Source organism: Triturus cristatus, chromosome 12 (assembly GCF_964204655.1).
Source record: "Triturus cristatus chromosome 12, aTriCri1.1, whole genome shotgun sequence".
Lineage (NCBI taxonomy): Eukaryota > Metazoa > Chordata > Amphibia > Caudata > Salamandridae > Triturus > Triturus cristatus.
The window spans coordinates 682,002,891-682,074,979 of NC_140595.1; the positions used below are offsets into that span (position 1 = coordinate 682,002,891).

The 72,089-nt window shown below is 45.3% G+C and overlaps 1 long non-coding RNA gene across 2 annotated transcripts; it reads left to right on the plus strand.

The window, feature by feature from the left end:
- Positions 1–568: 568 nt before the first annotated feature.
- On the plus strand, positions 569–58,826 carry LOC146780083 (uncharacterized). 2 transcript variants are annotated; one of them, XR_014972007.1, is made up of 3 exons: positions 569–703; positions 57,460–57,578; positions 58,526–58,826. It is a non-coding gene; the product is annotated as an uncharacterized LOC146780083 (long non-coding RNA). The 2 variants fall into 2 exon arrangements; XR_014972006.1 differs by lacking the exon at positions 569–703 and adding an exon at positions 896–979.
- The last annotated feature ends 13,263 nt before the right edge of the window (positions 58,827–72,089 follow it).

Below are 72,089 nucleotides of genomic sequence, written 5' to 3' on the forward strand. Positions count from 1 at the left end.
TTATTCCATTAGAAAACAGGACTACAAACCCCAGAATTCAAAGGGAAAAAGCTGGCACATTACGCATGGAGTTATGAAACTTGGCAGTTATGCAAGCTTCCCGACGAGCACTGTCCAGTATTAATATTTTAATCCAGCATCATATCCTGGCACTGTTCAAGCTTCATTTTCTGGCATGCTTAACGCGACCTGTCTAAACTTTATTTTCTAGAACTCTCAAAGTTTCACGTTCCTGTCTTGTCCATGCTTCATCATGTGAAGCTCTCCTACTGTGTGTTTTTGAACTTTCCAGGTTTCCTTTCAAATGTCACGCTACTATATTTCGATATATCACTTTACTTCACATTGCCTGTAAAATCCACCACTTTTTTCACAATGATGTTTGCAAAATGCTGTAGTAAAATGAATGGCCTGATAACATTTTGGGGAAAAGAAACTGTCCGTAGAGAGAGCCCCTCTCACTCGCTCCTGCAGAGGGTCAGGCTCACTTTACTGGTGCATGATGGGATGACGAATACAACACTTCCAGCGTCGCATTTATTGTGCTATCTAGCCCGATTTCGGGGCTCGGATTCCAAGGGCAGTTTTATGAATGCATAAGCGCTGCCTGCTCCAGATTTTATGGAAAAGGAGCCATGCGGCCTGCACAAAAGGAAGTTTTGCCATCGTGACGCAGCAACGATGTCAGGTGTCTATTATCGAGGTACGGAATTGCAAAGCTCTCAAGTTTTAAATATTTTGAGGAATGAAAACTAATTAGCATATATGATGACGTCGCATGAAGTAATGTGCTGTTCCTGGTCGGGATTTTTTTTTCTTTTAATTCAGGGACTTCTAGTCTCGTTTATTGCAATATAAAACAGGACTAGAAGCCTCACATTTAAAAGGAAAAAACCTGGACTGGAACAACACTTCATGCATGGACCTGGGAGACGTAGCCGCTATGCTTCACCTGGCCTCGACAAGGACTAGCCCTGAGGTAAGATGGCGTCCTGTACAGTACATGTGGACGTCTCACCAGATGTGTTTGCTGTCAGTGAGGGCTCAACCGGCCCTTTAAAGGAGTATGTACAGAGGGCGCCTTGATATGGAGACACATTAATGCAGTATGTAAAGAATGAGGTATGACTGGAGACTCAGCAAGGCGCAATTATTTGAGGGACTCTTGCGAGGCAGATGCAGCAACGCATGCAGGCCGGGGTGCGACTTCCGGGTGCAGCGAGGAGGCCCGCGCAGTGCGAAGGAGAGCTGTGGGGGGGAAGTTTCATGTTTGCGCAGTCTGACCGCTTCCTCTTTCCCTGCCAGCAGCCCCAGACTTTGACCACGGGACAGCGCTCCAGCCAGATCACGGAGCCAGTCCCTGAAACTGAAAGTGGCAAAAAAAAGAGGAAGTTTGTGGCACACCTGTGTGCTCAGGAAAGGCCCGGGCGGATCGAGAGATAGGCGGTATCTTGACATGTGTAATACTTTCACAACAGTACAAAGAATGTTCTTTATCTCCCCCAGCACCCTAACACCTCCCGCGGCAGGGGGGCCACACAAGGGCACAGTTTAGCTGCTGCTCGTTGACAGTTCTGCGCAATTACCGACAGGCACCACCACGTAGAGTGATCAGAGGGAGGCACCGCAGCTAGGGAGGCACCGCAGCTAGGCGTGCGGGAGGTGGGGCAGCACCCCCATAAACCTTGACGTAGTTTAGCTGGAAAATGAACAACAAAGTGTCCCTTGAAAGGATGTTTCTTCGGGCAGGATTGTTGTGGTAAAAGCTTCACACTCTCAAATATCCCATTGGCTTTTATTGAGGTGACGTTATTACAGCCCACCAATCAAAAATTGACTGGGAACGCAGGTCTGCATGTATGAGCAAGCATTTGCAATGCAATTGGTTTCGCCTTTGGGACATTATAGGTATTTATCTATGCATCATTTTATACTGGCCTCTAAGAAACGTAAAAAAGACACATTTCTTTTTGAGCCCATGATGAAAGTGTTAAAAGGCCAGACTACAAGGCCCACAATGCAGTGAGCACATAGTTGAAAAAAGCTAAAATAGAAGATGGTTGTGAAATGCTAAATAAATGTTAGTTCCTAGCTCTCTTACTGTTTTTTTCTGATAGACCATGATGGGTTAAACAGCCCAATGGGGGAGATGCCTTCCAGATTTAGGCTATATTAACACTCCTTAGAAAACCTGCAGTGGGCGTTATTTCCAGAACAATGCGAGCAGCAATAGTTAAAAGTGCCCAAACTTGACACTCAGAAAGAAAGATTTTGTTTACTGCTTACACCACCACTGTGAAGTGCCCTGCATGAGCCCAGGCTGCACTGCTAACCAGCGACAGACATCAGGAAAGTCAGAAAGGGATTTATAAGTACGTAAACTCCTGTAGCACTCATCTGCTTATTGCTAAACCTTTTTGCACAACAGCAGTCCAGCCTCCTTAGTCTGAGTTTTTTTTAACTTGGCTTTTGAAGTCTGCACTGTTTAAAAAAAAAAAAAGTGTGATGCTGCAATGCCACTGCCACAAAACCTCAAGCGCTCTAAAATGTCTTATTTTTCTCTAAACAACCTCGTTCTCTTCTCTCCTGACTTCTAACCTCTTGCTCTACTTTCTCTGCTTATCTCTTGTTTACCAGACTTCGAAATGCATCCTACACGACGGTCACGCCTCACAGCATCCCAATGTGGAAGCTTCTCTTGTACGTTTCTCTAATTTCTACTCGTGCGTGGCAATGCTAAAGGCTTGCTTGCATTTAAATTATATGCCACAGTCTCATTCCTACATGTCAACTGTCTGCGGCCCCCGCATTTTAAAGATTCATGTTTTTACCTTCTATTGAGCATTTATCTGTGTAGACCATACTCTCCAGTCCTCCGTGGTGTTTCCATTTGTGCGGAGAGAGTATTTGCTGTAGGTGGTGGTGGACGGTCTAGCCTGATCCATGCTTCCGGGTGGTGGGAGCATAAAGGTCACATGGGCTATTGAGCACGCAGCGAACGCACGCAGCGGGCAAGCCCGTCTGCGCCTGTCCGTGCCAAGACTGCGCCAGGGATGCTGCCCAGCCCGCTGAAAACCGCAGTGTATATTGCCATTAAACCAGTGAGGAACTACACATGCTGAATAAAAAGCCAATAATCTGTACTGGCCTAGACCTTTGCAAGTTACCCGTAAAACACCTTGGTAATTGCTCTACTTGTGGCTTCGTATTCCAGCCTGACCTAGCATCGCAAGTCTCTTCTCTCTCAATCACTCCTTCTACATCAAAGGCCTTAGGCATTTGTAGGTTTGTAGGAGAGTAGGATCTGCTTCTTATAGTTACCCCCACTTTTTGCTGATGTTTCACTGTTTTTCGACTTTAGTCTGGCTGGGGCCCTGCTAACCAGGACCCCAGCCTAGCTGCTTCCTCTCTAAATTGATTGCCAGTACTTTAGGTACACTCCTGATTGGATTCTGGGGTACCCTTATAAGTCCCTAGTATATGGTATACTATGTACCCAGGGCATAGGTACCCCAGAGGCCTACCAGGAGCTGCAGCATGTATTGTGCCTCCCATGGGAAGCCTTGCAAAATGACACCACAGGTCTGCTTCTGCAGCCTGGGTAAGGTGGTGAATGCACCCCTTACTGAGATATAGGTTACCTATATCTCTCCATATCACTGCAGATGTAAACCTTGCAGTCACCCCTATGGCAGGCCTTAACAATCCTGAAGACAGGGTGCTGGGTTGCATGTGAGAGGGTGCCCATGCATGAGCAGAGCCCCTCTGCAGCTTTCGGAACCTTTATTCCGGGGTTGTTTGTGATGGCAGCCAAACCATATACTCTTAAGTGCATTATAACCGCGCGGTAAATGCTAACTTTGGAATGGCTGCATGGAAACATGTCGTGTTTGGTGTCAAACACCTTGGAACCATACCCCCACACCTGTAACTGGTATGGGAGCATGATCCCACCCTTCTAGATAGAGAAACATGACAGCACCGGTATACCCGGTACCAGCTTAACAGACCCTGGTATCACAAAATGGATGCTGCCAGCCACAGACACAAGTCTACCCTCCTGCTGCTGGATGAAACTTCGGCAGGGGAGGCCTGGACAATAGGTTTCCTGTCACAGGGAGGTGTGACCATCACCCAGACAGGCTTTTGTGTATTGTGGCTGGGTGGGGGCACTCCAAGAGTGCTTTGAAGTCTGCACTGTGGGCACATTTGGTGTCCCTGTGCATAGTCCAGCTCAAACCGGTTGCAGGGGCTACCAGCCCCTGCTCTGGCGCGAAACTGGACAAAGGAAATGGGTGTAGCAACCCATCTTTCCTGACCCTCCTATAAGTGGGTTCCTAGAGTTTGTCCCACCACTTCCTTGGGTATAAGATAGGAACCCCTGGCTACAGGACTTTAGATTTACCTGGATGAAACTCTGATACATAATCTTGGAACTTCAACGATCTACAAGGCGCTAGATGACTGAAGAATCTCCCTTGGAGTAAAGGAGTTACTCTCTGCAAGGCAGGCACCTAAGACGCATCTGACAGGTTTGCATCTCCGAAGCTCCTGCCTGACTCCGAAGAATTTGCAACACATGAAGTGGGTTCCCAGAGGCTAACCCGAGCTCCCAGCAAAGAGACCCGTAGCCCTCGTGGGGACCATGGAACCGGGTCCCCTGGACACCGTGCACATTTGCAAGTGCATATGCTTTTCGTTGATCCTTGAGGCTGTGCTTTGGCCAACTTGTAGTCCATAGCTCGAGCAGTGTTTCCACCGAAAATTACTGGCCTACACTCACAGAGTGTCCCGTGGGCTGGTATTGTGTGATTCCTCTCGAGGTCCCTTCGCAATCCCTGGTCCGTAGACTGGTGGGTCCCTGAGAAGGCAACTCTAACTTTAATTGGCTTCCCTGGCTGCTCCAGATGTGCCATGACTCTCCATCACTTGGGGAGTCCCCAGGACCTTGCTGGTTCACACTGAAGCATCTTTTCTCTTCCTGCGTGGGTTGCTGTTGCCAAGGCTTGTTGGGTTCAATCCAAGCACCGACAGCGCAGCACTCGACATCCTTCGTGGGACAGCTCGAATCCAGCTCCTGGTGGTCGTCAACGCCTCCTGGTGCTTGAGGTTGCAGAGTCAAGTTTCACCTCTTCGCAAATGAAACACCTGACATCGGTGGGCATTCGTCTATCGTGCCCCTGGTCACTGGCAAGTGACCCAGACTCTGTCCCCTCTGCTTTCAGGTTCTTCAGATCTTCGATTCAGGCTTGGATCTCACTGGACACTTTTTTCTTCTTCCCAGCAGCAGCACTTTGCAGCAGATCGCCATTGAAATCAACAACGATTCCCGACACCATTTGACACCTATGCACCCGGCTTCCCTGGGTGAGGTAACTCGAGTACTCTGGCGCTCCTGTGGGTGTTGGCCCTAGAACCCCCTAAGTCTAAAGGGGTTTGCTCAAAGTCCTCTCCTAAGTGTCCTTAACTTCTAAAATTCCAACCGCGACTTTCCCATAGAATAGTACGGGGCTCGCGCCTGTGTTCTCTCACTGCATGTGTCCTCCGTGGGTCTCCGGTGTCACAACTTTGGGTGGTCCCTTGGGGTCCCACCGATTCTACATGCGCTAGGCACTGTATCGAGTCAAGTCGTGGTTCTTGTACCACTTTCTTAATATATGGTTTGGTCCCCCCCTGGGGCCCATTGTATATTGTGTTATTTACTTTAGTTTTAGAACTGTATTATTGTGTATCTTGGACTCTAATCTCATAAAGAGATTAGAAGTGAGTGTTTAGAAATAAATACATATATTTTATATATGCCTTGTGTGGTTCTCCTTTCATTTAGTGATTCAAGAGGTTCTAATCTGGTAAACCAAGCTGCTTTACACTCCTTCAAGACTTAACCTGAAGGCTGCTCTCCATAGCTACCACTAGGATAGCTTTCAATAAAGGTTGTCTTTAAACCTATTCATCAATAAGGGTTGTTCGAATTGGTACAAGGTGCCCACTATAACTAGTGGACAGCATATACCAGGCCAACTTCTCACATTGGTGTGCAGCGGTTGGATTCGAGCTTGCTATTGCTTTACCAGATTATCTCTAGAGTGACTAACTGAAAACTTCTGTAGGTACATATAAATCCAGTCTAGAATAAATTAAGTTCTACTGAACTTGGAGTTGAGTTAGCAAAGGAACCAGCACACCCCTTTTCCCCAACTCAAGAGAGTCTAGTAGCTCCTACTAGGTTAGGTAGGTGCAACACCTCACTACAATAGTATGTCTTCAAGACCTGAAGCCAGTGGCTCTTTGTCATCCAAATATGACCATCTCACGTTCGTGTAATTGAGAAATATGTGTACAGCTAGGAAGGTGAAGACAGGGAGCAGTGCAAACACTGAACTCCTCATGGAGGCTCTGCTGTTAGATGATCTCAGAAAGACCCCAGGGTCTGATGAGGCAGGCAGGTTGGGTGGGGCAGCAGAAGAGGAGAGGCCAAGAGGTGACAACACCTATGACCTAGAATCTGAAGCTGACCAGGAGGATCAATATGATCCTAACCTGGAAAATCCAATCCATCCTGATGGCCCTCTCCATACCCCACCTGGAAGGATTGGTGGTATGCCAAGAAGATCAAGATCTCCTTCTCTGGAGTCTAATCATACTGGTACATCTGTAGGGACCTCTGTCTCTCATAAGACCTCCACTTCTCAGAGAAGGCAGTCCTCTTATGAGAGAAATGGCAGACTGCTTGAGTTTGAGAAAGCTAAGCTTAGGATCAAGAGAGAGCTGTTGGCATTAGATAAGGAATCCCTGGAGCTCCAGAGAGCTTTACAAAGATGGGGGCTAGAGCCCCATGGTGAAGAACCGGGATTTAAACCCAGCGGCGCAGGGGACATGCCCGAAGTCTTCGGGTTCACCTGTCTTAGAGTACAGAGACACGGGATTCTTCTGTTGACATCAAAGATCAATTTTATTAGCTGCAGCCAGTAACAGAGGTCCTAGAAGTACAACACGGTGTATGTTCTCAGGAGACTGCTCAACATAATAGAGCGGAGCATCGTCTTTTATGCCAAAAACCATGTTCCTGGCTAGCATCAATTACTCACAAATTTGACCAATCAGAGGATGATATTTACAGAGGCATCACATAACGACAAACCCACTTTCAGTTATCCCACCCATCGCCAATGACAAGGTAAAAATCCAGCATTCTTGTTCGAACAGGCCGGACGGGCCCACCATAAAAGACCTCAACCCAAATCAATAATTAGGCCATAAGGCCATAAAAGTAAGGAGCAGAAACAGTTGAGGAGAAAGATAGAGGGGTGTGTGCGTGTGCCATAGAAGCAATAATGTCCGGCTCTTTGATCTCTATCTGACCAGCTGCTTAACAAGGTACTGGCTCAACAAGTTTAGCCTCGGGCAACAGGGTCAGTTGACTCAGGTCAAACTGAAGTCAACACGAGCTCAAACTAAGGTGTATGCGTCCCTAGAGGCTCGCTTGGCCACAGTCATCCTGTAGTCATTAGCCTATGTGAGGGCAACCACAAAATGGCGGTTATGCACAAAATGATACCCACGGGTGCAGACTAGATCTTCAAATACACAGTGAATCCATCGGTGTAGCATGACGAAAACGCTTACGCATACCGCACTTGTCAGTCGCGGTTCGCTGATACCAAAATCATCACGATACGACAACCTTCATTGAATGGGTTCAGAATACACGGTACCACAATGGCTGCAGCAACAGTGTCCCTAGAGGTAGAGATCATATTCATGACCATAGGAACCTGAACAAGATTGTCCCTCCCTACCAGAATGGGGATGACATCCACAAATGGATAACTGCACTGGAAAGGGCCTGTAAAGTACAGAGGGTCCCTCGGGAGCAGGGGGCAGCAATCTTGTGGCTCTCCTTTGCAGACAAAGGTAGAGACCAGCTCCTGTTAGAGAAGAAGATGCAGACAATTAGAAAGTCTTGAAGAGTGCACTGATGGATGGGTTTGGCCTAACCACTGAACAGTACAGGTTGAAGTTCAGAGATACCCAAAAGCCACAGACACAAGACTGGGTTGACTTTGTAGATTGTGCTACTAAGGCTCTGGAGGGCTGGTTACTTGGCAGTAAAGTGTGTGATTTTAAAGGATTGTACAATTTGATTGAGGGAGCAGATCCTTAATAATTGTCAAAATCAGCTGTTGCACCAGTACCTAGTGGACTCTGATCTGACCTCCCCGAGAATTGGGTCAGAAGTCAGACAAATGGGTCAGAACCAGGGTGAGGCAGAATGTTCGGAACCAAGGTGGTGACTCCAAGAAGCAGGATTCAAAAAACTCTGATAAGGGTGGGGGCAAGGGTAAAGACCAGAAGTCTTCTCAAGGACCCCAAAAATCTGCATCTGGTGGGGAGTCCCAATCTAACAAAGGAAAAGGCCAAAAGAAACCATGGTGTAAAATCTGTAAACCGAAAACCCATTGGACAAGTGATTGTACCAAGTCCAAAGACTCAACTCCAGCCACCATTGCCCCTAAGGCAACTGTTCCCCCTAGTTCAGCTCCAAGTGGTGGTACTCAGAATAAGGGTGTAGTAGGGTTAACCCTGGGTTCTGAGGTGGAATCTGGCCTAGTCAGAGTTCCAACTCAGGCTGTACTGATCTGTGATGGAGGCATGGATATGTCCTCCTTTGTGAGTCCCAGTAATCTGGGCAAATATAGACAGCAGCCCTTGATTAATGGAAAAGAGGCTTTGGCATTCAGGGACACAGGAACAAGTGTCACAATGATGACAAAAGATCTTGAGGCTCCTGAGCAGGTAATACTTGGGGAAATGTACCAAGTGACCAATGTTAGGACAGACCATTCCTTGACAGTTGTTAATTTCTCCTGGGGAGGGGTAACTGGCCTTAAGAAAGTTGTGGTAAGTGCAGACCTCCCTGTTGAATGCTTGCTTGGCAATGCTTTGGAAAATTCAGCTTGGGCTGAAGTGGAGCTCAGGACTCATGCAGAAATGTTGGGAATTCCTGCACATGTTTGCTGTTACCAGGTCACAGTCAAAAATGTCAAAAACGGATCAGGCAATGGATCCTGGAAGAAAGGACCAGGTGCCTCCCAAGAAAAGGAGCAGCAGGGGTAAGACCGTGTCTTCCCCCTGACTCAGGAAGCAGATCAGTCTCTTGAGGGAGATGATCTCAGTCCTGAAGAAGGAACTGTCCCAGAGGAGCTTGAACCTGATCATGTTGAGTTCTTGGGGACAGGGGGCTCTTCCAGGGCAGATCTGAGCCAGGAGCAACTGAGCTGCCCTTCTCTTGAACCCCTCAGAAAGCAAGCTGCTGATGAGGTTGCTGGGAATGCTAGTGCAACCCATAAGATATATTGGCGACAATGGAGCTACCTCTATTAAACCTCTTCCACTTGCCTTCTTCTATCCCCCAACAAACATTTTTACCCAAACCGGGAATGCTGAAAATTGGGTGAGGGTTGGATCTAGTTCATTTAGAGGAAGGCCGAGGCACATTCGCTCTGATGTCCCGCTTAGAGGTGACTATTTGTGTAACAACAGGTATGCTTGCCTTGATGAGGTCGATTGACTGGGTCATGAGGTCGGTACTTCCAAACCCTGCACTGAGGTTGATCATTCTGCAAAGGATCAGCTTCCCCGTTTAGTTCCATCTGACATATCCCCAACTGACTTGATGAGTCCTAGCGAACCCCTTATGCATAAAAGAATTGACACCATGGCAAATCCTGCATCTATACAAAAAATTATTTCGTGGAATATAGCAGGACTTGCCAACAAGCTTGCGTGCCCTGTTTGGGGTTCTTTTATAGACCTCCACCATATATGTTGTTTCCAAGAAACATGGGCAAGGCAAGAATACCATCGCACGGGGTTTGCCTCTGTCTCTATCCCGGCCATGTGGGGCGGTAGAGGCCGTCCTTCGGGTGGGCTAACTATTTGGGTTGCTACCCATTTGGGTTGTACTGCCTCGATTATAGAAACTGGGTCTGAGGATGTACTCTGCTTGTTATTGGACTGGCGGACAGGTAGTAAGCTTGTGGTGATAAATGTGTATTCCAGACCGGTGAACTTATGTATGGAATCTGGGGTTGTAGATGCCTTATCAAATGTTTTAACTAAGATTCCCGTGGGCTCAATGTTTGTCATAGCTGGTGATTTTCATTCTCATTTTGAACCTCTTAGTGGTTTGTTCGACCAAATAAATCAGGATGAGGATGAAATATGGCATATCCCTCAGGTAGTTGGCCCAACGTTTAGGTCTTGGGCTCCTCTCGCAGTCCAAAGAACCTCACTAACGATGGCCCATTCGATTAGGGCCTGTAATGGCCGAACAATTTCTGATATCCCCTCAAGGCCCACCTACTATTTGTCGGGCAGGGAGGCCAGACTCGACTATATCTTTGTCCAGTGCAAGGAGTGGAATAGAGTATGTGACTTTGTGGTGCTTTCAAGGGGGGAAAGTGACCACAATCCCTCGATATTGGATGTTTCTTTATTGGGTGTGTGCCCTGGTGATTCTGTACCACCACCTAAATCCCTGGCACAAAATAGAGCGATTTTGCCCAATAATAGACGCAGGATTAAATGGGCCAAAATGTCTGGCAATCAAGGGGAGTTATCCAAAGTATATGCTAGGGTAGGTACAGCATTGGATGATGTCCATATTTTAATGGACCAATATCCCTCCCCTGTCTGCTATGGTAAATTGGCTGAAATTAATAAAGAGTTACTTACCAGCCTAGCTGATCTATTTAACCCTAACGTCCCTAGCAGGAATAGGACTGCTAGACAGTACCAATGGTACAACAGGGCATGCAGTGTGGCTAAGCGTGATTTGTTGGACGCATTAAAAATGAAAGCTAGTAGGGATGATATTCCAACATAGAAGACGAACTTATCGGAATATAGTACATCATGCAAAGCTCGAGTGGGCTACTGAAAATTGGCTCAGGTTAACATCTGCCCTTCAGGCTAGAGATTCCCGAAGATTTTGGTTGACTGGGTCTACTGGTAGAGCTGAACCAGAAGTAGCAGTGAAACCAAATATTGCCCCCGAAATCTGGGAAGAACACTTTAGTATCCTCTATCGGGAGGAACATCCCAGCTTGGACCCTTCTATGCCTAACTCTGTCATGGGTGATCCTGCTGGCTTAGAGCAGGATAATTTTGCTTCTAGCGAAGTCGATCGCGCAATATCTATGCTTCCCGCTGGTAAAGCACCTGGGTTGGATGGTATTCCTGGTGACTTGTATAAACATGAACCCAGAGTATGGGCACCCTATCTTACGATGATATTTAACGCAATTGCAGGGGGTATGCCAGTTCCCTACTCATGGCTTGGCGCAGAAGTTGTCCCTATTTTTAAAAAGGGGTCGCCTTTGCTCCCCGCCAACTATAGGCCAATCAGCCTGATAGATGTTGCTCAGAAACTCTTCTCTAGGCTAATCTTCGATCGTCTTTTGGACTGGATGGAGGAGTTTGAGATTCTGAGCCACTATCAGGCGAGCTTCAGAAAGAGCGTCTCAACCATTGATCAGATCTTTAGACTATGTATGCTCTTCTGGAAGACAGTAAAGGTTGAGGGGGGTTCCCTCTATACAGTTTTTGTCGACCTGCGCGCGGCCTTTGATTTGGTCCCCCGCACAAAACTTTGGTCTGTGTTGCGGGAATTAGGTATCCCAGAACCTCTCTTGCAGATTATAGTCCGCCTCCACACTAATAATTTTGCAAAGGGTAGATGCGTGAGTGATGGTGGTTTATCATCTAGTTTTTCCGTTGGCAGGGGGGTAAGGCAGGGGTGCGTTTTGGCACCGACCCTGTTTTGCCTCTACGTAAACGGACTAATCTCCCACCTGAACCAGGTCCCTAATAGGGACGTCCCAAGACTCGCAGGTACAGGAATCTCAGCAATTATGTTTGCAGATGATACCCTGTTACTCGCTAAGACACCTATGGGCGTCCAACGAGTCCTGGATGGCTTTGTCTCTTTTTGTGCCGACAGGGGGCTAGAGATCAACACAGCCAAAACAAAATTTATGATCTTTAACCCTCCCCGGATAACCCGCCCTAACCCTGTCATCCATGGTATTAGTCTGGAGAGAGTTCATACCTTTGAGTATCTGGGATTGACTCTGAACGAAAAGCTGACATGGTCTCATCATCAGATCAAATCAAACCTAAAATTAACACAAAAAGTGGGGGGTATTATAAGTCTGTGGAACAAATCTTTTTCACATCCGATTGGTCCGCCACTGGAAATTTACAAAACTCAGGCGCGTGGGGCAGTAATATATGGTGCCGAACTCTGGGGCAATAATTGTGCCCCTGAAATTATTACTACGGAAAACAAGTTCCTACGGAACTTGGCTGCTCTACCAGCGAGCTCACCTCTTCTCCCCCTTAGGCTCGATCTGGGTCTAAGATCAGTAAAGGAGGTATCAGGTGTGAAGCCCTTAACTTTCTGGAGGCGACTTTGGGTAACCCCCGAACTTTCGTGCTACCGGGCTGAATTTATGGAACTTTTTCAGCACCCAGTTTTGCGAAAAATTCCATGGTTAATTTACATAAAGAATGAGTTATCCCGCTTGGGTTTATCGGCCCTGTGGACAAATCCTCAAGAGGCCTGTAGTACGTTATCCCGTAAAGCTCTGGTCGCATTGTATTACGAACGTAATTTGGCTGCTTTTTTAGCAAATGATTCAACTGGGATGATGACTACTACTTTCTTAACCATGAAGGACTACTATAAGCTTGAGACAGTCCTGGATGACATTAACCCCATTGCCCTCAGGAAACTATTCCTCCAATGGAGACACAATGCATTGCCAATAAGAGCTCTTACCAGTAGCTGGCATCCAGCTTCTCCTAAAAATTGTCCTGCATGTAATGATGAGCTGGAAAATGAAACTCATGTATTGTTTTTCTGTCCATTCTACATGAAATCAAGAAAAAAGTGGATTATTCCCATCTGCAGAAACTGGGGTTTTAGGCACCACTTGGATGCCTTCCGACTGTTGAAAACGAACTTATCCCCTTCAACTGTATTTGCTGTCAGCAAGTATTTAGCTGCTGTATGGATTATTAGAAGAACTTTCTTGACAAAATGACATTTAACTGTATTCCATGATGCCCTGCTTTCTGGTCAACATTCTTGTAGATGTTGTAATTTCTCATCAACAATTTTCAATGATGTATATTACTTTGTGGTGTTTGGTTTTATTTGTAATGTTCTTCTTTTATGACTTTACGAAGTCGAAATAAAGATTAATAAATTGAATAGAATACTGGGATGATGGACTCCTGTACTCCGTGTGTAGAGACCCCAAGCCTGGTGCCACCAGGAGGTTGGTTATACCTCTGAAGTTCAGGGGCTTCCTATTAACATTAGCCCATGATATTCCCTTAGCAGGACACCTAGGCCCAAACAAGACGTGGGACAGAATTGTCACCCACTTTCATTGGCCACACATGTCTGAAGACACCAAGGAGGTTTGTCGCTCCTGTATCACCTGTCAAGCCAGTGGTAAGGCAGGTGGTACAACAAAGGCCCCTCTGATACCACTACCTGTGGTGGGGGTTCCCTTTGAGAGGGTTGCGATTGACATATTTGGTCCCATGGATCCTCAGACAGTATCTGGGCACAGGTGTATACTGGTGGTGGTGGACCATGCCACTAGGTACCCAGAAGCCATTCCCCTTAGGACAACTACAGCTCCTGTGGTGGCAAGGATCCTACTTGGAATCTTTTCCAGAGTGGGTTTCCCTAAGGAGGTAGTATCAGACAGAGATGCAAAATGTATGTCTAGTTACTTAACTGCTGTGTGGAGTAAATTACAAATTTACCACCCCTTATCATCCACCATGCAATGTGTTCGTTGAAAGGTTCAACAAAACCTTAAAGGGCATGATCAAAGGTCTCCCAGAAAAGCTTAGGCACATATGGGACATACTTTGCCCTGCATTCTTCTTTCCTACAGAGAGGTTCCACAGAAGGGGGTTGGTTACAGCCCATTTGAGCTTCTGTTTGGTCATCCAGTTAGGGGTCCATTGTGTCTAGTGAAGGAGGGATTGGAGTTACCTCTCAAACCCCCTAAACAGAATATTGTGGACTATGTACTTGGTCTCTGCTCCAGGATGGCTGAGTACATGAAGAAGGCAACTACAAACCTTGAAGCTTGCTAGGAATTACAAAAAACCTGGTATGACCAAAAGGCTGTGCTGACTGTTTACCAGCCAGGGCAGAAAGTATGGGTGTTGGAGCCTGTGGCCCCAGCAGCCCTCCAAGATAAGTGGAGTGGCCCCCATACAATAATTGAACAAAACGGAGAGGTTACCTAATTGGTAGACCTTGGAACTCCCAGGAGCCCTCACAGGGTGCTCCATGTCAAAAGACTAAAACCATATGTTGACAGGGCTGACATGGGCTTGCTCATGCATACTGATGAGGGACAGGAGGAAGAGAGTGATCCACTCCCTGACCTGCTCTCTCAGAACCCTGATGACGCATCAGTAGATGGTTTAGCCTTGGCAGGCAGCCTCACTGTCCAGCAACAAACTGACTGCAGAAAAGTTTTCAGCCAGTTTAGACATATGTTTTCTCTGACTCCAAGTCAGGCCACCTGGTGCACTCATGAAGTGGACACTGGGGACAGTCTGCCTGTTAAAAATAAGATTTATAGGCAACCTGACCATGTCAGGCACTGTAACAGGACTGAAGTCCAGAAGATTTTGGATTTGGGAGTCATTGAACCCTCAGATAACCCTTGGGCTAGTCCAGTAGCCTTAGTGCCCAAACCTCACACCAAAGATGGCAAGAGAGAGAATAAGTTGTGTGGAGACTACAGGGGTCTCAAGGCAGCCACTAGGACTGATGCCCATCCAATCTCTAGGGCAGATGAGCTTATAGACACTTTGGCCTCAGCCAAGTTTCTGAGCACATTGGACCCGACAGCTGGCTACTGGCAGATCAGACTAGCTGATGATGCAAAGACAGCATTTTCCACCCCTAGTGGGCACTATCAATTTGTGGTGATGCCCTTTGGTTTGAAAAATGCACCCGCCACTTTTCAAAGGTTGGTGAATAAAGTCCTTGCAGGTCTGGAAGCCTATAGTGCAGCATATCTAGATGATATTGCTGTCTTTAGCTCCACCTGGGAGGATCACCTGGTCCACCTGAGAAATGTTTTGGAGGCCCTGCAAAAAGCAGGCCTAACTATCAAGGCCACTAAGTGCAAGATAGGGCAGAGTCAGGTTGTGTACCTGGGCCACCTTGTGGGTGGAGGCCAGGTTCAACCATTGCAGAGCAAAATCCAGACCATAATGGACTGGGTTGCTCCAACCACTCAGACTCCGGTCAGAGCTTTGGCCTGACTGGGTACTATAGAAGATTTGTCAAAGGTTATGGATCCATAGTGACCCCTTTGAATGACTTAACTTCTAAGAAAATGCCCAAAAAAGTTCAGTGGACAGTCAGCTGTCAAAAGGCATTTGATGACCTAAAGCAGGCCATGTGCACTGCTCCCATTCTGCAAAGTCCTAACTACGCCAAATAATTCATTGTTCAAACACATGCATCTGAGTTGGGCCTGTGTTATCACAATTGAATGATGAAGGTTAGGGTCAGCCAATAGCTTTTATTAGCAGAAGGCTGATCCCCAGAGAGAAACATTGGTCAGCTATTGAGAGGGAGGCCTTTGCTGTGGTTTGGGCTCTGAAGAAGTTGAGTCCATACTTGTTTGGCACTCACTTCATTGTTCAGACAGACCATAAGCCCCTCTTATGGCTAAAACAGATGAAGGGTGAAAACCCCAAACTTTTGAGGTGGTCCATTTCCCTACAGGGGATGGACTATACAGTGGAACATAGACCTGGGAGTAACCATGCCAATGCAGATGGACGCTCCTGATATTTCCACTAAGAACATGAAGACTCAACTGGTCAAGTTTAGTTTAATGTCCTTACATTTGGGGGGGGTTTGTGTAGGAGAGTAGGATCTGCTTCTTATAGTTACCCCCACTTTTAGCTGACGTTTCACTGTTTTTTTTACTTTAGTCTGGCTGGGGCCCTGCTAACCAGGACCCCAGCCTAGCTGCTTCCTCTCTAAATTGATTACCAGTACTTTAGGTACACTCCAGATTGGATTCTCGAGTACCCTTATAAGTCCCTAATATATGGTATACTATGTACCCAGGGCATATGTACCCCAGAGGCCTACCAGGGGTTGAAGCATGTATTGTGCCACCCCTGGGAAGCCTTCCAAAATGACACCACAGGTCTGCTACTGCAGCCTGGGTAAGATGATGTATGCACCCCTTACTGAGATATAGGTTGCCTATATCTCACCATATCACTGCACATGTAAACCTATCAGTCACCCCTAAGGCAGGCCTTAACAATCCTGAAGGCAGGGTGCTGGGTTTCATGTGAGAGGGTGCCCATGCATGAGCAGAGCCCTTCTGCAGCTTTCGGAACCTTTATTCCGGAGTTGTTTGTGATGCAGCCAAAACATATACTCTTAAGTGCATTATAACCTCGCAGTAAATGCTGACTTTGGAATGGCTGCATGGAAACATGTCGTGTTTGGTGTCAAACACCTTGGAATACTACCCCCACACCAGTAACTAGTGTGGGAGTATGATCCCAACCTTCTAGAGGGAGAAACATGACAGCACTGGTATACCCAGTTCCAGCTTAACAGACCCTGGCATCACAAAATGGATGATGCCAGCCACAGACACGAGTCTGCCCTCCTGCTGCTGGACGAAACTCCGGCAGGGAAGTCCTGGACAATAGGTTTCCTGTGACAGGGAGGTGTGACCACCTCCTAGACAGGCTTTAGTGTATAGGGGCTGGGTGGGTGCACTCCAAGAGTGCTTTGAAGTCTGCACTGGGGCCACATTTGGTGACCCTGTGCATAGTCCAGCTCAATCCGGTTGCAGGAGCTACCAGACGCTGCTCTGGTATGAAACTGGACAAAGGAAATGGATGTAGCCACCCCTCTTTCCTGACCCTCCCATAGGCGGGTCCCTAGTTTGTCCCACCCGTCCTTGGGTATAAGATAGGAACCCCTGGCTACAGGACTTTAGATTTACCTGGATGAAACTCTGATACATAATCCTGGAACTTCAACGATCTACAAGGCGCTAGATGACTGAAGAATCTCCCTTGGAGTAAAGGAGTTACTTCCCTGCAAGGCAGGCACCTAAGAAGCATCTGACCGGTTTGCATCTCCGAAGCTCCTGCCGAACCCTGAAGAATTTGCAACACAGGAGGTGGGTTCCCAGACTTCCCAGAGGCCAACCCGAGCTCCCAGCAAAGCTGAGACCCATAGCCCTCATGGGGACTGTGGAAAAGGAACCCCTGGACACCGTGCACATTTGCAAGTGCATATGCTTTTTGTTGATCCTTGAGGCTCTGCTTTGGGCTACTTGTAGTCCACTCCGTGAGCAATGTCTCCACCGAAGACTACTGGCCTACACTCACCGAGTGTCCCGTGGGATGGTATTGTTTGAGTCCTCTTGAGGTCCCTTCGCGATCCCTGGTCCGTCAACTGGTGGGTCCCTGAGAAGGCAACTCTAACTTTAATTGGGCTTCCCTGGTTGATCCAGATGTGCCCTGACTCTCCATTACGTTGGGAGTCCCCACGACCTTGCTGGTCTGCACCGAAGCATCTTTTCTCTTCCTGCATGGGTTGCTGTTGCCAAGGCTTGTTGGGTTCAATCCGAGCACCGACACCGCAGCACTCGACATCCTTCATGGGACAGCTCGACTCCAGCTCCTGGTCATCGGCGACACCTCCTTGTCCTTGTGGATGCTGAGTCAAGCACCTGAAACACCCGACATCGGTGGGCATACATCTTTCGTGCCCCTGGCCACTGGCAAGTTACCCAGACTCTGTCCCCTCTGCTTTCAGGTTCTTCTGATCTTCGATCCAGGCTTGGATCACACCGGACACTTTTTTCTTCTTCCCAGCAGCAGCACTTTGCAGCAGATCGCCATTGAAATCAACGATGATTCCTGACACCATTTGACACCTATGCACCCGGCTTCCTTGGGTGAGGTAACTCGAGTACTCCGGTGCTCCCGTGGGTGTGGGCCCTAGAACCCCCTAAGTCTAAAGGGGTTTGCTTAAAGTCCTCTCCTAAGTGTCCTTAACTTCTAAAATTCCAACCGCGACTTCCGCATATAATAGTACTGGGTTCGCGCCTGTGTTATCACACTGCACGCGTCCCCCGTGGGTCTCCGGTGTCACTACCTTGGGTGGTTCCTTGGGGTCCCAGCGATTCCACGTGCTCTAGGCACTGTGTCTAGTCAAGTTGTGGTTCTTATACCACTTTCGTAATATATGGTTTGGTCTCCCCCTGGGGCCCATTGTATATTGTGCTATTTACTGTCATTTCAGAACTGTATTATTGTGTATCTTGGACTCTAATCTCATAAAGAGAGTAGTAGTGAGTGTTTGTAATAAATACATATATTTTATATATACCTTGTGTGGTTCTCCTTTCATTTAGTGATTCAAGAAGTTATAATCTGGTAAACCAAGCTGCTTTACACTCCTTCAAGACTTAGCCTGAAGGCTGCTCTCCATAGCTACCACTAGGATAGCTTTCAATAAAGGTTGTCTGTAAACCTATTCATCAATAAGGGATGTTTTGACTGGTACAAGGTGCCCACTATAACTAGTGGACAGTATATACCAGGCTAACTTCTCACAAGGTGTGCTTTAGTTAATGCACAATCACTGCCCAAGCACAGGCTAGAGATCGCCGAGCTGCTAGACGCAAAACAGCTTGATGTACTTTTTGTCACCGAAACTTGGGGTGACAAAACTACAGGTCCTGAATTCTACCACGCTGTTCCACAAGGATTTACGGTATTTAGGTCTGATAGAACAGAAAAAGGGGGAGGAATTGCAATGATTTATCAGGACAATGTGAAAACTTGCTGCGAGTCCGTACCTAGTCCTGTTTGCGAAGCCTTTTCATTTAATGTAAAAATTGCCAACCAATCCCCTTATAGAGGGATATTATTATATCAACCTCCAGGTAGTAAAGCAGGCTTCCTAAATACAGTCAAATCACTCCTTGAAGCATATGCAATTGAGAAATCTATCCATATCCTAGGCGATTTTAACTTTCATCTGGAAGATAGCTCAGATACTAATTACGATACCTTAACTGAACTTATGGCAATGACAGGTCTTAAACAAATTGTCACAGACCCCACACATCAAGCAGGGCATACCATTGATGGTATGTTTACTAACAATGACTCCACTTCAGTGAAACAAATCCCACCCTTGACCTGGACAGACCACTCAGCTATCATTTATGAATTGCACAACCCCTCTTCTTTATTAGGGAATAATTTGAAGCATCTACCTTCAAACTACCGTAGCTGAAAACACATTGACAGCAATTTGCTAAAGGGTCAATTATTGGAAAATCAACCCGAGCTTTCAAAAGACGCAGAAACTGCCTCTCTGCAATTTAGCAATTGGCTTGACTGATCATTTACTAAAATATAACCATCTAGATTAAACACAGTTCGGTTTGAGACAGAACACAGTACCAAATCAGGTTTAGTTTAAGCCACAGAGGAAATCAAAGCAACTTTGGATTTAGGGGGAGCGGGTACCTTGATTTTGTTTGACCTGTCGGCGGCGTTTGACACCGTCAACCATGATCTCTTGTTAAATCGCCTAATTTCCTTCGGTGTTTCTGACAAATCACACACACTACTTTAATCTTTTTTGTCAGGTAGAACACAATCAGTAACTCTGGGAAGCTATTAATCCCCACTTTTTGTTCTCCCTTGTGGCGTTCCTCAGGGATCATCCTTAAGTGCCACGTTATTTACCATATATGTATCGGAATTGCATAAACTTATAAGATCTTTCGGTCTGGCGGTGACATCCTACGCAGATGACACACAAATTGTATTATCACTATCAAAAATTCCTACAGTACAAATGAAACATTTTAAGGACTGCATGTTGGCAGTCAGTTCTTTGATGAACTCTCACTTCCTGAAATTAAACTCTAACAAAACAGAAGTCCTCACTTTTGGCAATTTTCTATCAAACTGGTCACAGAGCTCGTGGCCGGATGAGCTGGGATTGGCACCTATTCCAGTCACCAAGGCTAAGAACCGTGGCGTGCTCTTTGACAAACTGAATTTTAAACCACAAGTAAATGCTGTCTTCTCCTCATGTTTTTTCCTGTTAAAGACCATTAAAAAGTACTTCCGTTTATTCCCATGGAAAGCAGGAAAATAGTGATCTCCTCTTTTTTTTATTTTTGAGTTTAAAGGAAGCTTATTTAATACCAACATAAGTTATAATGCGATAACCAAGAATTACATATATGTATAAAACAATCTAGTAAAAGTAGGAGGGGGAAGAAGAAAGAAGTAAGGAAAGAAGAAAAAAGAGGGAAGGGGAAGAACCTCCATTTTATGCATAATATATAAAAAAGCAACAAGTATGTATGAAAAATCCTACATATATTTAACTATTTTATAATCATAAAATAATATCTTAGCAAAACATTAGTCAGTGTAACTTCAATGGGGTTTGGGTACTTCTTCAATGCAGGGATTATGTGCTGGTAGTTTTTTTAGCAGAAGTGTTTAAGAATTCAGTAACAGGAATCCAAAGAGACTCTATTTTAATAGCAAGAGAGATTGGGTAAACATAAGCGCTATCTAACCTATGATTATGGCAAACGTCATACCACCATGCTTGAAAAGATGCTGCAGAAGTGTCTTTCCATGATTTGGTGATCTGTTGAAATGCAACAGCTATGAGCAGGTCAATAATGGAGAAAGAAGAGGGCCAAACTTCAGAGACGCTACCCAGGAAAATGTGTGAAAAAGGAATATGGTTATGACAAATTACATTAATCTGCTGCCAGACTTGGGTCCAGACAGTATGGATTACTGGACAGTCAAAAAGCATATGTTTGAGGTCTGCTGATGGAGAGCTACATTACCCAACAGTAAGAGGAAATGTTACGGTCAATCTTATATAGTTTAGCAGGCGTGATGAGGAGTCTATTATAAATAAAAAATAAAGTTTGAGTAGTATTAGCTGCTCTAGAGGATCTACTCACTTTAGCCCAGATTTTATTCCACACTGGAATAGGGAAGGACTCGCCCAAATCAGATTCCAAACTGCACTCTACCTCCGATTTATCGCGAGAATTAGGAATATCCATTAATTTTTTGTACATTAGAGAAACTGAAGGAGAGTTACTTAAAAATGATGTGGAAATAGAAGTTAAAGTAGGAGTATGAGAGGTAGAGAAAGAATTGTAAGAGGCTTGGGCCACAGTTGTTAGAGCTATATATTTAGAGTGAAATGAGGAAGGAAAGAAAAAGTGAGCTTGCAATTCCAAGAATGGTATATAAATGCCATCTTGAAAAAGTTGATGAGTCCATTTGAGGCCATAGGATAACCACTCTTTCCAGAAAATAAATTTATTCCGAAGTTTAATATATTTATTATACCAAATTGGTGAATTCTGAAATTTTGCACGCTCATCAAGAGTAGAAAAGAAAAGTGGTTGGAAGGTTTTCCGAGTATTTTTAAGGATAGGGAGAGACAATGATGAGGGTGTATGGGAAAGAGAAATACATTTTTCGAAAGAGAAGGGGTTAAAAAAGGGAAAAGATGAGAATCGGTCACTTTTCAGACAGTAAAAAGGAGGAATGTCTAAAAAAATTAGGTGTGGTAAGAGTAAAGATCAGGAAAATTAACACCACCTATGTGTTTATTTTTTTAAGTTTGCTAAGAGACATTCTAGGAGGTATATTATGCTATAACATTTTTTGAAAGAATGCTATATATAGATTTATAAAAAGATTTAGGGATATTAATAGGAATATTTGATAGATAGAACAGTATGACTGGAACCAGCACCGTTTTTATAGAATCTAATCTACCACACCAGGATAAAAATAAAGGGTGCCAATGTGAAGTAGACGAATGTAAAGTTGTTTGCAATTCTTTTAGGTTAAAAGCGACAGTATCTTTTAATAGAGGAAGTAAACCATATTCCAAGATATTTTATTTTAACTGGGTTCCAATGAAAAGAAGAAGATAAGAAGTCAGCGTGAAAACAGAGTTTGTTCAGAGGAAAGATCTCACATTTGTCAGCATTGAGTTTATAACCTGAAACAAGGGCAAAATCAGATACTTCCGATAAAAAAGCTGGCAATTAGGATTGAGGATTAGACATGAATAGTAAAATGTCATCTGCATGTGCTGAAAGTTTCTACTGATTAACTCCATAAGAAAAACCAGTAATGCTTGTATTCGACCTAATCTTCATTAAAAACGGTTCTAAGGAAAGGATAAATAAAAGTGGAGACAAAGGGCAACCTTGCCGAACTCCTCGGAGAAGGGGAAAAGAGGGGGATACAAGACCATTAGCTAAAATAAAGGATCTGGGAGAGGAATAAAGTAAAGCAACATAATTAATACATTTTGGGCCGAAACCAAACCAAGCAATGGTTGAAAAAATGAAAGACCAACTGACCCTATCAAAGGCTTTTTCAGCATCTAAAGAGATTGCTGCTAATGATCTTTTATATGATTTAGATTTAAACAATCTAGTATTATCTGATAAATGACGCCCTTTGATCAAGTCACATTGTTCCCTACCAATCCTAACTGAGTTAAAAGAGTCTAAACGAAGGGCAAGAATGTTTGCAAACATTTTATAATATAAATTGATTAAAGAAATAGGCCTATAATTCTTACAAAGTGTGTGGTCTGTTTTCTTTTGGGAGCAAGCAAATCAGCGCTTCTTAAAAAGATCTTTCTGATTTTCGAGTAGAAATAAAATAGGTGAATAATTGATATGATTTGGGAATAAGGAATGGGGAAAAATGTGAATAGAATTCAATGGTAAACCCATCGGGGCCAGGAGCTTTTCCTTTCTTAATAGCCTGAATAGCAGTAAGAATATCAGTAGTTTGGATATCCTCCTCCAAAGAGGAAAAATCAACATTAAACGATGAGGGTAGAGGAATAGAGGAAAGATAACGAGTAATATCAGCCTGCTGAGTAGGAGACTCCGTGGTGTAAAGCTGTTGATCAAAATTGGAAAATTCTAAAAGAATATCTTCATTTTTGTGGATAGCAGTATTAGTTAAAATAGATTGAATCTTGTTGCGTTCTTTTTTGATTTTGAGATAGTTGGCAAGAAGGTTGCCAGCTTTATTTTGCGCACTATAATATTTAGCACTAGATTTAAGTAAATATAAATTGGCAGATTCAGTGGAGAGTTTATTAAAAGAAAACTTGGCTTTGATAAGCTCAGTCAAATCAGAAGGGGAATTTGTGGAGTAATGAGTGATCTAATTGTTTAATACGCGAAGTAAGCGAACTCATGGTTTGGGCGGATGCTCTCCTGTTTTGAGCTACGAAAGAAATGATGAAATCTCTAGAAGCAGCTTTGAAAGTGTTCCAGATAAGAGGAGGGGGAAGTATGAGGAGATTCATTTTCTGAAAAGAAAGTGTCTGCAAATTTCCGAAATGCAGGTGTAAAGTTAGGTTCTAATAAAAAATCTCCATCTTCTAGTACCTTCAATGGGGGGGAGTAAATCTAAAACTAGAGTTATAGGAGCATGATCTGGAATTAGTATAGACTCTATGTCTGAGTGGGAAATATGTTGGGTAAGGGCCTTTGAAATAAATAAATAATCTATACGAGATTGTGAGGAATGACTGGGTGAAAAAAATGAATATTCTTGGAACGTGGGGTGACATAGCCTCCAAGAATCAACAAGGGATCTTTGAATTATAGTAAATGTAAATTGATTGTGCATTGAAGAGGGAACACATTTAGACTTGGAGCATCTAACTAGGAAGGGATCTATCACCATATTGCAGTCACCTCCCACTATTAAGTAATCATCAGTGTATAACATCAATTTAGATAAAATCTGAGGCCAAAAGAGTTTATCTGGGATGGTGGGCGCATATACATTAATAATCTGCCTTCAGAATAAGCATCTTGATGTAGGAGTTGACTATCTAGACATTTATGACAAAGGATAGCTACACCATTACGTTTGCCTGAACCCGGAGATGCATAAATGTGACCCACCCATTGGCGTTGGATTTCAGTAATTTCTTTACTGGTTACATGAATTTCTCATGTCACCTTTTAATCTAGCAATGTGCGATAAAACCCATTGGCATTTGAGGGGGAGCCCAAACTTTAACATTCCAGGATATAACTTTTAACGACATTTATACAAGCAAGAACTTTAGAGAAACATTTTAATATGAAGTGCAGATAGAAAAAAGTAACAACTTATCATAAATAACACGCCAATAGGAAGAGCCCAAGAAGAGAAGCAATATGTAGAGAAAGGTACAAAGCAGGAAAACATATCCTAATGGAATAAAAAGCGAGTGATAATGAGAAGAGACGAAAAAGACCAGTGAATAAAATAATGAGAAAGAAATGGATGAGAGGAAAAAAACTGTAGAATCTAAGTAAGAAGAGATGCAGGTAAAAGAGAGGATGGAGAAAGGAAGAGCATAACAGAAAACAAAAAGACCATATAAGTCAGACAACTGATAGTAATGAAAAACTTAACAAAAAGACATACCACAAACAGACAATGAGTGTGGGGTTGGTGGAGCCACATAAGGAAGACAGTACGCCAAGCGGGAGACTCCAGGACGAAGACGGCAAGGGGGAGACGCCATCCAGGCGAAATGAGGGTACATAAAGCGGGGGGACCATAAAACCGCACCTGATAGAGAACAAAAAGAAAACATTAGTAGAAACTGAAACAGTACTAGAGTAAACTACATCAATTGAAATGGGAACACACAACAGAGGACCACGGTACCGCACCTGACCTTAGAAGAGAAAAAGGTTATAATAGATAATGACAATAAAACATATCAATATATATAAAAGGAAAAAAATAGAGCCTTAACAAACCACAAGAAAATATTAAATCAACGATGAACGTGGAATTTACATATATTCTTCCTTGCAAGTATCCAAGAAATGTTGCAGGCGAGCCCGATCTTCTTAAGCAGTAGTCTTAATGTTTTCAGTCACCTTCATGATGCAAGGATGAAACAAGCCATATCTGGCATTCAAATTGCGAAGAGCAGACCTCATGTCCAAGAATTATTTCCATCGGTCTGCTGCCGCTTTGGCATAGTCTTGAGCGAAAAAGAGGTTGGAACCTTGGCCAGGAGATCTTTCCCTGAAGTCTGGCAGCTTGCAAAACCTTAAGCAAGTCGGTGTACTCCCAAAAATATAAAATCACGCCTCTTGGTTTGGTTGAGGAAGACGTTGATCTTGGGTTTTGCCCCAAGCGATGTGCTATTTGAATATTTAACTTGGGAGACTCGGAAAAACCAAGAAGATTCGGGAGAAAAGATTGGACAAAGGACAGAGGGTCCGATCTTTCAAGACCCTCCGCAAGGCCAAAAATGTGCAAATTATTACGCCTATTGCGGTTTTCCAAATTTTTCACTTGCTGTTTGAGGTGCATGGATGGAACTTAGCTGGAAATAATTCGAACAGATCCAATGCGTTGTTCCATGTGAACAACCTTTTGTTCCATGTGTGACCACTTATCCTCAAGGTTTTGAAGACGGATATTTGTTTCTACAATGTAGGGTTTGAGAGCATGTGCTTCTTCAAGAAGTAACTCCATGGAAATTGATGTTGAAGAGTTAGAAGGTGTAGGTGGGTCTTTTTTGACGCGTTTACCAGAGACAGAAGATGAAGCAGAGGGAATCTTAGAAGATTGTTTAACAATATTGCGAGGCATATTAGGCGCCGCACCTTCAGCAGTAGAATGATCAGGGTCTACGTCTTCCATATTATCCTGTAAAATGCTGAAAGGTTTATAGTTGCTCCAATGAAGTACAGTCAAGAGAATTAGCACTACTACGAGTAGGGCGCACCTTTGCCATAAAATATGCACAAGAAAAAGCAGTTTCTCCAAACAAGTAGAATAAAATAGTCCACACTGCCTGGAAATGCTCACAATACCAAGAAAGTGTTCCTGTGACCAAACCTCCCTCAAAAAATGCTACACGATTAAAGGCACAAATGTAAAGTCACATAATGGAAAATTTACTTCATAAAAGAGACAGTTCGTGACCTGATCGCTTCTGGAAGTTATGAGGAGCAGTATATATTGTAGAAACAGCTGAAGAAATTAGGCGCCATGAGAAGTGGGAGGCTAAGTGGCATAAAATGCGAGAAAAAACAAAATGGTGGACGTGCGAAACAAAGCGCAGCCGAACAAGAAGAAAAAATGCAGGTAGCGCTCACTATTACATGGCTGAAAGGGCACCGCTGAACTTCATAGACGTTTTCCTGCGGGTGCGGGGTCCAAATAGTTGGGAATATTATCCGGAGGAGATCCGACCGCTCACCCCGTCATGGTGCTCCACATAGAGGCGGCCATATTCGCTGGCTCCGAAGCTACGTCCCATCAGCGATCTCCTCTTTGATATTGGCTAAATTAGATTACTGTAATGGTCTTTAATATTGGCCTATCTGAAAAACTACTCAACAGGCTGCAGGTGATCCAAAATGCAGCAGCGGCTTTTGTTGGGTATCCCTAAACATTCGTCAGTCAGAAATCCGCTGTATACACTGCACTGGCTCCCAGGAAGGATCTGCATTATCTTCAAAGCATTACCTACAGAGCACTCCAGAATACAGGTCCTATCTAGTTGAGGCGCCTGCTGTACTGGTATACTCCGAAAAGGCATTTACGCTCTGAAGGAGCTAAATTGCTAGGAACTCTGAGAATCTTCAAGGCCAGATGGGGTGGCAGTAGCTTCAGGGCAGCTGTCCCCAAGACACCTCCGGGTATTCGTGCGCTTAACAAATCTGTTAACATAACATACGTGAGTAATCGCCTTCTGTACTAAATTTGAGTTAAAAAAACAAACAGTGTTGTTTGAATCTCATGTGCCGGAAGTTGTTTTGCCCCCATCTTCCTGGGGATCTCGATCAACTTCTGTAAAATCTTAAATAAGTAAATACAACTTTTGCACCTCACACCTATCCTCCTCTCACACTGACTACAGTTTGCACACGAGCATCATACATACACCATAGTGGAGTCAATCATCATGTTCTCACTCAAACGCCATGTGGGTACCCTGTCCACTGCTTGTTAGTATGTAATGGGTAGGTGTTTCAACACTCCTCCCTGCTCTTAGTCATTAAATTACTGCCCGTGCTGGCTGAGGGGTGCACACAGTAGTTTAGAAATGAACCACCAAGAGCCATGGAAGTGAGTGGCCTTATTTATCCGAACACTTTGTGCGAGCAGTAAACTGCCTTATAGTATATCTATTCTCAACAACCTGGCATCAGCATATTTGTGTGACGTCTATTCACACGCATTCATGTACTAATCAAAAAAATTAAACCTGCCAATCACTAATTTAAGACCATTTCCTTTAGCTTATATGCTTCTTCGATGCCTCTCTTTATTTACATTAGTCTCTATACAGGTCAAAGTATTGAACATTTAGCATGTTTTTATTTTTATTTTAAATGTAAGAGCACTGTGTGTAATCAGCATCAAAAACAGCAAGGCGGTGGTGTTTTCAAGGGAAAAGGAGGGTGAGAAACTAATACAGTACAGCGCACCACTAATATTGTGTAAGTGCACACCAACAGCCACTTCAAACTGCGGGTAAACAGCACCCACAACACAAGAGGATATGTGCTGTTTGCAGAGTGGACAGCTGGGTTCCGTGCTTGTTTGTGGGGACAACACTAGCACCGTGTGCATCTGCGGAGGTGCTGAGACTACCTGTGTTTGTGTTTATTCAGCTCTGTGGGCTGCAACTCCCTGGCAGGCACCACCTTTGCTTTTCACTATTTATCATAAGACACGTTACATGCAGGTTACACCGGTACGGAGTGAAGGAGAGAGCAGGGACAGAGGAGATCTGCGGTGGATGGCTAACAAGCAACACGGGCGCAGGGCTCAAGCAGCGAAGGGGGAGGAGGCTAGGGGAGCTGCATGCATGCAAAACTGGGAAATCCTCTCTCTGAAGGCAGAGAAAGAAAATAACGAGGCGCTCAAAAACAGCATCTGACATTTGACTTGGGTCTTTGAATGTTCAGCAAATGTGAGCAGATAACATTTACAGGCGTGACTCTCTCCCTTGGGCCGGAGGAGCTCGGAAATTAATTAATATTCACTAGCGGCCAGCATTTACGTTCTAGCCCCCACAGCGGGGGCCCAGCCATGGGTGCAAGCAGTAATGCACTTCAGTGCTGCTGTCAGACCGAGCACCATAAAACAAGTGATTGTCCGGTGATTCTGTGCAAATTACTTAATCACCCCATGCCTACCAAATAAGGACTGTGTCCTTGTGTAATGTAACTGGTAACCTTCGGATCTGGTTTGTGCTATATTACACTACAAAAAAAACAACACCTGATCTGCAATAGCCAGATGGTAGGAGGGAAGAGAGGCCATCATACGCTACTGTGTGGTGGCTGACCAAAACGCTCTGAGTGAAATCACCAGAAAGAGAGCTAAACACACAAAGGAGGGACTTTTACAGAAATGCACCAATAAGAAGCCAGCATTTCTGAATGCCACAGATAGTAACTAATGTCAATCAGTGGGTTTGCCAAACCCCACAGAAGAGATATAACCGGTTGATCGAAGCTCAACCTAAAAACTGCCTCACCTGACCCTATTGTCTTATAGACTATCCCAGTGCTTCAGTTGTTTAAAAAAAAAAAAAAAAAAAGTAAGTGCCAGGGTCCTTTTTACCAGGCCACTGCAGCTAGCACCACCCATTGCCCCTGCCAGCGCTGCTAAAGACAGTACCAACACAACTATTAACTACCAGGTTATTCCAGGCTACTGAAGGGTATAAGAACCAAGTGTGTGTCAGTTATTATTAATTTTTGATGTATATTGAATGATTAGACAAGTGTTTTTGTGCTCATCTCAAAAATAGCCAAACAACGCCACCGTGGACTGTCATAAGAGCCTTGTTGACAATTAAATCCTGATGCAAGCAGCATAAACCACTGGCTTAATTAAGGACTGAAATGTTCTAACATTCAGTAATGCAAATTAAAAAGTCCTTACCCCTTTTATCCCTAAATCGACCAACAACATATGCTGTTAGACTTGGCATCTTTTGACGTGTTTGCCCTGTCTTTTTTTGCTTTCTGACCTCCCGGTTTTGACTCTGTTTCTGCTGGTTTAGTGTCTCTGCGCACTTTCTCACTGCTGTTCAGTGTTAAAGTGCAAGTGCTTCTGTTGTAAATGATGTTATGGATTGCTGTTTCCATGATTGGCATATTTGATTTACTGGTGAGGCCCTAGTAAAGTGCACTGAGAGTGCCAGGGCTGGTAAATCAAATGCTACTATTGGGTGTGCAGCACTGGTTGCGCCACCCACAGAAGTAGTCCTGAAAAGGTAACTCAGACCTACCTCTGCAGGGTCTGTGCACAGTTTGTAACTGCCATGTCGACCTGGCAAGTGCACCCACTTGCCAGGCCCCAACCTTCCCTTTTTCTACAAGTCAGTCACCCCCTAAGGTAGGCCCAAGGTACCCCTGTAGGCAAGGTGCTGTGTATGTTAGAGGAGGACATGTACTGCTGTGTGTGACATGTCCTGGTGGTAAATTACAGTTTATTTTGTTTTCACCATTGCAAGGCTGCCTGTTCCCATAGGACAGAATGGGGAGTTTGTTTATAACATCTTACAAACATAACTGGCCCTGGGAACAAGGTAGGAAAATAAAGTTTAGTATGCCTGAACTCAGAATGTTAAAATGCATCGTTTAGTGAGGATGGTTTTTACATTCTGTGTTTGAAAATACCACTTTTAGAAAGTAGGTATTTTGTTGCCTAACCATCCAGTGTGCCTCTGCTAGGTTTGTGTATTGCATGTCTGGCTTTTGGTGGACGGGCTGGAGAGGGGCAGCGACTCCAGAAGTCTGATGGGTCAGGGCTGGGCAGAATAGACCTCCGTTGCAATTAGAGTAGTGGGAGGAGATTTCCTTCCACCTGAATGGGCCTGGTCTATCATGGTGCTGTCCTAGGAAAGAAGGATGCTGAACATGCCATACAGAGCCAGGGTGAAGTTGAGAAGCAAGATGACGGTCGCGTAGGGATCGCCAGCAGCAGCATGCTGACCTTTGGATGCATGGAGATGGAAAACTAACCTTTAAAAATGTCTGTGACTTCAGGTGTTCTACATCACTACTTGGAGACGATGGTGCTCGCACACGAGTGGTAATAGCTTTGAAAAACCTCGCAGATATCTGGCAGCAGTCACCCTATTTCAGTCGGGCTGCTCTCTCTGCCGCGAACCAGTCGGAAGGATGGAACCGAAAACTGCCTCAGTGGCTCCAAGAAGGTCAAACAGCCCGTTCCTCCATCCAGGTGGGCACGGCATCGCAGGACGAAGAACCCACAATCTCGCTGTCAGGACGATGAGCCACCCAGGAGCCAGAGACCGAGTGGAAAGGGAAAGGTGGGGCAGCTAGCAGTTCACGTCTGGCTGGCCTTACTGTTGTTGACCTCCTGAGGGGGTCAGGGCAAAGGAGTAATCTGCAGGAGGAGGGGGCAAGCGATGTGCAGAGACTGAGGAAAATAGCAGAGGTAGCAGCAACAGCAACAACATTGCTAGACGGCTCCGGTACTTGCTCCCAAGTAAGGGGTAAAATCGCCACTTCAGAGATCACCGCTGTGGATCTCTATTACTCAATCTCCCCAAGAAAACAGTGACTTAACGGTGACAAACAATCACTCCCACAGTTTGGCAGAGGGGATAAGCGTGAAGACTGTGGCAAAAGAACATGTGGGGGAGAGTAAGGGGGGTTGTAGGGACTTGTTTAAAAGAAGATGTAAGTACAATGCAGAGCAAGCAGGCACTGGGGGCCACATCTGACCAGCTTGATAGCAACCCTCCTGATTCCGTAAGTAGTAAGCTTCTAGACCAGAGTAAAAGATCTATCATGGAGTCTCTAGCTATACCTGGATCACAGCGGGGGGGGGGGGGTGAGGCTGCCAAATCTGAGATAAGTGATTGCTTTTTATCACTGTCAGATGCAGCAGAATGGTCTGGGGAAGACTCAAACAGCACCTCCAATTTCAGTGAGAGTGATGATGATCATGAAGAAAACGGAAAGGGCAGAAAAGGCAGTATTATGACCACTCGCAAGATAGACAAAAAATCAAGCCGAAGAACCTTAAGGGGGAAAGACCTAGCCTGGGACTATACACCCACTAAGCATCTGGCCGGTCCCCCCTATGTGACTTTGCAGGGGACGGGCGGCTCAGACTCCCCTACATTGGATGCTATTTATCAAGCAGTTTCAATGCATCATGAGGAGACACGCCAGGATAGCCGCAAAGCGCAAACTGCACTAAGGAAAGTTCAAGGAGTGGTCAGGAAGTTGACCAAGGTATGTAATACTATTGGAGATCACCTTACAGATCTCGTGACAAGAACCACTATAATGGAGACAGATCTTGCAGCTACCAAGAAACAAACGATGGACCATGAAGCGCGGTTAGTGGACATACAGGGGAAGCTGGTGGATTGAGAGAATCGCCAGAGGCGCAACAATCTTCGTCTGCTTCTCTGGGTAGGGGTGCGGGGAGTATCTGGGGAGGGTGGGTGGCTTTGGGCTAGGGGAGCTCAGGGGTGGCATTGCAGGGGAGGGAGGGGATATAAAACTGAAAAAACACTCAGAGCAGGTCCTAAATTGTTTCGATAAATTTTATTTTCTAAAGAATTAAAATCCAAAAAAGACATAATGAAGAACAGCCACATTTGTTCTGAATATGATACAAATGGCTAACATTACGATATGCTCAATCAATGTGGGGGGGCTGAATGAGAGATCAAAATGGGCAAAGGTGGTAGAGTTTATGCGGGTAATAGCCCCTGATTTGATATGTATGCAGGAGACACATATTCCCTGGGAAAAAAAGAGTACTAATGACAATGAGAGGGTATAACTTATTGGTATGTTCTACACAGATAACTAATATTCGTGGGGTTGCCATATTAGCCAAACCACAGATAGGGTTGGTTAAACGGAAGATGATGGATGCGCAAGGTAGGGGGGCATTAGTCAAGCTTGAGGCAGGATTTGCAATATGTGTAGTTTATGCATCAAATCAGGATGACCCAAGGTTATTTGAGGACTTCGAAGTTGTGCTAGCATTATGATCACAGCCACTGATCATATGTGGAGACTTTAATATACATCACAAAACTGTTTTTCAGCAGGGACAACAATATCAAGGGAGGAAACCTTGTGTACATACATAGTGCATTAATGTCCCTTATGAACAGTCACTGGCTGGTAGATCTATGGAACCATCAACATTTTAATGATGCAGGATATACCTATTGTTCTTGCCCACATAAATATGTTCGTCTCGATTATTTTTTAGTCCCAACAATTTTATTAGGGAAAAGCAGGATCAGGAAACTCCCGAAGGTGGTTTCAGATCATAATCCATTAGTTTTGGAGTTTGGAATCCAAGTAACTGTCAAACAACGTAGAAAATGGACTTCTGATAGGAAGCTACTTGTGAAAGCTACGTTTGTTGAGCACATTAGTAGTTGGCTGCAGGGGTTTTATGGCTTTAATAGATATAGTGACTCCTGTACCATAGTATGGGACACCTGTAAGGCTGCCCTGCGAGGAGAGATTATTAGCTTTGTCGCCCAAGAAAGGAAACCCTTCCAGGCTGAAAAAGCAAGATTATTGAGGGAGTTGGCACACAGAGCAAGAACATGTGTGGCAGATATTACAGGGCAGTGGGATGGGGTGGCTCAAACCCAACTTAATATTATCACCTTGAATGCAGAGATTAATAGCTGGGTAAATCAAAGAATGGCTGAGGAATACCAAATGCATAGGACCGAGGCGTATGAATTTGGAGAGTCAGTTGGTAGAGTATTAGCTTTACGTACAAGACAAAGGGAAGCTAGAAACAGGATAGCCTTGATACAAAAGAATGATAGAGCTTATACTAAAACCAGTGATATACATGGGGTATTCCAAGGATTTTATCAGGATCTATATAAGGGGGAGGATGGCCCACCTTTAAAATATTCTTCAAGCTATCTCAGAAAGGGATCTTGGGATGGTCTTGGACCAATCCACTAGAGCAGAACTGGAGGCAGAAGTAACGTTAGAGGAGGCTATGGTAGCCATACAACACCTATTATTGGGGAACGCTGCTGGGCCAGATAAAATACCTATGGAATTTTATAAAATACTCCAACCCCAACTAGCTCCTATCTTACTAGATTTGTTTCTGGAGGTACAGTATACTGGGAATCCCCCAGAATCATGGAAAGGAACCAACATGGTGATATTCCCTAAAAAGGCAAGAACCCGGATGACGCAGCCTCATATAGACCAATCTCGCTGATAAATACAGATGTCAAGATCTATTCTAAAATCTTGTCAACTCAGTTAGGTAGAGTCATAGCTCATCTAGTTTCTCCATGGCAACATGGGTTTATACCTGGTAGGGGGACCTCGGACCATATAAGGCGGGCAATCACTCTATTTAACATCGCAGCCAGAACGGCTGGACGGATGGCTATGGCTCTACTTGATGCCGAGAAGGCTTTTGATTGAGTGGATTGAAGATTTTTATGGGAGATATTAGCATTAAAGGGGTTTGGCCCCCAAATAATCACTGCGATTAAAGCCATGTATTCCTCCCCATATGCTCGACTTCAAATAATGAGAGAAGAGTTGGATGTTAAAAGGGTTTCGAAGGGAACTAGGCAGGGTTGTCCGTGCTCCCCCATCCTATTTGAGCTCTCTATAAACCCCTGATAGAAAAAATCATAATCATGGGATAAGTCCTATAATCAACGAAGGATATGAGACTAAGGTCCTCGCCTATGCTGACGGCATTGCTGTCGTCACTACATACCCTGAAGGAGTAATTAGGGAAATAGAAATCATGGCAGAAAACTTTGGCAAAATCTCAGGCTATTCTCTGAATAAAAGTAAAATGCAGGTTATTTGTACAGAGAATCTGACCTTTCAAAATTCTCGCAGTGTCGGCTGTATATTTAGGAGTTCGTATCAGCCCAAAAATAAATACGATAGCAAAAATAAATGTTGATCCTTTAATGGGGAAAATGTCTGGTGATTTAAAATGAATAAATGTGCTGCACTTATCAATTATTGGTAGGACTAATGCCATAAAAATGACCATGCTGCCTAAGGTTTTATATTTCTTTCGATCGTTACCAGAGGCTATTGATGAAATAATATTAAAGACCTTGGATGCTATATTTATTAATATTATCTGGCAGTATGGTGAGGTTAGACGCTCAATGAAATACCTTTCTTTACCGCAAAGACGGGGGGGCTTGGCAATGCCTAATATTAAACTGTATTACTGGGCGGCCTTTGTACAACAAATGCGCATTTTACTTGAAAATGAGGGGACAGATCAACGGAGTTGTGATAGACTTCCAAAAATTTATGAACTTGTTTTGGGAAGAAGGGCTGGTGGGTTATTGTTGCGTCAATTGGAGCCAAGCTAATATAAAAAAGTATGTTTTAAAACTATATTTTGTGCATGGAAGATATGGAGTAAACTATGTAAAGTTATGAATTTCCCTAAATATAACCGCTATACTCCTTTGTAGCGCTCCTCTGTTCTTCCTATACCTTTTTATGATGTAATAGGTAGACAGTGGGAGCGCTGTGGTATAACAGTAATAGGAGATATATTCCAGCGATATATTCCAGTTAGGCCAGCTACTTCCTTTTAGCATTATACAGCAAATAATTGGTATCTCAGAGTCAGTATTTTAAATATATGCAAATCAGAGAATTTGTGAATAGTACCAGGGAGGTTATAAATACTGATGAAATATCCTTGATGGAGGTAACTATCCATGATGAATGTAAAATTAAAGAGATATATAGCATTATTTTAGAAAATCTCCCGGATGTTCTTGAAAAAACGGAGACAAGCTGGGCTAGGAAGCTTGGTGACCCCGATGTTGATGTAGATAACGCTTGGGAATTAGCCGCAAAATTGTTTATATCAGCAAGTTTAAAGGCGCAACATTTTAAAACATTGTTTAATTTATATTTTACACCAGCTAAACTCTTTGAATGGGGAAAAAGAATAGATAAGTGCCCTAGATGTCTAGAAGGCCCAGCCACATTGACCCACAATTTTATGATTGTACTAAGTTAATATCTTTAAAGAATCTGATGGAATTATTTTGGGTAGGATTATTCGGAAGCAGGGTTGAAGTTAGCCAAAGGCTTATGATTCTGGGATGTGATAATAATATGAATCTTATTCTTAACACAACACAGACATATTTTACATTTATCTCAGTTGCAGTCGCTAGGCTATTAATCGCTGTCAGGTGGAAGGACTCGGATCCTCCCCCATTACAGGCCTGGCTAGCTCGACTGCTGGCTGTATATAAACAGGAGATGCCTCTTTACGAATGTAGAGGTAAGTGAGCAAGGAAGCTGGGGTAAAAGATCTGGTCCCCCATTATAGATTGGAAAGATAATGTGGACCATACAGCAGATCAACTGGGTTGTTTTTTATATAACCATTTTATTTTATCAATAATAAATACTAAATGAAGGGAGGACCCCTTGGTTTTTATTCAGAGTGGTAAAACCGACATCGCCATCGCTATCCCAGAGGGCTACAAGATCGTCCGGAGGGACCGCACCGCCAACCAGATGGGAGGAGGCATCGCCATCATCCACAGGAACACCATCCGTCTCACGACCAGCACCGACAACACCCTGACCACCGCCGAACACCTGCATTTCCAGATCCACACCGACCCGAACACCACCCTCAGAGGCACCCTGATCTACCGACCTCCGGGACCACGCACCCAATTCAGCGAGGACATCGCCGACTTCGTCAGCCCGCATGCCCTCCCCTCCGCTGACTACATCCTCCTGGGGGACCTCAACTTCCACCTGGAGAACAACAACGACCGCAACACCAGCACCCTGCTCGACAACCTCGCCAATCTTGGACTCAAGCAGCTGGTGTCCACCCCCACCCACCTCGCCGGACACACACTCGACGCAGTCTTCTCTTCCTGCACAGACATCGACTTCAGCCACGCCACAGAGCTTCAATGGACGGACCACAGCTGCGTCCACTTCACCTTCAAGAGAACGACGACCCACCACCACCAGCAACAGGCCGCCCGCAGAAGCTGGAACAAGATCACAGCAGACCAGCTCGCCACCTCCCTGAGCCAGCACCCTCCTGCCAGCTCAGCAAACCCCAGCCAGGCCGCCGACAACCTCACGAAGTGGATCAGCATCTGCGCGGACGAACTCGCCCCGCTGAGGACCCCGCCCAGCAGACCCGGCAGCAAGAAAGCCCCGTGGTTCACCGACAAACTCAAGAGCTCCAAGAAGAACTGCCGAGCCCTCGAGAAAGTCTGGAGAAGGGAACCTACACCGGACAACAGGACCACCTTCAAGCTGACCACCCGGAAGCACCACCAGCTGATCCGCGCCGCCAAGAAAACTGCATTCAAGGACCGGCTGGACAACAACGCACACAACTCCAAGGAACTCTTCAACATCGTGAAAGAGCTATCCAACCCCAGCGCAGGAAACAACGACATCACCCCATCGCAAGACCTCTGCAACTCCCTCGCTTCATACTTCCACAACAAGATCGCGGACATACACAACAGCTTCAACAACCAACCAACGCACACCAAGACCGAACAACCACCCCCCACCACCACCCTCCACGCCTGGACCCCGGTCAGCACCGAAGACACCATCCGCACGATGAACTCCATCCACTCCGGATCACCGACCGACCCCTGCCCTCACCACGTCTTCAACAAGGCCGACGCTGTCATCGCACCCCACCTGCGAGACATCATCAACACATCCTTCAACACCGCCACCTTCCCTGAGAGCTGGAAGCACGCCGAACTCAGCGCTCTACTCAAGAAACCCACTGCGGACCCTACCGAACTCAAGAATTACCGCCCCATCTCGCTCCTCCCATTTCCTGCCAAAGTCATCGAGAAGACCGTCAACAAGCAGATGGCCGCCTTCCTCGAGACGAATGGATCCCTCGACCCCTCACAGTCCGGCTTCCGAGCCAATCACAGCACCGAGACCGCCCTCATCGCCGCCACCGATGACATCCGAGCCCTGATGGACAACGGAGAAACAGCGGCCCTCATCCTCCTAGACCTCTCCGCGGCATTCGACACTGTCTGCCACCGCACCCTAGTACAGCGCCTCAGCAACGTCGGAATCCTGGACAAGGCGCTGGAATGGATCATCTCCTTCCTCGAAGGAAGAACACAGAGAGTCCGCCTACCACCGTACAAGTCAGAGGCCACCGAAGTCATCTGCGGCGTCCCTCAAGGATCCTCACTGAGCCCCACCCTCTTCAACGTCTACATGAGCCCCCTCACGGCCATCGCACGCCAACACAACCTCAACATAATCTCCTACACCGACGACACCCAGCTGATCCTCTCCCTGACCAACGACCCCGCCGCCGCCAGAGCTAACCTCCACGAAGGGATGAAAGTGGTAGCCGAGTGGATGACGACCAGCCGCCTGAAACTGAACTCGGACAAGACGGAGGTCCTCATCCTGGGCTCTTCACCCTCCGCCTGGGACGACTCCTGGTGGCCTCCCGCCCTGGGCATCGCACCCAAACCGACAGACCATGCACGCAACCTGGGCTTCATCTTGGACTCCTCCCTCTCCATGACCAGGCAAGTCAACAACGTCTCCTCGGCGTGCTTCAACATCCTACGCATGCTACGGAAGATCTTCTGGTGGATCCCCACCGAGACCAGGAAGACCGTCACCCAGGCCCTCGTCACTAGCCGACTGGACTACGGCAACGCCCTCTACGCCGGTACCACCGCCAAGCTCCAGAAGAGACTCCAGCGGATCCAGAACGCCTCAGCCAGACTTATCCTCGACATCCCACGAACCAGCCACATCTCCGGACATCTGAGAGACCTTCACTGGCTCCCCGTCAACAAAAGAATCACCTTCCGCCTCCTCACCCACGCACACAAAGCCCTACACGACCAAGGCCCGAGCTACCTCAACAGCCGAATCAACTTCTACGCTCCCAAACGCCACCTCCGATCAGCCAACCACGCCCTCGCCGCCGTCCCCCGCATCCGAAGAGCGACTACAGGAGGAAGATCCTTCTCCTACCTGGCCGCCAAGACCTGGAACTCCCTCCCGACCGACCTGCGCCTGACCCAAGACCACCTCTCCTTCAGGAAGAAGCTGAAGACCTGGCTGTTCGAGCAGTAGCGGCACCCCCCCCCCCCCCCCACCCCCAGCGCCTTGAGACCCTACGGGTATGTAGTGCGCTCTATAAATGTCATTGATTGATTGATTGATTGATTGATGTTTCAGGATAAAGGTAGCACTGATTTTATTGTGCTGTATTGAAGAAATCTATATGAAATATATTAATCAAGTCTGTTCTTAATACTATTATTTATTGTATTGTGTATATGAGATCTGAATTGTGTAAATGATATTTATGTATAACAACAATCTGTAAATGCTCTGAGTTAAAAAAAATAAAAAATGAATGAGCCTGGTCTCCACCCCCTGCCAGGAATCTGCACCAGTGAGGACAGAACTGGTTTTGGCTGGGTACAGACATTCTCTACCTAAAGAGATCAAAGGGTTTGATGGTATAAATATTTGGGCCCAGACCCCAGAACTTTAGAACTCTTTTGGACCAAGAAGACTGCGACGAAAAAGAGCTGGAGAAGTTGTGAGGAGGAACTACCACTTTGCTGTGTGTTTTGCTGTGTTGGCATAACATGGCTGCTTCTGTCTTGGGTAGTGTAAAGATGGACTTGAACTTTCTGCAAGCTCTTTTTGTGAGTTTCTCCAAGGGCTTGAGGTAGAGCTTGCCCCCTGTTCAAGAAGTCTCAGGAACGGCAAAGACTTCAAGTTATTCAGCCCTCAGCACTGAGGACTGTGTTTCTTGTGCAGCAAAAGAAGAAAAAGCAACCCTACAACGTTGCTGCCAACTCTGTGTCCTGAAGGCACCGCAGAGGGCACTGCTGCAACACTGCATCACAACCCTGGTCTCACTGGCGCCGGCTGCTGACGCCACCACCAAGCCGCTGTTTGCACCGCTACCTGTGGGCACCGTACTCCACACCGCCTCACTTCACATTGTCACCTTGGTATCCCTGACGATGCCGTTTCACGCCAACATCGATGCCGCTGCTTGCGAAGTGGTTTGAGGGCGCCGCTCGTAAGTTACACAACACACCGTCCTCATCCCACACCCGCAACTTTGGCCTACTGACACCGGCGCCATCGGCTCCAGTTCGTCAGTGGACGACAGCGCTTCAACAAGGACAACACCGCTGCTTGCACCGTGACGTGACGAGCACCGCATCCCTTCGCACTGCGACCCTGGTCTAACCGATGATGCAATCTGATGCCGCCACCGAGCCGCTGCTTGCACCGCGACATGAGGGCATGGCATGCCGCACCACTGCACTTTGCACCCGACACCTGCGCTCCTGACTTCAACCGCGAGGAGTTTGATCTGCAAAGCGTGTGACTTCAAGGACCCGACGACTTCTGCACCGACCTCCGGAACGGACGCCTGCAAACACCGTGGTTTCGGAGCTCAACGAAAGGTCACCGACGCCCTGCATTTCTAAAGGTACTATTTTGCGGGTCTTCCAGACACCGAAGCTGGCACGTGACGCCGCGGTCAGCCGGAACAGTTTGGATTTGTTGTTCACGTTGCCATGATAGTCCCAGACGGAGCTGTCGACTTCAAGGAACTTTATTACAAGTTCATTTTGATAACTGAAGATTTCTAAGTACTGTTTCGTGGATTTTTAAAAAAACATTTTTGCTTCTTGTCTTAAGTATATACAAATATTGGATATTTTTCTAAACTGGTGTGTCCTTTTGTAGTGCTTACACTGTGTTACTGTTGGTTATGTGCAAATGCTTTAAACACTGCCTCTAAGATAAGTCTGACTGCTCGTGCCAAGCTACCAAGGGGGTGAGCAGGGGTTATTTTAGGAATGTAACTCCCTGATTTTGACTAGAAGGAAGGGTCCCTACTTGGACACGGTGCAAACCATTGCCAACTAGAGACCCCTATTTGTAATATGGGCCACTAGTCACCTTTTCTGATGCACGGGTCCTCCCTTCATGCTGACTGTGCAAACTCTAGGCTAGAAGCTTAAACAATCCTTTTCATCTCTCCCACAACTGGTCATAAAGGTCCTCAATATTCTGTACATATCAAAGATCACCTTCCTCTTCCTGGTCCTCTCAGCCAACCTTCCAGCCTGACCTTTAATATCCTAACCCTCATACACTTCCAGGACTTACAGGTCCTCCCCAGCATCCCAAAACTATGGTTCCTCATGGGAATTGATGTCTACCAGCTCACCTGGGCCTTACACCCCAAGATGGCTTGTGGACACAGTGATCTAAGGCTCACCTACCTGTATTTTCCCAAATCAAGAATCTTGCCTCATAAATATTGAACCAACAACTCCGGCATCTAGAAAAACCGTTCACTGATGCTGTTTCTCTACCCCATGCTAAATTCCCAACTAGCATAACATAAGGCTCTCCAAGGTCTTTGGTACGCCCAAAATACCCAGGTTGAAGTCCCTGAAGTACAAATGCAACCCATTTTATTTTTAAAACACAATCCTTATTAAGATTTAATCTCAGCAGGCACTATACAGATTGAAAACCTAATGCTTAGCAATTTATAACATTAAGCCGTAGTGGGGTCCTGCATTGGCTAGACAGTAGGGCTGTTTCAGATGTCTTGTTCTACAGTGTTACTGTTCGTCCTAGCGATATAAATATATTGGGTTAGACTGCTGCTAGGGAGATTAACTAACTAGTACAACATTGAGAGGCCAGGTCAACGTTCAGCAGCTAGTGATGCTGTCAAGTAGGAGACATATAGTATTCTCTAATGCAACGATTGGTAATGCCAATTAGGGAGAGACGTGGATACGATGGCAGGGTAGAGGCCAATATAATGAAGCCGCTAGTATGATTGTGGTTCTTGGCTATCGGAGGGGGTATGAGGTTCTGTGGTCTCTATGGGTTGATAGCTGGGGTGGATGTCATTCTAGACCAGTGCTTTCCAAAGTGTGTGGCGCGACACGGTAGTGTGTCGCCTCCCACCTGTGGGTGTGTCGCGCGCCGATGACGTCTGCATCCAGATTTGGGTGAATGCTTTTGCATTCGGAATCAGTGATGCAGTTCGGCGTAGGCTAGGCGGAGGAAGGAGAAGCGTCATGCGAGCGTGAGCCCTTGTTCCCTTTCCGGCGGTGACCTCTGATCCCCAGGTAAATGTCCATAATTTTCTGTTTAGGCCCCCAGGATGAAATAAAACCCCTTTTCAGATGCGCGAGCGCGCGGCCTTCTCCCTTTGCCACGGTGACCTCTGCTCCCCACGTAAATGCTTCAAATTGTCAAACTCTGTTTAGGCCCCAAGATGAATTAAAACCAGTGGTCGAAGTCCCCTACTTTTCTTTTTTTAGAAATGTGTCCGGGACGGCAGAAATAGCGAAAGCTTATAGGTAACTTTCGGCCATTCATGGCCGTGAGGGGACGGGCGGTGTGGGCATAGAAGGAAAAGGACTCTCTCTCTCTCTCACTTCCTTTTTGTCCGCTTCCACTCTGCAGCTGGCAGCTTCCCCCATCTCTCTCACGTCTTCCCCTTATTCGTATTGCCTCTCTTTCCCCTTATTGCCTCTCCTTCTGTGCGTGTCCTTCTCTGTTGCTGAAAATCCGACTTTTACTCTCTCTTTCCTTTATTTGTTTCCCTGTGAAATGGATCCAAAAAAAGAAAGGAGCCCTTTTGCAGCAAATGTCTGTAATGTTTTGATGGCGCTCCTCATAAAGAATATAGTAGTTCTTTATTTGTAGCCTGAAGATAAACTGCGGGCATCAAGGGCCCAGGAGCACGAAGACCTGTAGAGTTCAAACAGACTCAACAGAGTTCCGAACTAGAACTGGCTGGCTGCAAGTGCCGGGGTTGAAGCCAGAGGTCCCACAGTATTTGTTGAACTGGTCGTTCGACGGGGAACACATCTTTTGGCTGCAAGTAAATTAAATGCTGGGAAGGCACAGCAAAGGCTATGGGCGTTCTTCAATCAGCACCTCAAATTGTTTTTTCAGAGGGAACACTACAGGGCAAACAGCAAAAACGAATCTTCAGACACCTGCACCTTTTCAGAGACAGTAGGAGCAATGTCAATAGCAGTCACCCCGGGGGCACTCTTGAGGAGTGTTCCATAACAACAAAAATGGGGGTAGGGGCAAAGGAGGTGCCAGTAAAGGTGCCTTTCCCACCAAACAATGACTCTTGCTTCACCCCAATCATTTAACACCTGGAAGGCCCCAGTACTTCCAATCTGCATGGCGATAGATCACAAACACCCTGGTACTGCACTTAGTTTGGCAGGGCTATTGCCTATTACTACTCCCCCAACGCAAGTACATTCTCAGTGGGGAACATCTTCACCTGCTGCAAGAGGTTCCAACAGTCCTTCATAAGTGCGCAATCGAACCATTACCACGCTGACAGTAGGGCAGGAGTCTATTACCTATACTTCCTCATCCACAAGAAAGATAGCACACTTGGATCTCTTCTAGATCTGAAGCCTCTCAACATATACATCCTCTCAGAATACTTTCATATTATAACACTGCAGAATGTCATACCTTTCCTCCAGCAAGATGACCACATGGTGGGTGTAGATCTCATGCATCTCACGAACACGCCTACTTTCACATAACAATCCATGCAGCCCATCGGTGGTACCTGAGATTTGCTGTAAGTGCCCAGCATTATCAGTTCAGGGTGCTACCTTTCAATGTCACCTCCATCCCAAGTTTCTTCACCATGTGGCTGGCGGTTGTCGCCGCACAGATAAGGAGGGGGCATCCACTTCTTTCCTTTACTGGATGGTAAGCTGCCAAAGAGTGTAAATCTCAACCAGTCCCTGCAGCACACTCAAGAGACCATTTTGCTTCTCCACAATCGAGGATTCACCATAAATGCAGTCAAGTCTCATTTGCAACCGCTCCATATAAAGCCTTTTGCAGGAGCAATTTTCAATGCACAAACAGCAAAGTGTTGTGTAGTTCCTAACAACCCATAGGACTTGCGCATTGTTCGGGCAACTTCAACTAAGGGCGTGGTATCAAGGCTGATTCCACACAACTTCGCCGGATATGTTGGCCTATAGACCAGCTAGCTCATAGTGCCACCGTAAGCCCCCCCCCCCCCCCCCCCCAACCTACCAGGGAGCAAATGGTTTCTAGCAACCACTGAACATGACATCCTTGATTCCTCAGGAATCGTGGAAACAGTATAGAACCTTTCACTCAGTCATGCTCACTTATTTTCAGAGACATATACAGAGAATACACAGTGGGATGTTTTCAAAAATATTTATTGAACCAATGCTATCCTTGCATAAAATACGTGTGCTGCAATGATGACAGAAGCAGATAAACGTGATTACAAGCACCAACAGCGTAAATAGTAAATATAGTTCTACCATGGTGCATATTACGTCACTCAATGCTTTTGTTGTGTTGCTAATAACTTTGGCCCCGTTTGACAAATCTCCTCAAAGCATTTTAAAAGAGTGCTACTTTTTAACTAGGGTGCGAATGGAAAGTTTTGGCCTATTTATGAAGCGGGGGCCTAGGAAAGCGGCAGAGGAGTCCCAAAATGTGTTTTTCCCATTCATTTTTCCATGGGAAGTTTAGACACGGGTATTCACTTCTTTGGGTCATATCTGTGTGTGTATGTGAGAGTGTGTGCTCGAGTCTGGAAATGTCACATATTTGTATGCACATTTATGCCTAGCAAACAATAACAGACCTGGGGCTGACCAGGCTTCTCCAAATTTCAGAAGATACTTTACCATTAGTGTGGATCATGTAGTCACAGACGCAAGCTGCCTCAGTTTGGCTTCTCTAATTCTAATCTAGACATTCATTTTTAAAGCTGCGCACTTGAAAAACCATGTTCAAATAACCTGTGTTACATGCTTACCATCCTATGACTGCTCTGTTACTTGTGCACTAAAGTGAGCCTTACTATATGCTGGATTGAGATGTTTGTGTATATAGCTGTAAAACTAGAGTTGGTCAGTTAGCCATCAAGGTAGTGTTGCGCTCTGGTTGTTTGTACGTTCCGAAAGTCACGTTTGAAGCAAGCTGTGTTTTTTTTGCTGTTAAGTAAATGCTTTGTTTATATTTCTAACTTTCAAAATTGGTTGAGATTCCAGCTCTGTGTTTACTGCTTACTCTTCCAGTGTAAATTCATTGTCATATAGCTGGGTCTGAGCTGAGGTGGCACAGTGAGCTAAAGAATGATTATGGATTAAACCCAGATCTGTGACTGGGGGTCAGTGTCTGCAAAGTTTCAGCGTTCCGTTCATCATCTTCTTGTGTTTGCTTCGTTGTTTTCTAGTCCAATCTTAAGTCTTTTGATATTATTGACTAGATCAGAACTAGATTATTGAAAGATAACACAGCTCGGGCAACCATTTGATTTCCTAACCATTTTTGAGGTTTCAGAAATGTGGTTCTCCAACTTAATTAGAATTTCCCATGGGCAATGTTGGCGTGGCTCTTCCACCTTCAATGTCATGTTTTTTCTTTTAAAAATCAGTTCAGTTCAGTTTAAAAGTCAATGAATGGTTTTCGTGAGATATGTTGTGTCCCCATACATTTTGATATAGTTACAATTTATATGGCATGTAAGTATTTGTCCTTATGTCTTATATCCGGTTAATTTTACCTCAAAGTACTGAATGGAAAAACATATCACTTGTCTTAATTTCTGTTGCCTTTTGGCATGCTGCAATGAGGAAAGCAGTCCCACCTGAGTTCAATGCGCAGAGACCGGCTGATAGGTTGAATGATAGTTTTACCACTCAAAATTCCCCCTTCCTGAACGGATTTTTGTATAACTCATATTCAGCAAGGCAACAGGTGGACTTTGTGCATGGTTGAAAGGGTTGGCAGTACGTGCACCCCCCCCCCTCCCTTTTTGTGCCGTAAATCACTGGGGCATGTGTCAATGTGTGCATGATTATATTCTTGTTTCAGGCCCAAACCTAACCTTCCTTACAACCAGTTTTGCCAGTCACTGTCTTTGTTAGAACAGATTCACAATTGCTTTATTAACCTTCCTGCTTTCTCAAATTTGCTTGGAAATGCACCATTTGGCCACTAATTTGTCAAAATTTTCTCGGGGGGAGCCCCCCTGAGGTGGTTTGGGCTCGTTCGCTGCACTCGCTCGCGTTACCGTGTCCCTAGTTGAAGATTCTCTAAAAGGTGTGTCACCCACATGAAAAGTTTGGAAAGCTGTGTTCTAGACGAAGATGTCTGAGAGGCATCCACAGTGCATCCAATTCGCTAGCAATGGGGTGTTTGTGGAGACCACGGGCCTCTTCTCTACAACGTGTGGTCCCCATAACCTCAGCACAATGGAGGAGATCCCGACTCCAGTCAACTAAAGGGTGATTGCAAGGGCTTTAAGTGGGATGAAAAAACTGGGGGTACTCAAGGGGGCGTGGCCAATGCAATTAAGGGCGTGGCTTAAAAACATGTAAGCTAAAAAACGGTGCTTAGCATAGTGTGCCCCCTGACTTGTATTTTGATGTTTCTGTCATTGCATCCAGATATGATGCAAAGAGTAACATCATACCTACAAGTCAGGACTATTAGCTTTGTCAATGGTTGTTAGTTGCATAAGATAAATAAGCAGCAACTATGGCTTGTATATAATATTGAAAAAGCTTCCACAACAATGTTGCTGCTCCTGAGTTACAAAAAGTGAAGGGGAATCCAGAGAGAAAATGGACTCTCTTTAAAGGATTTCCCTTTCCCTACAACGCTCACCTGGCATGACGCCATGCCGTAACTGCTCCACTAGTGAGAAGTGAGCAGTGTGAGCATGCGCACACCGATGTGCCTGCTGTCACTGCAGTCCAGAGAAAAATGGACTACCTGTGCCAGGGTACAAAACCGAGCCCAGTAGAGACCCGTTTCGAGGCCCCCTTTTAAAAGCTGCCAGTGCTCAGCAGTGGTGAGACCCGGCCCACTTAAAGCCCTGGTGATCGCTACTAACTGGTCATAGCTCATTTAGGGATCAGAAGTGCCAGGTCTGGAAAACTTAGGGTCATTTTGGCATTCTTCAGCTGCTTAAAGATTCCCAATGCAACGGCCTCCCATATGTCCAAGTTTGGGAAACCAGTTAGTTCTGCAATCTGTTGTAGGACTCCAGACCAGAAAGACAACAGATCAGGGCAACTGCAAAGCATGTGATAAAAGTCAGCCGACACGCCCCACAGCGGAAACAAGCTGCATTAGCTGTGGAGGGTTTGTGGTTAATTTTCCATAGAATAGGACCACTCCAGTGTGGCTCTCACTGGAGAACACCCATCCAGTATCATTATGCAGAAATTTGGGGACCTTGATGGGGCAATCAATAGCTGTAAGTCCTCGCTACAACCCCCTGCTTCGAGAGCTGAGCTTGGGGAGGCCACCTGCACCCTACACAGACATTTCATGCCCGATTGTCCTGATCACGTGCATGGCCCTCAAAATCAGGAATGAGGGCGGCATTTGATTGCAGAGAGAAGGGTGGTGATGGACGAGCCCTGCTCTATTTGCTGTATGCGGCACATTGGAACCACAGGGTCAACCACAATTTAAACAAACGCAAGGGTGCACCACTAGGTAACCTAGACAGCGAAACAAGAATCTTAAATCCGCGTTCACAAATATATTCTTCCAAGTTCTTCCTTTATTATTGTAATACAGATTTAAAATATGGTCAAGATGATCAAGAACAGCAGACGCGTTTCTTCCTTACAAAGGGCTTCTTCAGGGCGAGATAAATCTTTACACTTTTTAGGGCGAGAAGCAATCCAAGAAGTGAAGTTAACCGAAGATGCAGTATATTTTCGTCAGAATTTTTTATATAGTGGGCATATTGGCTCTTCACATTTATTAAGTTGAAAAAACGGTTCGAGTAGTCCAAGAGGTTGGAGCCCTTAATGATTGCAATTTGGTTGGAGACTTCAATATGTTTAGTTGGAAGTTCAATCAACACATTATCTATTATTTAATAAGGTCATTTCATGGTGAAATAATCCATGGTCCAAAACGAGTAAGTTTGCACAATCTCCACGACCCGCCAGAATCAGACGTCACGTCACTTCGTCACGGGTGTCAGGATGAAACCACAATTCCTGCAGGACCGCAGTGGCTGGCCGGGAGGCCCTGTATCAGTGGGCATGGCCGACTGCCTGGCGGCTCGGTGTGCCGCGGTGACCTGATGCCTGAGACGATGAAACCCCGGCGGCCTGATTGCACCCCTCTGCACAACCTTCTTATCCTGCCTGGTAGAGATCTACTGCTGCATGCTACTTGCTTTGGCGAACTGGACACCCCGTTGAAAAGGTCAGTGACATTGCAGCTTAGTCACGGACTGCCCTTCACAAAAAAGACTCAGAGGGCCAGAGCAACATAAAGTGATCATGCCCAATTCAGCACATAGGAGAATGACTCCTTTAATTTAGGGTCTGGGGGAAGTGCACAGAGGGCCAGCATACACCTCCACACACAGGAAAAAAAGAATCTTTACCTGGGAGACCATGGCTGCCACCTCCCCAATCGCCGAATCAGCCACAAGCACTGTGACTTCTTAGGAGTACGCCTTGGCTCGGTAGATTGTGGAAGACTTCTCACAATTATGATTTAGACTTTTCCCATCTCTACGGGGCCTACAGTGGCCCATACTAGGACTCTGGCTGATGAGGAGCAGATGCGCTGAATCCCCAATACAACCCAACTTGGAGTGACAAGCTAATATGTAGAGGCCTATGAACCGCCCGCTACCCACCCGACAACCTTCACAGGGGCCTCCTTTGCCTCTAGAGACAGAGCTTAGGGAAGAGCTTAAAACCATCACTGGTGGTGATACTCGCTAATTCCGTTGTCCGTCTCACAGGCCTTTTGAACCTAATTAGGAGTATCAGTGCTGGCGATCCAATAGCAAAGAACCCTGCACTTCCAGTGAGTGAAAGTGCTGAAACTGAATTCTTCGACAGGCAGCAGCCTTGTGACCACTTCCCTACTGTGGGTAGTGTTGGGGAGCCCTCTTCATTGCTTAAATATCTGACGGTGCATTGCTGACTGAGCCTTACCATAACCCAGCATCACATTGCTCTGCTCAGTGGCATACGCAGTCCCCAGGAGATCCTTCACTAGTAAGCACACCTTATCCGTAAGCACACCTTATCCGTCCCAACCTTGTGCCTAGAAATGAGTGCTGGACCATCTTTCACTGATGACATTGGAGGCTTGTCCGGATGCTGCACCTCCTTCATACTGCACCATTGTGAGGTTGTGAGCTTCTCTGCGGGGGCTCTGGAAAGCAAACATCGGTGATTGACAAAAGTCTCCAGCTCCGTAAACAGCACAACGCGCCTCTGGGCACCTGAGCTGCGGAACCACCACCATGAAGAAAGTGACCAGGAAGAAGGACCTAGACAGGGGAGCACCAACCCTGACTGACCCCGTTGATAATGCACCTGGCGATGGAGCAACCACCCCATGGGTGGTGCCCCCTGGGAGGCCTACTTTGCAAGGTATTCTGCAGGCCAACACCCCTTCAAGGGAATTACTAAAGACGAAGACTAATCCGCTGGAAGCGGATTTGGGTATCCTGAAAGATGACAGTCGAAGCCTGGCAGAGCGAGTCACCACGGCAGAGAAAACACTAGTGGAGATCCCAACTGTATTAATAGCAATGCAAGAGACTTGCGGTTATGGAGGAAAAAGCCCAGACACTTGAGCTCGGAGCAGAAGACGCAGAAAACAGGTTGTGGAGGAACATCCAGGTGATGGGGTGCCAGAGCTTGTGGAAGGGAGCAACATGCTGGACTACCTGGAGCTGTGGTTGCATGAGGAAGTGGTACCAGAGGGTCTGTCCCCCTTTGACACCCAGGAGGTGGCACATGGAGTTGCGGTGTGACCCCAGCTTCTGTGTGCACTGCCACAGCTGGTGGTGGCCAGACTAATGTACTATAGGAACTGGGATCACATCCTGGATCAGGCCAGAAAGAGAGGAGACATCAGAGTGGACAACAGTAAAATCATAATATTCCCAGACTTAACTAACGAAGTACAGAAACAATGCTCAACGTTCTGGATGATAAATGACGTATCTGCCAGATGGGCTTGACTTGCACCATGCTGCTCCCTGCCCGATTGCGGGTTGCAACTCCAAACAGGGTGCAGTTTTTCCAAACCCTACAGAATGTATGGGAGTGGATTGATCGCCATCCGCAGGCCGGTCTAGTCAGAGATCCCCCCCCCCAAGCTAAAAACCAAGATGGAGCAAGTTGAAACACAGGGCTAGGAGAGCCCACAGGGTGGCTCCTTTGGGGAAGAGCAGCGAGAGCAGCAAAGAGCAATGGAGGTGGTGGCAGGGAAGAGCAGCAGAGGTGTAAGCCTGGCTACCTTGATGGAAAAAGACAATGCCCATTATTCAGATCCAGACCATAGATCTAGCTCATCTGAAGATTCGGACATAGAGTTGCCTAAAGTGATGCCCAGAACTGCTAGTTAACTTATATGAAGCAGATGCTGTTCTGTAAGAATTTCACTTTTGATTGGAGGGGAGCCCATTGTAACTTGTAGGGGAACTGTGAAGATGCGGTTTTACCTCCCTGGGTCTGAAGCTTTTTCCTACTACCTGGCCGGGTGGAGGGGGGGCATGGTGAGGTGCCCCTAAAGGATCAGTCCCCCAAGGATCATCCCCCAGTTTGGATGGGGCTGTCCACCTACTTGTCCTGGGGTCTGTGAGTTGGGTTGTTTGCAGTTTGACTGTTGTGGGGGCTCCATGTGTCATGCCCCATGGGTGATTTATTCGCTATTTTGATGTTGGATGGAAGAATGAGTTTGAGGCCCGGTGGTAGCGACTGAATGTCTATAGTCCCATGCAATGGCAAGCACCATGACCTACAAAAATCCTATCCTGGAATATTAGGGGGATACACACCCTGGGCAAAATACATAAAGTATGGTTATATCTTAATATGTGGGTGATCCAGATAGCTCTCCTACAGGAAACACACCTAACAGCTAAGGAAGGAGCAGCACTGCTGCGAAGATGGAGGGATCAGGCATATTTTACTACCTATTTGGCTTATGCGAGGGGAACAATGGAGTGGATATGCTCAGGTTTTTCCCTTCCAACATACTGGTGAGCTGATTGACCCGGCGGGTAGATTTGTTGTATTGATTGGGCCCCTTGTTGGTCGCGATATAGCAATAGTCCATATTTATGCTTCAAATATAGATCAAGGGGCATTCTTTGCAGAGCTGTCGAGAGCACTGGCCCCCTACCTGGTGTACTCTATCATTATGGACGGATATTAAAATTGTGTCGCAGACCCTGTGCTTGATCGCTTCCACCCCAAATGCGAGAGACTCCAATTATCAGAGTAGCCTGAATATTCTCTGAATCGTAGACAGAATGGGGACTCATCAACTCTTGGTGTTTACAACACTCCCTAGAGTGAGATTACTCCTTTTTCTCAACTCTCCAAGTAAGCTTACACTCATTTTTCTGCACCTCGGATGTTCATAGGTCAGTACGTACTATTGAATATCTCTTTAGGACCATATCAGACCACAAGCAAATCCTACTTTAATCGGGTGGGGGTGAACATTTCCCTACATCCCAACACGGAGACTGAAACTGGAGTCCTTCGAGGACCCGGTTTTTTAAGACACTGTGGGAACCAGCATTCATCAATATTTTGAGGACAATACTGGCACAGCTTTGTCCCCACAGGTGGAGTGGAATGCCATTAAAATTGTGCTCATGTATAAAGATCAGAGTGCTGCCCAATTTCCAAAAAGAGGTTGCTTGCACTAGAGTGGGCTCTATGCAAGTCCCACAGGTATAGTACAATGTTATTGGCCTAAAGAAAGATGATATCAGTGGTATTATGCAACTGGATTTCTCAAGCCACCCCCTCCATCCTCGCACGTATCATGAGGGGTTTTATGGCTAGGTAAAAGAGGAGGACAAAGAGTGGGCAACTCAGTGGATAGGCCTAGGTAGATTATAGCTTGGGGGGGGGGGGGGAATGTAGAGGAGCTGGATACGTTTGATAATAGTGATCGAAATACATATACCTTCAGGACTCTGAATAAGTAATCCCATCTGAGGATTTTAAAAGACTTTTCTAGGTCCAACCTGGTACAGGCCGCATTGAGCCAACACTGAGGTATTGCCTCTATAACTTTTTATAATTGTTGTATGTATTGGGATGTGCTTCGGACTGGAATTAAGACATTCTGGTCAGTGTGAATGAGGTGTGGGAGCGATAGGAGAATGCAGTCAGCAAGAATCTTACTAAGTATTTTGTAATCCCTAATAAGAATAGATATTAACCCCTTCCCTGCTCATGACGGAGCCGCTCCGTCATGAGCCACGGTTGCCGTGTGCTCATGACGGAACGGTTCCGTCATGTTACGGCCGTTGGCGGCCGCTCCGCCTACGCGGCGCTGTTTCCCCGCCTGTGCGGGGGGACAACGCAAATGGGCGGAGTCATGACGGAACCGTTCCGTCATGAGCACAGCTCAACCGTGCCTCATGACGGAGCGGCTCCGTCATGAGCACAGCGTCACCGCGCTGCCCCCCCCGCACCCCCCAGCACCGCGGCGGAATTCCCGCCGTGGTGAAAGGGTTAAATGGTAGGTGATAGGATTTTATAGGTCCTTACCTGGCTTTAGGATTGAGATAAGCAGTCCTTCCTATAGGGAAAGGGCTAGGATACCCTCAAGTTTTGCAGTCTCAAAATGCTGAGCTAGTTTATGGGCCAAGAGGAGAGAGTATATTTTATAAATTTCTGAAATTTCTGAAGGGAACCTGTCCATGACAGGTGCTTTTCCATGGGCAAAATCCATTACCATTTTTTCAAAGTCCGTTATTGTGATTGGGGCCTCTGTCTTTTCCTGTAGAATTGCAGGCAGTCGAGGTAGCTGAAGTTTCATGAAGGGATCAGATGTCCTCATATACCAGGGGGTCGGCAGAGTGCTGTAGAGTTCAGAGTAATATACTAAAAAAGAGGAGTGAATGTCACACTGAGAGTGAACTAAGTCTCCACTGGAATTCCAGAAGGAGATGTGTTCCGTGTTCGAGCTGGGTAGGATCTGTAATCCATCCATCAAAGCTCTCAACCAATGAGGCTAATTTGTCTCAGAGCTCTTCAAGGGAACATTTCATCGACCAGTCATATCTCAATAGCTGCATAATTATCTTCGCTTTGCTTGTGGTCTTTTTCTAAGGACCAGTGGGTTCCTATTGTGGTACGTATACTATATCCACAAATCACCACTTTAAATGTCTCCCACTAAGTGTCTGTGGCAATTGACTGGAATGGGGTCTTCAAGGGCTATCCACTGAAGATGGCAGGTAGGTATGGGCATGACGGTCATTCCCCAAAGTAAAGCGAGAAGCATAAGATTGTGGCTGGAGAGGCCCCTGCCCAAATAGTGTGAAGAGGAAACCATGGGGCAGATCTGAGACAAGCACACTATCCTCTTGAGGTACACATATAAGTCATGGACACCAGAGTAGTATGAATAAAGCTGCACTTGGGGATTCTAGTGGTGCCAGACTATTTTAGGAACCAGTGGGAAAGCCTGTCTGTGAGTTCCCGGGCATTAGGAGTGGTAGGTGCTGGGGGGAGGGCGGGGTTTATCCTATCCAAGTCCGTATGAAGCGCACTATTAAAATCCCCTCTGAGCAGACATGGTATGTGGGCCCAAGCACCAAGCAGCTTGGGGAGCTGCCAAAAGAAGAACTCCTGGTTAACATTAGGGGGATAAATGTTATCAAGGAACAGCTGACTGCCATCAAGGAGACCCTGGAGGAGAATGTACCGTCCCTCTTTATCAAGAAGTTGCAATTGAACAACAAATGGAACTCCTGCCTTAAGCTTCATAAGTGCTCCGAAAGGGAGGCAGGAGGTCAAAGGGCAGGTACAGGTCGAGGAACCCTGAACAAGGCGAATGCAGCAGCGAGATCAAAACTATGACTGACCATGTTATTTGTAACCCGACAGGATGTGTGGACATGTCTAATGAGGATGGTTTGAAAATTGTAAACTTGTCAAATAAATCACTTGATAAAGATGAATAGTCAATCTGGAGTAAAGGTTTGAATTGTTGCCCAACCCAAAGTGGGGATCTAACCAATGTTCACAGTGACATGTAAAAATGTGTTAGAGCGTTAAAACTGAGGGACTTCTTTTCACAGCATACTGCTAAAAACACCGAGCATAGAAATATTCCTGGTGGTACAACTCAGACCATTGCTGATATTCGCAATATCCAATTGTTGTTGAGTATTGGTGATGATACTAACCCTGAGATGACAACGTTACTTAATGAGTTTGAGATCCAACAGAACTATGAAATAGATAGTGGATTAAAACCCAGATCGAAATTTGTATCCATTATCAGTTATCACCCTAACATAGATGTTTTTTATGACCAAGTGACTAAAGACTTGTACAAATTGGAAACATCTAGGAAATCTACATCATTTGTCAACCACAACATTACCGCCAAAGAAAGGGAAGCCCTTAATAGACTGAGATCTGATGACACTATTGTCATAAGAGAGGCAGACCAGGGCGGTAATATTGTGGTCATGAATAAGTGTGATTACATGTCTGAGACTGAACGTCAATTGAATAATGAACAATGTTATAAGAAAATATCTGTCAATCCAACTTAGAAACTAACGACATTGATTAACCGAAAATCAAGTGAATGGAAAGACATTGCTCTATTAAGTGAGGATGAATTCAGATACCTCAGGGTGAATTGTCCCACATATCCATGTATCTACATCCTGCCAAAAATTCACAAGGGGGGGTCTTTTCTCCCTGGGCGTCCAATAATTTCAGGGGTGGGATCACCGACTGAAAAACATTCAGAATTTGTAGACTTGAGACTACAATAGCATGTTGTTTATCTACAGTCATTCATTAGAGATAGTAAGGACATCCTAGTCAAACTCAATGATTTCTAATGGTCGGATGACCTGATGTTCGTCACTTTTGTCGTTGTTGATCTATACACCTGTATATTAAAAGAATTTGGGATATTGACAGTAAGGTCATTTTTGGACAAAGAGTGCTAACCTCTACGATTTTAACGAGATGATTGTGGAAATGATAGACCTCATTTTGAGCAACAACTTCTTTCTACACGACAGATGCTGGTTTCAGCAGATTCTTGGTACTGCCATGGGCTCCAGGTTCGCTCCCTCTTACGCCTGCCTCTTTATGGGGTGGTTTTAGAGGGAGTATGCCTGGAGCCACCGTGCCTCCCTGTGGACGGAGTATATTGTGTACCGGGGGTGGTACATAGGCAATATTATCTGTCTATGGTCAGGATCCATTAAACCGCTAGAACAATGCTTCACTTATCTGGATGCCAATACTTACAATGTCAAACTTACAATGACCTGGGACAAAGAAAAAATTAACTTTCTTGATCTACAGTTTTACATCAGAGATGAGACCATCCAGAGTACATTGTATAGGAAAGAAACAGCATGCAATGGGGTCCTCCACGCTGATAATGCACATTCACGCTCTGTCATTTCCAATATTCCCTTTGGAGAGATGATGCATATACGCAGGAATTGTAGTGAGGAAGACACCTACCAGAGTAATATTCTTGATTCCCAAAAATGATTTTTGAAAAGGGGGTACAAGAAGGACATCTTTGATAAAGCAATGGAGAAGTCACCGCGTCTAAAAAGGGAAGACACCCTCTGTGACAAACCGAAAAAATCTAGTGGGACTGCGAATGAGAGGACAGTGAGTCTTGTCACACAGTATAATATCAGTAGCTGTAAGGTTTAAAGCATCCTGAAAAAGAATTGGGGTCTCCTGCAAGATGTACCGGGTCTAAGAAACTGCCTGACCGATACTCCCTCTATGACCTATCGGAGAGGGAGAACACTGCAGAACGTGCTATGTCCCAGTTATGTCATTCAGAAACAAGATACTTGGTTACCCTCGAAACCATTTGGTTTCTTTACTTGCAGATCATACAACATCTGTCCTTTTGGTCTAAATAAAACTACATGCTTCACATATAACACTTCTATGTAACATAATCTAGCTAATTTTATGAATTGCAACACCGCACATGTGATCTATGTTTTGGGTTGCAAATGTGGTACTATATATGTAGGGAGTACATTTCAACCATTTAAAATTCCCATACAGGAACATCGTAGGGCAATCTTGAATAAAGACAGCCGATACCCCCCTGAAGGATCACTATAGGGTGGTACACCACGGCGATAATGCCTTTTGGTTTCATGGTATTGACCATGTACCAATTGTCAATAGAGGTGGGGACCGTGAGCTGCTGGTTAGGGAAAAGGAGGCAAAATGGATTTGTCGCCTTAAGGCAATTTTGATGGGACACAACACTGACAGGGAGTTGCACTATTTCCTTGGATAAGGTACTCTGAGATTGTCAGTAGACGGCACACTATCTGTACACACAAGGTATAATTGATATTATGCTCTACCCTTTATAGGGCCTATTACTGAAATCTTACAATTGAATACAAGCTTGATGTAAACTATAAATGGCTAAGTCAAGATGTGTTATATTTGATCAAACTAACATTCTTTTATATCCAAGATGTACTGTATTTTAATTCCTTTTTGTGCTGTTTCTATTTTCCTTTGATAATTGTGGTCATTTTCAATATTTCTGTGCTTACCTTTCACCCTCTTTTTTACCTCAAAGAAACTGGTATGGTGAAGGGACATTTTAATCACATTGTGGTCGCTACGATTTCCAGGCAACCTGTGTGACTGTAATAATGGCCGAGGCCTGTTAGCCCGTTTACGTTTAGGTCTCTGCTCTCACAGCATCTATTTACAGGTCATTTATAATGTTATGCCTAACAAAATAGGGTAACTTTTGTAACTTTTAAGATGGCCGGCCCCCTTGTTCTGCTCTTCATTCATTCGGGTTGTCTTTTCTCAGTGTTGATTACTACCAGAAGCTCATGTGACCCGATAGCAGGGGTCGACGCAGAACAGTGCGGGCTTTAACTAATGGTGCCTCTGCTTTTATTACAGTTATGCCGGTGACCCTGCCAGGTTCTGAATTTTATAACCCAATTACATTTACTCGTCTGCTCCCATAGCAATTTCTTACATGTCATTTTAAACGGTATGCCTAGCCAAGTAGAGGAATTTTGGTGAACTACAATATGGCTGGCCCCCTTTGTTACGTTCTTCTTTCATTCGTGTTGTCCTCTCTCAGTGTTCATTATCATGGGAAGCTCACGTGAACCGATAACGCGGGCAGATGCGGGCTGTGCGGGCTTTAAATAAGGGCAACTTTGCCCACTTCAATTATGCCGGTGTCCATGCCGCAGTGATGAACTTCCCATTCCGTAAGGTAAGCACGTTTGCAATAGGGGACACGTCGATGTACGTGAAGATAAGATAATGAGTTCCCATTCTGGTTGTATTGGGCCAAGCGGGTGCTTTGTATGCACATTAACTTTTTTATTGACAGAACCTTGCTAGTGCCTATTTCCAATCCAGGATGTATATGCATTATTGCCAGATTGCGTGGAATGCTTGTGGTATAGATAACTTATTTAGTGTTACTGACTACTCTGCATCTGCCCCCCTTGTTGTAACCGTTATATTTACACAAACCATACTAAGTGAAGTAGTTACACTAATCGTTCTGGGTGTGTCCATGTTTAACGTGTGCGTTTTTATCACTCTATACCTGCCTGGGTTTTATTCTGAGTCCTCTGCTGTTGCATCACATATTAGTCTGTGCGCCTCATCACCGTCTTACGCTGTTACACCCAGTGATCTTGTGTCATCAAGTTCTACACCTTCGACAGTACTGTATTGATACAAAGGCACTCACACAGTGATGTTTGTGTACGGGCCTGTGATGTCTGTTCCCTTGTACTGGACACCTGGTATTGACACCTTGAGCTATAGATTGGCAATTGTGCTGTGATTGTTAAGGGCTACGATTTGCCTGCTCCATTTGATATGCTATGTGCTTATGCATAGTCAGAGATGACATTACTTGCACAGCATGTATATACCCGCTGTTGCGATTGCTCCTCGTTCTCTTTCAGTAGGGTCTTAGTGGACTCAGGCTTGTGCTATTTAGTGGCCCCTTACGACAGGCAGGCTTGCTGTTCTCCATCGGCATACTGCACTGTATCCTGATTGTTTGACTCTTTTTTAAACAGACCCGACAACATGAACCATTTACTATAAAGCCCCTGGGAAAGGGAGCTATCCTTGGACTCTGGTGGTCTTACACTTACATATACCTGATATAATGATCCTGGTGCTTCCTGTACTTGAGGTGAGTCCGGGGTATATATATGAGTTGTGAGGCTCATGGAGCGTATTGTCTATGATTAGATAGGCACTGGATTCAATTTTGGAATACTCAGACTGTCTGACTTAAGGAGCTCCTATATCTGTATTACAGATAAGAGCAAGCTGTTCTATATTTGTCTACTGACATCCGTGTGACGGTATTAGTATATTTTTTATTTCTATTATAGACTTTATACTACATGACTATTTCTGAATTGATGCCTACCGCGATTTGAAACTGTATTTATAATGTTATAAATTGCATACTGAGTCCGAAGCCAAATGTTTTTGAGGTGAGAAATAAGTTCCCCCCTCTTCTTGGACGCTGCAGAGTGACTGTGGTAGATTGTATAACTTGTATACAATTTCACAATCCACATAGCCTTTTCTAAAGCTTACTACTTTTAAGATGAGAATTGATCCACCCTCTTCAACCATTAACCGGCACACTGTGCCCCCCCACCTTCTTTTGTATGGCTAACCCTTCTCGCTTATTGTTTCTGCCAGGCTTTACCTCTATTCTTGTCTGTACTTAGCCACTTGTGCGGTATTTTTTAAAAAAAAGGATAATTATGTGGTGTTTGTTGTAGTTTTGTACTTTGTACTTTATTGCATGATTTATTTTTTTGTATTTTATAAATGTATATGTATATTTAATGTGGGTACTGTTTTTGTTTTTTTGATTTTAGCATTATTTATTTGTCTTTTTCTTTTCTCTCTTGGTAATACAAACTGATTTTCAATCTGTTTAATGCAATGTATATATGTTTTATAAAAGTGCAATTGTGTATATAGATTTGTTTGTAATGTATTGATGTGTTATATAATTGTGGTTTCATGTAGGTCATCTTTGGTTTATGGTTTTGTTATTATTTTTGTTGTGTTGTTGTTATGTTGTATTTACGCTATGCTTGTTTATAATTGTTACAGCCCTGACGAAGTTCCCTCTGGCAACCGGGAACGAAACGCGTTGGCTGTGTGCAACTTTTTACAATTAACTCAATAAAATGAAGCAATTTTGGATAGACTTGGCCTGATTAATTGACTCCGCATTGTTTGCACCTTCCTTACTCCGGAACATTTTGTCATTTTTTTGCATCCTTGGATGGCGGATGCTGGAAGCAATTGCACCACCTCTAAATAGATTGTATATATGGATGTGATGTGCTTAACCTTGGGCAGCCATTTTTTCTTTTGTTGTTAAGTGCTCCTCTTACATCGGCTGAGTAATTCATGGTGAAGAGTAGACCTTGTTGTTTAGGTAGAATTATCTGTATTAGAATGGGGCATGGAATGTATGGTGCATTCCATAGGCTGGGTTTCCAGTCCCAGGCATTCGTGGCACGAATGGTCTTGGAGTGGAAGCTGTGCTGCCCGGCTCTCACCTGTTTCCTGATGTAAACTTAATAAACTCAACTTAAAGAGGACTTTCTCAGTTTTGGTTCATACAACCTGCAAACCTTACTATTGGCGATGATTTGGAGACGGCTACGCATGAGCAAGGCATCAATGGATATTTACAGAAAATTGTAATTGAGGGAAGCTGACGCTGTGTAATTGCGAGACACTTGGAAGGAATGGTACGCCGAAAATTGAGCAGACGAGAAGACAAGGAGTTAATATAAACTTGCAGGCATTACCTTTGTTGAGGTATGTGAGGCCTTTGGCTGTAACTGCAGGTTGGCTGCATTTTTCGAGCCGCGGCAGTGTTCTCAGGCGGCATTGTGGAGCTCGAGAAAAGAGAACCAGCTGGCTCGTCATTACGTGAGGTCGTGCTGTGTGACCTTGCGTGACGGCCATTTTGGGGGAAGCATTCAATTGACTCTGGTTGCCTGGCAACAGCCAGAGTGAACTCGTACATCACGCTGCTGAGGGCAATTTAATATTTGTGTGATGGTGGTTGCCTGACAACGATTGGAGGAAGTTAGGAACATCAAGCTGCAGAAATTGCCAAAATAAGTCTACAAGTAAAACGGATTTTCAGCAAATATTACAGGAACAGGAGAGGAAGTTGGGGGGGTGGGTGGCTTGTACATGGATATTGAGTAACCACCTGGGAGAGGTGTGGACAGCCAGGTGTATTTAAAAAAAGATAAATTTTATGGAACAAGGGGATTGCGCACCTGAAAGAACATGGCCCAGCAAAACTTTACTATCAGCCCTCCTCATGCATTTTGGGCAAATAGTTCAGAACCAGCAATGAGGTGGGTAGAGTGGAAAGACTATTTTGTGCATTACATTAAGGCAGTGGATGAGGCTGGTGAAAGAAGGCAGAGCAAATGAAAAGGATCTCACTGCATTCTCTAGGGCCGGTTGGTTTGAAAACGTACACTCGCATGGCCAAGATAGTTACAAGTGGGAATGTTAATGTTTTTGAGGCAGCTTTGAAAGATCTGGATAATTATTTCACACCAAAAATATGCATTGGCATTGTGCGATATAAATTCTTTCAGAGGAAACAGAAAAAAGGAGAATTAGTGGACGAATACATAGAGTTGAAGAAAGTGGCCATTGATTGCAAGTTTGGGAATTTGCATGACGATTTTAAACGAGACCAATTTGTCATGCTCGCAAGAAATTCTGCAATTTAAGAACAGCTGTGGATAAATGGAGTTGCACCGTTGGAGGAGGTTTTAGAAATTGTGCCGAAGGCAGAGATGTCGGGAAAGTGTGCGACAAAACTTAAGGTATCTGAAAAGGATAAAGGGGGTGTTTACAAAGGGCAGAACATGGAAAACCGAAATCAAAGCAAGGAGCAGAGGAGTACTATGAAGGAGAGAAGACTAGAGGAGAGAAGATGCTATTGTTGCGACAGTAGGGATCACTTGGTATTTAGTAAATATCGCTCTGCCGCAAAGCAAAAGTGCAGCAATTGTGAGGTTATAGGAAATTTTTCTACAGTCTGCAAGAGAAGGAAAAGTAGTGTAAACTGCATATTAGAAGGAGACAGTCCAGAAGGAATCAAAGCAGAGATGGAACACTTGAAATTGGTCTGTGTCAAGAGTTTGCAAGAGAATTTTGTAATTAATATCTGTGACTGCTCTATTAGAGGGTAACCAGTGTGCAATATGTTGATAGGGGGAGTCCCATTTAAAATATTTGCGGATGCGGGGGTCCTCATTTACAATAGTGAATGAAAAGATATGGAAGGAAAAGTTTGTGAGCAAAGTAGGACCGCAATTGACACCTACAGATATCAACCCTTAGAGTTTCACAGCGACAAAAATTAATTTGCTGGGTTTCAGGTGGTTTACGTTTTCATTCAAGGTTAGGTTTGCGAGAGGGGAAATATATGTGGCTACGGTTGGACCATCCGTTTTAGGTTGGATGGACCAGAAAAATGTGCATATAATTTTGGATCCTTATAGAAAGGAATAAGTGTTGATTTTTGATGAGTGAAGTATGATTGGGAGTGCAATGGCAAAAGAGTTTCCAAAAGTGTTTCGAAAGAATTTAGGAATCTTGAAGGGATTAGAGCAGTACCTAAGGTACACAAGGTGAGGAGGATTCCTATTCTAATTAGAGATGAGGTGGCAAAGGAGCTGGATAGATTGATCGAAAAGGACATGATTGAGGAGGTGAAAAGCTCAGAGTGGATTTCACCAGTGGTGATAGTGCGCAAGAGCAACGGCAAGATTTGTTTATGCATTGACTTGTGCCACTTGAACAATAACATTATGATCGAAAGATTTCCATTGCCAAAGATCAATGAGATTGTGTCATCTCCCAAGGGTGCGACTTGGTTCTCTACTATTGATCTTTCAGCAGCGTATCATCAGGTGGTGCTCACAGCAGAATCCAGGAAGCTCACGGCGTTTATAACATCATTTGGTAGTTACCAATTCAAATAAATGCCGTTTGGGCTAGCATCAACAGCTGCCGTATTTCAGCAGCTGATGCATAGACTGTTTGTGAAGGAGTGCGGGGTGAAATTTTTCCAGGATGACATCCTGGTCTTCGCAGAGAGTAAGGAGAGTCATGAGGAAAGGTTGAGGTAAGTGTTGGGTGTGTTGAAAGATGTGAGGTGGACAGTGAAGCTCAGCAACTGCAAGTTTGCACAGAGAAGTGTAACATACCTGGGCCGCATGATAAGTGAGGAAGGTGTGAAACCCAAACCGTCACTGGTAAATACCATTGTTGGCTTGTCTGCTCTGAACAACAAGGACGAAGTCAGGTCTTTTTTGGGAATGGCAGAATACTGTGCAAAGTTCATCCCCAATTTTGCCAGTAAAATTTATAACATCCGTATGTTGCTGAAGAAAAATTTGATTGGAGCCCGAGTTGTGAGGTGGCGTTTAACCAGGTCAAGTCTGATCTGGAAAAGGTGACAGCTTTGAGTAGTTTTGACCCGGACTTGGAGTGCTGTTTGACGACTGATGCTAGTGACAAAGGGCTAGGACCAGTTTTGTCACAGAAGGATGCGAGAGGTTGGGAGAAAATCATTATTTTTGCTTCAAGGTCATGGTAACCTACAGAAGGGAAATATCCTATAATAGAGAGGGAGGCATTAGCTTGTGCCTGGGCTTTAGAGCACTTCCGTGCTTTTGTGTGGGGAAAGTCTGTCACCATTCGGAGCAATCACAGACCATTGGTAAAGTTATTGACTGCGAAAGTGAGTGTGGTAGCACCTGCCAGGCTAGTAAGGCTTTCCATGAGAATGAAGGAGTATGTATACATGTTGGTGTATGTGCCTGGAAGGGAACATTTTGTGGCAGCCTGTTTGTCTAGGAGGCTGCTTCTGATGGAAGAGTGTGTGGATGATCCATGGGGGAATTTCAAACTTGCTTTTGTTCAGGAAATAGGGGAACCGGTAATTAAGAGAGTAGAGTGGAATGAAGAACAAAACAAAATAAAGTTTTACAAGCGGTAATGGATCATGTTTGCAAGGGATTGCCCAGGAAAGATGGAGTGACCGAAGCGTTGCGGCCTTTTTGGGAGGTTAGAATGGAGTTGTGAGTGGACAAGGATGTGGTATTGATAGGGGATAGAGTTGTGCCACCAGAGGGTTTAAGAGATGGCTTTCTGCAACTTTGCCATGAGGGGAATTTTATAGTGGTGAGAACTAAGGCCATGGTTAACGGTGTGTTCTGGTGGCCAGGTGTGGACAGAGCAGTGTAGAGATTTGTGAGAGGGTGTTCCTTGTGGTCTTCAGCAGACAAGTCATTAAAAACTATATGGCCTCCGATGAGTGAGGGGTTAATTCCAGAACAACCTTGGGAATGTGTTGCAGTGGAACCTGGTGGGAGATTTGCAGGAATTTGGAATAGTGGTGATCGACTTGTTTTCTAAGTGGCCGGTGGTGGAAATTGTGGAGAGGGTTGATACTAATACTGTATTGGATTTTCTGGACAGGATTTTTGTGTCGGAGGGCATGCCTGCAGTGTTTTTGAATGGCAATGGAGTGCAGTTCACCTCTAAAAATGCAAGGAAATACTTTGAAAGAAATGGAGTGAGACATAAGACCATGTCACTTTATAATCCCAGTGAAAACAGCACCGTGGAACGGTTTAAACAGGTGCTTAAAGGGGTTATTCAGGAAACTATGAACAAGCAAAGGGACTGGAAGCTGGAGTTAAAAAAGGCTGTTTGGGCTTATAGGGTAACTGCTCATGATGCCACTGGGTTGTCACCTTTTGTGATAGAGAGGTAGGAGACCTAGATGCAAGTTTGCTCTGCTGTGCATGGCTGAAGAATGTAATGGTGGAGCAGTGGTCACTTAGAGCGGTCAAAAGCAGATTGGAGGAAATACATGAAAGGAGTAAAGGCTAATATGACAAAGCACATGGGCTGAAGAATGTACAGATGAAGGTTGGTGATTGGGTGTGAGTGAAGAAACCCAGGAAGATTTCAAAAGGAGACCTTTTTGGGCACCCCAGGAAGTGGTGGAGGTTTTGAGAAATGCGCTTAGATTGAAGAATGGAAAGGTTTGGAGCCTAAAAAGAGTGGCTAAAGGACTAGAGGAGGATGTTGGAGTAGTAGCAAGGGAAGGAGCGAAGAGGAATGAGAAGAAGGATTTGGAATGGGTGAAGGATATCTTTGAATGTAGTGGGTGCAATCTGCCTTTAAGTCTCATCAGTTGGACAACAAAGGAGAGGAAAGGGTTGGTGAGGAAAGGGCGGAGAAGGGTGGTGATGATTTGTTAGAAGAGGCCACTGTGGTGGGATATGAGGGATCTGAAGTGAGTGATCATGCAATCATGGGGGAGGAGATTTTACCTGGGATGAAGGAAAAAAGCAAGATGAAAAGGGTGCTACCAGGATGCTTAAAAGAATATGTAATGACATTTGTTTAGTTTAAGCTTACATTTCTTTGTGCAAGATAGATACTTTTTTGGTGCATAGTTTTATAGGTTTCCTTTTGTTCTAGTGACTCTTGGTATGTGCTATCCTATTTTTTGTTGTGTATTAAGGGGGGATGTGCTGTGTTGGTAGAATTATCTGTATTAGAATGGGGATGGGGTGTATGGTGCATTCCATAGGCTGGGTTCCAATGCCAGGCATTCGTGGCACAAATGGCTTTGGAGTGGAAGCTGTGTTGCCCGGCTCACACCTGTTTCCTGGTGTAAATGTAATAAACTCAACGAGGACTTTCTCCATTGTGGTTCATATGGGGTGCCAACATTATAGACCTCTCCACCATTGTTTAGAATGGATTTTCTGGATTAAAGCAATTTGAACACCCCACTTTTCAAAGTAAGAGTAAATCTTATATTGGAGGGGCATGGTTCCCTTTAATGTTCCGTGTCATAATGGAGTATTGTGGCGCGTTGTGCAACTGCATAGAGGAAGTAGTTGAGTAGTGATATTCCCTGGTTCCAGAGAGGAAGAAGCTATATCTAAGGACTGGGACCCTTCATGTATGAGGGACTCTGGCCACTTCCAAACCACATTAAGATAATAACTGGGGAGACCTATCTGAAAAGAACAGTAATTTTGGGGGGCCTAGGTCAACATGCTGACCTTTCACTCCCGAAGGTCAAGTGGCAGGAGTCTCCCGTAGGGAGCCATCTTCAGGAGGGTAAAGTGGTAAATAGATTTGCCACAACCAGAAGGAGTCTGAGGGGCAGTGCGTGTGGGGGGTCCTATCATCCTCAACGAAGGATAGTAGGTACTGGGGCGTGGGACGGATGCTCTTAGGACTCAGTAGTTAGCTGTGATAATCAGGTAAATAGTAATCCACATCAGACTCACTTTTAAGCCCCTTCGCTAGCACAAATAATCTTTAGTAGGTTTTGTTTAGAACCAGGGATGCAGACAGTCTAGTTAGGTCCACACTGGTCAGTAGAGGAGAGTGGCTGCCCAAACCCCCAGTGTCACTTTCTCAATTGGTCATTCCCCACTGGGTTCACCCGCCTCCCTCAGGTTATCCAGGTATGGAAGGTGTTAGCACAATGTAGGACTAAGGTCTGAAATTGGTGCTCCGAAATGGGGTCTCCCCCACGGTGTGTACATTTTAAGGCCTCATCAGGTTGTAACGGGCCTGTCTGCTCAGCTGTCAACATTACCCAAATAACCAACAGAGACATGACGGACAGGGGTCCACTCTTAGGAGACCTGGCTGTTGGAGTCGAGGTTCAGATCACCCTTGAGATGCTGGGCACTAGAGTCCGGTATTTGTGGCCTTCTTCACCCTCCTTCCTCTGCCACACAGGCACTGACTTGTGGCTCCCGATCTTTGAGGTGGCGGGTGGGGCAGCTATATGTCCAAGCATAGAAGGGGACGATAGTATGCCTCAGGGAGGGGGGAGTCCTCGGAGTCATTCCAAGGTGGGGGGCTTTGATGAGGTGTGGAAGCAAAATGGAGAGAGCCCCTCTGTTCCATTGGGTGACTGTGTCACATCAGCAGGCTGAGATGCATGGAAAGCCAGTGACAGGGGCAGGATAGGACTGCCTCATATGACAAATCCAGACCCCAGGGATATGCCCAGGGCTCCTGGCTTGGGCAGGGTCATCCTCCAAGCTCATGAGCACCGGATGCATGGCCCGGGAGCACCCAGCAGCCTCCATGTAGGGCTGCCTAGTACGGAGGAGCAGCAACGGAGGTCTAATCTGGGGGCCAAATGATTCCTGATGTTGTAGTTAGTTGGACATTTCACTCATACAAAACCAGAGAAATTCGGCTGTTCTAGTTAGTTCAGCTAACTATAACTCGCGCCCCTGCAATGCACTGCTGATGACGTCACATATTACATCATTCATGACATGGTCAGTGACATCACTGATGACCTCACTGATGACCTCACTGATGACATCATCCAGTGACTGTGTGTTTCTATAAAGTTTAAATATGTTTTATATATATATATAGGCCAAGGTGTATTGAAGAATGAGTGGGTGTATAAGTGTCTGAATGGATGATTTAGTAGGTGTGTGACTGAATGTATAGTGAGTGATTACATGTGCCTTACTGAATGCATGGGTTAGTGACTGATACAGACATTCACATAGTTTAGTTTGTCAGTTGGTGTGTAAGCGGTTGCATGGGTTGTGGGTAGCTAAATGAGGGTCTATATGGATTATTGATTGGTTGTCTGAGAATCTGTTTGGGTACCTGAGTGTCTGTGTGGGGGGGGTGGGGGGGGTGACTCTGCGCATAGATGTGTGAGTGGGTGATTCAATGGGTGTATCGGTTCAAGAGTGCATCTCTGAAGGGATGTATGGGTGGGTGAGTGTGTGTATGGGTGTGTTGGTGAGTGAATGGATGTCTCAGTGCTACATGTGTGAGTAACTGCATATGTGTAAGGCAGTATATGTGAATGTTGGAGAATATAAATGACTATATGTGAGAGTGAGTGATTGTGATAGTGGCTGTATGGATGAGTATGTGCTTGTATCAGTGATTGTACAGGAGAGTAAGTATGTGCTAGTATCTGTATGAATAAGTGAGGTGGTGTGTGTATAACAGTATAGGTGATTAAATGGGAGTGTGATTGATTCTTTGCATGACTGACTAGGTGTGCGAGTAACTCGATGGATGAGTGGCGGTGTATGAGTGTCTGTATAGATGTGTGAGTGCATATGATAGTGCCGTATTGATGGTTGACTGCATGTATGAGTGACTGTATGGGTGAATGAGTGGATGTGTGTGAAGACCTAGGAATTAGTGAGTGGGTATGTTCTAACTGGTATTGGTGTGTCTATGGTTTTGAAAATGATAGTCTGTATTTTAGAGTGGGTGTATCAAAGGCTATGTTAGGGTATGAGGAGGTGCATCAGATTATCACATGGATGATGTCATCAGTGATATCATTTGAGATGTCATCAGTGATGTCACTGACCATGTCATGAATGATGTAATATGTGACGTCATCAGCAGTGCATTGCGAGGGCGCAAGTTATAGTTAGCTGAACTAATGCTAACAGCCAAATTTCTCTGGTTTTGTACGAGTGAAATGTCTAACCAACTATAACGTCCCTGAAACCAGTGGTTTTTTCAGTGAATTTCTAAGGTTTTTTAAATGCTAATTTCTAACTATAATGTCCCTGAAACCTCTGGTTTTTCCGTGAATTTCAAAGGTTTTTTAAATGCAAATTTCGAACTATGCCTACAGAGGTAGGACATGTGCTGAAAGAGGAAGAAAGGCGCAGAAAGAAGCAAGAGAAATGCAGAAAGAGGCAACCGAAGTCCAGAAAGACAAAGAAAGGTGCAGAAAGAAACAAGAGATGTGCACAAAGAACCAACAGAGGAGCAGAAAGAGGCCTTGTTGCAAAGTCATTCTGTGCCCCCAACTTTATGCTGACGGGTACTGGTGGTAACTGACTGACTACCTAGGCCTGGAGCCAGTGCTATGCTGAAAGACACTTCGAATACAGTGGAAACACCTATATACACAAGGGTACACTATGGGTTGGGGTACCTCTGTGATTGGCATGACCTCCCCTGTATGGCCCTATTACATAATATGGCAGGGGGATTAAAACTACCTCTAACTAAGAGCTGCAGAAGGAGGCAAGAGAGGTGCAGAAAAAAGCAAGTGAAGTGCAGAAAGAGGCAAGTGAGGTACATAAAGAGACAACAGAGGTGTAGAAAGAAGCAGGACAGGTGCAGAAAGAAGCATGGAAAGTGCAGAATGAAGCAACATGGGTGCAGAAAGAGGCAAATGAGGTGCAGAAAGAGGGGACAGAGGTGCAGAAAAAGGCAAAAAAAGTGCAGAAAGAGGCAAAAGCGGTACAGAATGAGACAGAGGTGCAGAAAGAAGCATGGAAAGTGCAGAATGAAGCAACATGGGTGCAGAAAGAGGCAAGAGAAGTGCAGAAAGAAGCCACAGAGGTGCAGAAAGAGGCAAGAGAACAGCAGAAAAAGGCAAGAAAAGTGCAGAAAGAGGCAAAAGAGGTACATAAAGAGACAAGAGGGGTGCAGGAAGAAGCAAGACAGGTGCAGAAAGAAGCATAGAAAATGCAGAATGAAGCAACAGGGGTGCAGAAAGAGGCCAGAGAAGTGTACAAAGGAGCATGTGAGGTGAAGAAAGAACCAGAAAAGGTGCAAGAAGAGGCAAGAGATTTGCAGAAACAGGCATGAGAAGTGCACAAAGAGGCAAGAGAATTGCTGAAAGAAGCAACAGAGGTGTAGAATGAAGCAAGAAAGGTGTAGAAAGAGGCAAGAGAGATGCAAAAACAGGCAGGAAGGGTACAGAAAGAGGGAAGACAAGTGCAGATTGAGACAACAGGAGTGCAGAAATAAGCAAATGAGGTGCAGAAAGAGGCATCAGACGTGCAGAAAGAGGGAACAGAGGTGTAGAAAAAGGCAAGAAAAGTACAGAAAGAGGCAAAAGAGGTACATAAAGAGACAACAGGGGTGCAGAAAGGAGCAAGACAGGTGCAGAAAGAAACATGGAAAGTGCAGAAGGAAGCAACAGGGGTGCAGAAAGAGGCAAGAGAAGTTCAGAAAGAAGCAAGAAAAGTGCAGAAAGAGGCAAGTGAGATGCAAAAACAGGCAGGAAAGGTACAGAAAGAGGGAAGGCGAGTGCAGAAAGAGAACAGGGGTGCAGAAAGAAGCCAATGGGGTGCAGAAAGAGGCAACAGACGTGCAGAGGGAAGAGAGGTGCAGAAAAAGGCAAAAGAGGTACATGAAGAGACAACAGAGGTGCAGAAAAAAGCAAGACAGGTGCAGAAAGAAGCATGTAAAGTGCAGAATGAAGAAACGGGTGCAGAAAGAGGCATGAGTAGAGCAGAAATTGGCAGGGAAGTGCACAAAGAGGCAAGAGAATTGCTGAATGAAGCAACAGGGGTACAGAAAGAGGCAAGAGAAGCGTAGAAAGGAGCAAGTGAGGTGCAGAAAGAGCCAACAGAGGTACAAAAAGAGTCAAGAGAAGTGCAGAAACAGGTAAGAGAAGTGCACAAAGAGGCAATAGAATTGCTGAAAGAAGCAACAGGGTTGTAGAAAGAAGCAAGAAAAGTGAAGAAAGAGGCAAGTGAGATGCAAAAACAGGCAGCACAGGTACAGAAAGAGGGAAGACGAGTGCAGAAAGAGACAACAGAGGTGCAGAAAGAAGCAAATGAGGTGCAGAAAGAGGCAACAGATGTGCAGAAAGAGGGAAGAGAGGTGCAGAAAGTACAAGAGATTTGCAGAATGAGGTCAAGAGAAGTGCAGAAAAAGAAGGAAACGTGCAGAAACAAGCAACAGAAATGCATAAAGAGGTCAGAGAGGCACAAAGGGAAGCAAGAGTGGCTTGCACACCATTCGTACCAATTTAACACCAAAATCTAGCAATAAGTAACAGGTGACCATTCTAGGTTTGCAAAGGGCCTTCCACCACGCTGTAACACTTGTCGCTGCATTTTTGGTAACGTTTGACCTGTTTCAGCTAGAAACAAGGCTTTTTTTTGTTCAAATCTGCAAATTATGGTGCAGATGATGAATTATGTGGATAATGCAGAAAATGTATAATTGTGCGAAAGTCGGTGCAGCCAAACAGTCACATATTTCCAGTGGCCCTGCTCATACCTCTGACTAGGTCCACTAGTGCTCCTCACTGATTCCATCTTTTTTTGTCTCACTGAGTTCATAGTTGAGATTCTATCGAAATGAGGAAGACTAAACCTGAGGTTACCACTCCACAACACAAACTACCATACCACATAATTACTCTCCTTAACACACAATCCCACTCTACATAGTTCCTATACACTAAACACCACATACTTTCTATCCACATAATTTCACTGCACAACATATCACATAATTCCACAACACACAACGTACATCCACACCACTCCAAAAAACATTAATAAATAACTTTTACATTTACAACGCCAATAGCGCTAATTCTCGCAAATGTAAAACCTATTACATTGCAAACACTTCTTTAACTAGTAGTCGCGTTTGCAGAGTGGTGTAGAAAGGGTGCTGGGCCTCCAACCAGCGCTCAGGAATTCCAGTGCGTAGGGTTTACAAGAGGTACCAGTAGGGCTTCTTGGCCCCTAAAGTCCCTCAGGAGTAAATTGCACTTCATCCCCCATCCCGGAGTCTGCTAGGAGGCGCGTTTGCAGAATGGTGGAGAAAGGGGGCATAGCCTCTGAAGACTTCTCAGCAATCCCACTGTGTGGGACTTACTGGAGGTAACAAGAGGGGTAGTTGGCCCCCAAGGACATCCTTGGGACCAACTACCCCTTCTATTACCACCAGTAAGTCCGACATAGCAGCATTGCTAAGTTCAAAGAGCAGGCCATGCCCCCTTTTCCCACCACTCTACAAACGCGCTCCCGGGTGCGCTCTTGGATGGGGATGGAAGTCTTCTTCGCTGCTGGGGGTCCTTTAGGGGCCAACTAGCCAACCTCTTACCTCCAGTAAGCCCTCTTTCTCCACCACTCTGCAAATGCACCCCCTGGCACGTTTTAAGTTGGGGGATTAAGTTCACTTGAATACTGAGGGTCCCTGGGGGCCAACTTGCCCACCAGGTACCTCCAGTAAGTGCCACACAGCTGGATTGCAGAGAGGTGGTCCGAGGCCACACCCCTTTTTACACCACTCTGCAAACGCAGCTTCTGGCCCTCTGCTGCTCAGAGAATGAAGTCCACTTGTGTCCTGAGGTCCTAAGGACACAAGTGGACTTCATCCTCCGAGCAGCAGAGCGCCACGAGCTTGACCATTGTTTATTTATTTTTTATTGTTGAGGAGGCGGGTTGACCTCCCCAGGCCGATTTCGGCCCCGGGGACCCCATCCCCTGGGGCCCAGCCATTGATTTTTTTTTATATTAGGGAGGAGAGACGCGTGGCCCACTTCCAGGGCCACTTCTGGCCCCGGGGATGGCGTACCCACGGTCATGCCGGCTCCCCACCTCCTGCGGGAGCCAGCATTGCTTTTGAGCAAGGGGAGCTGCTGACATGCAGCTCTCCTTGTCCAAAAGCAATCCTGCTCTGGTTTTTGAAAACCAGAGCAGAGTTTGCTATGACAGGGCGGGAGCCGTGCTCCTGCCCTGCTATAGCAAACAGCAATGTCCCATGGGTGGGCACCCCGGGACATTGCAGGAGCTGACCCTGGGGGTGGCAGTCCCCAGGGCCATCAAGGACTCCTGGAGGGGGCCGCACCCTCCCTTCATTTTCAAAGCCCCGGGGAGGTGGTGTCCCCGGTGCTGGGGGTCCGTAAAGGACCCTCGAATTTGAATAAAGAGTGCCCCAGGGACTTTATTTATTTTTTTTGTTTAATGCTTTTTTTGGTCCGGGGGGGTTCAGGGTGTTTCTACCCTGCCCCCTTTTCTTGTTGTTCACCTTTTTAAAAAAAACTTTTCCAAGTCACAAGATGGCTGCCAACACTTCCTGGTTTGGAGTGTTGACAGCCAATCAGAGTGAAGCTGGCGCCCGGGAGGGTTCACAAACCCTCCTCGGTGCTCAGATATTGATATATTTTTTTTAGTTGCTCAGCAGCTACTGAACGGATTTACACCATTTAAAAAAAAAAAGGTCTCTTTCCGAACCAAGGGCTACATTTTTGCCTAATTTGGTGTAATTCCGTTCAGCAGTTCAGGCTGTAACCTGTTTCAAAATTCCTATGGAAATTAACATGGGGAAAACATGTTTTGGGACCCCTCTTTTTTTCTCGGCCCCTACTTCACAAATCACCCCAAAACTTTCAAGACAGGAGCTGACCAGACCGCACCATTAGTTTTGAAAATTTGGCGAAGATTCGTCAAACGACGACAAAGATATTGCCAAAAGAAAAAACGCTTTTTAAATAGAAACAAGGTCCTAACTATAACTACCTACTGGCGACCACCAGTAGGTAATATACATATATGTAATTGAGGTACATATCTGTGGAGTTATTTATAGTAAAACTTTACTTACCCAGAGAAAATGACTTACACAAATTATTTATTTTATTTATTTGATTTATTTGAAAATTTTTGCATGAGGTAGGACATTCTTTCAGAACATTGTTACATAGTTACATCAGTTTCTGGAGCGTCGCATAGCATAGCAAGGGAGACAGTATAGCAAAAGTTACAAGAGTTACTGAAGCATAGCATAATATAGAAAAAACAGGCAAGGTGGAAAG